General features: G+C 45.0%; 1 long non-coding RNA gene across 1 annotated transcript; it reads left to right on the top strand.

The window, feature by feature from the left end:
- The first annotated feature begins 22,102 nt into the window (after window positions 1-22,102).
- On the top strand, window positions 22,103-53,228 carry LOC119452042 (uncharacterized). The gene is made up of 4 exons (XR_005191826.2): window positions 22,103-22,217; window positions 22,446-22,591; window positions 41,116-41,338; window positions 52,985-53,228. It is a non-coding gene; the product is annotated as an uncharacterized LOC119452042 (long non-coding RNA).
- Window positions 53,229-64,680: the final 11,452 nt, after the last annotated feature.

Here is a 64,680-nt window from a genome sequence, read left to right as displayed (position 1 = left end):
TGATTGGCCGCTAATCACTTTTGAAAAGGTTGCTTGAGGTATCTCCGCGGGTAGGGAAGCTAAATGATGGTCGGCGTCAGTTCACCTGATGTGCTGTTATTAAGAAGGCATTCCAGCCAGGTTAGCCAGGTCAGTTGTCTCACAATATGCGCTATAGAGGCAACAATATTGAGATTCCTTGGCGGTCCACGTACTTCCGTCGAAAAGCAGATAAAGCCGCCACGACGTTGCAACTGTATAACAAAGGCAGGTGATGTGGTAGCTAAAAGCGTGGGACTGCAGCGACCGTCACAACTATATACAGGGTGTCCCAACCATCATGCACCAAGATTAAAAAATTATGCAAATGCCACGTAGCTGGACAAAACCAAGGTAGTGTTGTTGCCGTCGCTTGGAGATACACAGATTATTGTCGTCTTTTGATTACGAACGCTCACGTCAGCTGCAAGCTCGGCGCTTAATAGAATGTTGTCAGAACGGCTTGACGCTAATTCAGGTTCTTCTAAATGTCAAGAAAGCAAAAAAATACGCGATGTTCAAGGGCCGTCTACGACAGCCGAGCGTTGGGGTCCGAGCATGGACGGATGCCGGCAGCGCCGTCGAAGGGTGCAGTTTGCGGTGCGTGAGCTCCGCAGCAAACTCGCCGCACTTGCGCAGAAAAAAAAAAAAAAAAAGGGGGGGGGGTGCGTTTGCGATGGGCCCCTAGCCACTGCTGCGTTGCCACTTAAGAACGAGCTTGCGGCAAGCGCCCACCAGATGTGCGCCGCCTACCGAGTGGCGAGGAGATGCGTCTCCACATCCGACGCCCCCACCAACAGCAGCAGCCCGATCAGGCGCGCGGAGAGAAGCTGCCTGCGATCAGCGAACACCCTCTATTAGACTGTAGCTGTGCTGGATCACCGCGCATTGCATTTCGATGTAGCAACGAACGGGGTTGCTGCTGTTGCGTGCCGGGTGCGTGTGGACGTAAGCTCTGTGACTGTGTGACTTTCTATAGAAAAGTCGCGCCTCGCATCGCGGCTGTTCTATACATGAAATGTAAACAGTGCCGGCATGCGGCGCTGGATTAAGAAACACTTCGCCGATGATGACAGCACAAGCGAACTATGGTTATTCATGTGGACATATATGGTTTTTTTTTTTTTTACAGCACTGTAGCTTATGCAAATAGTTTCCTTCCTTCTAGTCTATACTCTCTCCCTGTCCCCCCCCCCCCCCCCCCTTCAACACCGCTGCTGACCACCGTTCAGGTGTCAGCAGACGTAGCCTGACACTTACAGTGCCGTCAGCAGCAATATTCCTTACTCTCCTTTTCATCCCCCATTTTATTTTAAAATAAACAAGAAAATACTACTCTGCTATTTGGAGAAAAAAGAAAAAGAAAAAGAAAAACCCCGACGATCTTGCTGGTACGATAGCCTTCAATCGCAATCCGTGGGACATGTTTCCGAACGTAAGTTTTTTGGGAGTGCAGGTTTCGCATGAACCTTAGGTGGTCATCGTCAATAAATAAGCACCATATCGCGGGTGCAATCCCGGCCGCATTCCAATGGGGGCGGAATACAAAAACGCTTGTATACCGTGCATAGGGTCCCCTACTAAAGCGTGCCTCAAATCAGATCGTGGTTTTGGCACGTAAAACCCAAGGAATTAATTTAGGTAAATAAATAGGCGCCCGGCTGACGTGCAACGGACTTTGCGCGTGCAGCTCAAGCGCGGGGCTTATTGTACGCGCAGGCACTTGCGCACCTGCGGCTGACGTGGTAGCGGACATACATAAATTGACAGCCGTATTTTAGTAGACTACAGGGACATTTAAACTACTGTTTACTGGTATGGGATGTGACGTCTTCATCAAGCCTTAATAGTATGCATGTGGTACGAAAGAAATGTGTTCGGTTTATTGATGCCCTTACAAAGTATGTACCATTCCCAAGCATATATTTTGAGCGACAGCAAGATATTTTCAATGCAGGACTCATAGTAGTGCTTGTGAGGAATAATATTTTTCGCAGATTAAGAGGAATCCCGAGGTATATTTTTAACGCGATGGCATTAAGGGCCACGTGTCACAGAAAATCCGGTGTCGGCGTCCGCCGCCGGCGGCGTTGTCCGCCAGAAAACATCGTCCCGAACCACAACCGTGCATGAAGGCTCGTCTATGCGTCCCCTCTGCGTGGCGCAGAGGCGTTAAAGTCCGACTTATACACAACCTACAGACATGATAGCGTCGGATTGTAATTTGAATATACGTGAAAATAATTTGAATATACGAGAAAACCTAATTCTGTTACGCGGAAACTCAAACACAAACCCCTTTTTCCTTGCTTACGGGGGTATGCACCATTGATGAGTCACTGCTTGTAGACTCTGCCTTACGGGGGTATTAGCCATTGCTGTGCCCTGCACTGCCGCCGGGATCGGCCCACGATTGTTTCCTATCGGGCCCCATGTCGCAGAAAATCCGGTGTCGGCATCAACGGCGCCCGATAACGCTACCGCGGTCCACTCTTAAAAGCGAAGCTTAAACGTCCTCCAAGTTTTACTCAACAACTTATGCACACAAAGCACGCGTTATCAGTCTATGGGAACACCAATTTTTAGAAGCCAAAAATTAGAACAAATAACGGCACACAACTATTAACATGGCAAACACCGAACCTGCCAAATGACTGACCTATATACAGCAACATTATGTAACCTGCTGCATGGAAGTGAGTAATATTTGGCTCGGCTGTTCACGGCTGTTCACAGTATGACATATTTACCATGCTCAAAAAGTCTTGCATGTTCCCTTTAAGGAAGAATTAAATCAACTACTTTTGGAAAAGCAATGCCAGATTCGTTCCCATGAATGTGGGCGTAACGCAGTTTTTTGCCCCACTTACTGGACTGTATCGATTGCAAAATAAATAAATAAATAAATAAATAAATAAATAAATAAATAAATAAATAAATAAATAAATAAATAAATAAATTTATGCCATCCTCGATCAAGCGCCGACTGTAGCCACAGTGGTTCATTTGGAAAGGAAAGGTTGGCGCTTTTCCTTTCCAAATGAACCACTTAGTAGGTGGCTACAGTCGGCGCTTGATCGAGGATGGAAATCTTTGATGGAGCGGAGCGCGCGCTTCCCCCCTCCTCACTTCCCCCTTCGCGCACCCAGAAATCGGCGGTGCGCCGGTATGCAGTCCCGGCAAGAGTTGCGCGCAGCAGGCCTCACACCGCACGAAAGCGATCGCTGCTGTTCGCTGCGATTGATGAGCTTTTCTCCACTTTGGCGACCTCAAAAGACGACGGCCAAAAGCGACCGCTTGTATATATAGTGTGTCTGTGGAAGTCGCGCAGAACATGTGCTACAGAGGTGTTTGCCCTGCTTGCACTTTTTACAACATGTAGGCAGGACTACTTACGAATCGCGACAACTAGAGGGCAAACCGTGCAGAAACGACCGCTTAAGGGTCCGGTTCGGCGTTCTTTACGCGTGCACAAGCGCAGTGTTTGTCCGCGAAGGTGAGGCGTAAATTCGCAAAGGCTCATGGAACGCGTCGTCTGCTCGCCGCTTCCGGTTCGACGGTTGACGCTTCCGGCGCACGATGCTCCGTTCGCGGGGTAGGTCGCGCTTGCTCTCGAAGCACATTCATTGCAACGCTGTTGATTTCTAGAGCCTGCGATGGTCCCATCGATGACCGACAACGAAAGCTGAGCATAGGCAGTCATATTATATATATATATATATATATATATATATATATATATATATATATATATTATTCAAACCGATCGAACACGTCAATGCTGTCACCCTTTCGTGCTTATCTTGACGAGTCACACATGTTCTCACGTCAATTCTGTTCGTGTTAGCGACAATGTAAGAGTGGTTTTATAACAGTTAAGTCGTGAATATCAGATTTGTGCTAGAACCGTCGTACGCTAACGTGTTCCCCTGTCGTAGGCATTGATAAACCGCGTTGTGCAAGTTCGCACAGCTGCTAAGAACCTTGACTTTCCTTCAGAAAAATACCTTCAGAACATTTGTTTTTCGAACTTTTATAGTGGTAGGTTTTTATGGCGCAAGGGCAACTGTGGCCAAAGAGCGCCAATTCGAACTTTTATGGCATTTTATAGGCGACCTCCATTCGTTTTGCGATGCTGTTTACATATGGATCGCACATGTGTTGACTCGCAAAATATGTTGCTGTCCACATCACTAATAATATTTCCTGGAACATGCGTGATAAGAAAAAGCTAACCGTGCGGTCGGCTTTCTCTTTTTTTTTAACGTAGTATCTCGAACTCCAACTTCACCAGAACGCTTGCTATGAAAGTTTCTGAAGCTGTAGTTAGTATGCCCCTTGTGTTGGGATGCTTTGCAATATATTTGTGTCAGATATATAGAGCGCAAGGCATGCTACAAGTATTCGTCGAGTGCACAGACGCTCCGCCAAGTGGTGTTGGCTCTGCACACTTGAGTGTGTCGTACTGTACTTTCGACGGCTCCTTAAAAAAGAAAACATTGCAGCTTTATGACCATCGGGTCAGCGTATCTCTCGCCCCGTGCACCTTTCACAAAGTATGCGAACAAGATTACGGTCTACGTCTCTTCATCCTCTCAGTATACCTAGCACCTCTCGCATCGAAGATCAAATGATTGTCGATTTACAAACGTGCTCGCCCAAATCGTGTTCCAAGGTATTCGTGCCAAGACTAGACTTGGATTGCAACCGCCTGCCTGCCTATATGGCCTCTACTACAAAACCTTGCATACTTACATAGTGGTGGAAGCGGCGGCATGGTCTCGGTGTCCGTGTAGAGTATTCGATCAGTCTAATGGGGCTGAAAGTATATATATATATATATATATATATATATATATATATATTGTTGCCGTTGACACGAAGAGAACTGACGTGATACCAGGAATGTGCGACTAATCATCGAAAATAAGCATGAAACTGTGACAGCACGCATAGCTCACTCGTGTGTTGAATCGATTCGATAAAACAAAATGGCTGTCTATGCTCAGCTTTCGTTATTGGGAACCGATGCGACCATCACAAGCCCCAGAAATCAGCAGTTTGGGCGGTACGTTGGGAGGAAGGTGTTCCAAGAGCAAGCGCGACCAACCCGACGAACCGAGAACTGTCATCCGTCGAAACCGGAAGCGCCGAGCAGACGACGCGTCCCATGAGCTTTTGCGAGTTCACGCCTTCGAGACAGCATCATCGAGAATATGCAGTCGTTTAAAAGAGACAGTAGAATAATAAATACGAATTTAGGCTGTATCCGTAAATTACGCTTACGCACAACTGCAAAAGAGTCACTCCCACGGCGAACGAACACTGGGTATATATGCTGCAAAGCAAGCAGAAACGACACACGGGTGGTGACGGCGCCCTGAAGGCTGAAGTTTCCCCACCAGCTTGTGATGACGTCACAAATTTTGACAGCGCCTACTCAGGTCTAGTTAAATATTTATCGCTAGAGAAGGACTACATGGCATTCCAAGGAACGAAGGAGTAAACATTGCACGTTTTAGTAACTTTTATGCACCAGCACGGCTACAATACGAGGTAATACTTATAGAAGTTCCTGACCTCACACTGACGTATAGGAGCTGAGGTTGAAACATGAAACTAAACTAAAGACACACACACGGGATAGAGAAGTTGGCTATCATTTTAAACTCTTTTTCAACAAATGCATGAAAACAGAGTTTTGAAAGGATTTGACTGTTTTAGTGTGGCTCTTCAGTGTTCCTCTAATATGAGATTTGTAATTAATTTGTTGCACGATCCTTATTGCAATCCGTTACACCATTTGACGACATTTGTGTTAACATCGCATGGGTTCTAGCGTAATTTGTGATTTAATTCGTTGCCTATTTATTGCACGAATTACTGTAATTTCTTAGTTATTGTATTAGCGAGAACAAAAATACGCACACATTTTGAATTGAGATAGAAAAACCTTTAACATAAAATATGTCTACGCAGACAATTTTTTTTTAACTGAAGCATAACTGCGAGTCGGCCTAGTTGGAACAGATTCAAAAAGTTTGTTTAAAATGTTTTTTTAGTTATAATTTTCAACTTAATTTCGCTGCGTATTTATTAGACAAACAACTGCATAATTGCTTACAATATTGCATTAGCGGGAACAAAGAAGCACGCCCATTTTGATCTGGGCTACACAAGCTATTAGTTTTCTTCTTTCTGGGGTTTTACGTGCACCAAAACCAGTGCTGATTATGAGGCACGCTGTAGTGGAGGGCTCCGGATTAATCTTGACTACCTGGGATTCCTTAATGTGCACTACAACGCAAGCACACGGGCGTTTTTGAATTTCGCCTCCATAGAAATGCGGCCGCCGTGGCCGGTATTCGATCCCGCGATCTCGTGCTAACACCATGTGGGCTAACACCGGGCCAAGATATCAATTACATATTTAAAAAAGGTTTTATTTGAAAGCCGTCTTTATCCTCAGATTTACTCAGTCGAAGATTTTTAAATATTGTCATTATTTCTGCTTCAGTTGCAGGATACAGAAATGTGGACTCTTGAACAACTGGTGCCTGATAGACGACGCCGGAAGGTGAATCAGATGGACAGGAAGGCGTTCTAGTAACATTTAAAAAGAATTCGTTGAACTCGTTGGAATGCTGAGTACCGCTTAGATCATGTCCACCTTTTAGTATTTATGATATATGTTATCCTCTCTTTTTTTCGAAAATTTAGAAGCTTATCTAATTCAGCCCACTGAACAGTTGCATTTCCAGTGGACGAATGAGAGAAAACGTTAATAAAATACTCCAACTATGCATACCGCAATTATTTCTCAGTTTAATCGGTTCGGGTATTTTTTTTATAAGTGAGCAACTTTTAGGCCACCCGAAATTTCACAAACTGGCCGTACATTTTTTTCTTTTGTCTTTATTATTTTTATAGGTTTTGCGTAACCACGGTTTTCTAGCACTTCGCCTACGAAAGCGTGGCATTGTTCGTGTTTTACTTTCTTTATCAACGCTTCCTATGCTTCGTCAACGTCACTGAAAAAAAAAAAAAAAAAAAAAACTGCTCCAGTCGTTTGACTAAATTGCCGGTCGGAAGCGTGCAAGACTGTTTTGGTGAACTTGTCGATATTGTAACATTGTTTTTAGATTACAGCAGAGTCTTTTAAGCGCTTTTGCTGCTGCCGATTGTGCCTGCTTCGGAAAGTTATGTAAATAAACTCGATGCGACATTCGCAAAATCGAAGAATGAGCCCAAATTCGTAAACATAAAAAAAAAAAAGTCGGGAGACATGGATTCGTGCATTGACGGCTCTGCGGCATTGCGCTCCCTCAGCTTAAGCTACTGCCCACTCTTCTACGAACGTCCCTTTATTTTCTTCCCCTTGTGCTACACTTCTTATTCTCGTTCCACTTACCGTTCCAGCCGTAAGACGAAACACGACACTCCAGCACTGACTGATCAGCGCTCTCTGCGCACCTCTCAGTCCGCAAGAGTACGGGCTCCACAACACGCGGATAGCCCCCAACACCACCTAGACAACACCAACTAGTTAGTCTATATGTTTACCTTACTAGCGGAACACGCGCCTTGTTTCCCCATCTGCGAGGCTGGTCGGCGAGCTAGCAGACGACGCGAGGCGAGGAGACCATGAAAAAGCTTGATTTCACCTCGGTCTAGGGCAGGCAGCCTGGCACACGCGAGCGCGGATTGAACGTAAGAAGATGAATGAATGAATGAATGAATGAATGAATGAATGAATGAATGAATGAATGAATGAATGAATGAATGAATGAATGAATGTTTTGTCGCCGGCCTATTCATGAACTATAACATGACGGATGATTAAAAGAATAACAAATGAAATGAACGCACACTAATTTTAAGCAATTTTGCAAACGTTCGTGCAGAGTTTATTCAACAACAAATAAAGAAAAAGCGCAAAAAAAGAAAGTTCAAGCTCCGCAGTTTCCGCTATTGGACACAGGGCTCTGGAAAGACGTAATTTTCGGCGAGAAAATTAACTTTCTCTAACACCCACGTTCTGACAACATCTTTGGCGTCTGCTACAAGTGTACGGAATGGCAGGTATGTCCGCGGAAGATAATCCATGTGCTTATATACTGCATCGAACGGACATCCAGCGGTTGAAGAGGTCAGGATTTCATTAGGTGCAGGCAATGACCCCCCCCCCCCCCCCCCCCCCCCCCCCCTTTTGCGCTCCAATCTGTCATGCCAGACCACTGTCGCCCGCATCGGAGGTTTCTTTTAAGTGGTTCCTAACTTTTCACTCACGCATTTTTTTTTCAATTGGCCGAGAGCTTCTTATATATCATTGTTCGTGCTGGCGTATTTTCGCTCAGTTTCAGCGAAGGCTGATAATCGAGGGAAAAGCGCATTAAAGAACAATTTAACAAACTAATCTTAATTTCTAATGGTATACGGGCAGCTTCCACCTAGAACAACAATGCGTTGCTAAATGTTCACATTGCTTCTAACATTGCTCTGCAAGTTTTGCAGCGAAGGAGCTACTGCGATTAGAAGCGCTCGAAAACGTTATATGCTTGTTTGAATGGTATCCTGGGAGAACGGAGTTATGCTGAGAGCTTAAGATGTCCTGGAATTCATGACTCAGTTATAAGAGCACACTTGAAAAAAAAAAAAAAAAAAATGGCGTACAGCTTGCACTGGAGGCGCAATGCTAAAAAGACAGCGGAGCTGATGGACACCTAACTAGTCCTGGCTTTTTGACTATAGACTAAGCACTACCAAGTCATCCCCAGCATTTTCCGGAATTTATTATTGATCGATTAGCTATTGATTGGCTATCGCAAGGTATTGGCCACATATTTGGGCTAGGCTAAGCACTACCAAGTCATCCCCAGCATTTTCCGGAATTTATTGATTATTGATCGATTAGCTATTGATTGGCTATCGATGACTGACAAAGCTCAAGTAGTCCCAACCATGCTTAGCTAGACTTGGCCAGGCTCAGCTTCTCTAGTTCACAAGGAGTAACAGGGGTATGTGCCATTGCGCTTGGACCCTTTCTGCACTGCCGCCCGGATCGGCCCACGTTTTCTGCTCGCACGTTACGGACTAACGGTCGACTTAAACAGCTCCGCTGTTAAAACAGACACAAAAAATGTTGGGGCAGTGGTTCATTTCTTCATTGCCTCAAGTTTCCGTTTTATATTCTAACGTCAGAAGTGCGCCCAATAAATACGATTCTTTATCGTCTGCAATCGACACATGTTCTGCAAAAATCATTGCACTTACCGAAACATGGTTGCCTGCGCATGTCACCGACACGGAACTGTTCCACGGTGCTGCGCAATACCGTGTTTATCGCGGCGACCGTACTGCGTGTAGAGGAGGTGGCGTCATTTTGGCAATTTCAAATGATATTCCGTCTTCTGTGGTTTGTACGAGCGACGATCTAGAAGCTGTCTTGGCTTCCGTAGCTCTTGGCCACAGAAAATTCATCATAGGCGTGTGCTATCGCTCACCGTCTGCATCGCCTACATTTTCCCATGAACTGCACGATAGTATTAATCTTGTTCGCCCGCGTTTTCCCTCTTCTCCCATCCTACTCCTGGGCGACTTTAATCTACCAAACATAACCTGGAACGGTCTTCACTCGCTCCCTTTTCAGCACAAGCTAAGCAATTTCTAGACTTGTGTTCAGTTTTTTCGTTGTCACAGCTAGTAGCTCAACCTACACGTGTATCTCCTAACGCCGCAAATACCCTTGACCTAGTTTTGACATCCCACCCCGACACTATTGCGGAGATTACACACTTACCTGATATAAGCGATCACTGCCTACTTGCATTTTCAACTAACCTTTCAACACCTAAAGCAAGTAAACTCAGAAAAACTATACATATTTACAAGAAAGCAAACTTTACCGCCATAAATAACGAATTAACTACTTCTAGACACATTCTTGCCGGATTTCAAAAATCGTCCGCTTCAGCTCAATTTGGACACGTTCGCCGCTAAATTTCAGGAACTAACTGAAAAGTACATCCCATCTCGCATCATTACCTCCATTTCTGATGCTCCTTGCTTCAATGCCCATCTAAAACGCCTATGTTACCGCAAAAAACGCCTATATCGTTCTGCAAAACACTCGCCAACTGACACACGCTTGTCTGCTTATAACTACGCATTCGACACGTACGTAACAGCACTAAAGAACGCTAAATCTAATTTTCTATCTGCACGTGCTTCCATCTACGTTAAAGACGAACGTTAATTTGGAGTGTAATCAAGCCCTTGCGCAATGATCACGTAACTCTGGAAGATCCATTGGGCAACCATGTACCTAACGAACAGTGCGCTGCCACCCTTAACGACACATTTGTACAAAATTTTTCCATTTCCTGCAATGACCGCCTACCTCCTACTCTCCAGTACGATTACGTAGCTCTGCCTCCAGCTAGTGATAGTTGAAACTGCTGGCGTTGCGAAACTAATCGATTCCCTGAATCAAAACTCATCGCCTGGTTACGACTCTATTAACGCTAAATTTCTAAAAAATACAAACGCCGTTAGTTCTGTTATCCTAACCAAACTTTTTCAGCAATCACTGGATACGTCTGCTCAACCTAGACAATGGAAAATCGGGAAGGTGGTTCCACTGCATAAGTCAGGTAACAAAAATCTAACAGCCAATTATCGCCCCATCTCACTTTCAAATACTTGCTGTAAGTTGCTCGAACATATAATTTTCAACCATCTTGTCAACTTTCTTGAATCAAATGCATTTTTCACACCAGCTCAGCATGGATTTAGAAAAACATTTGCATGTGAAACTCAGCTTGCAATCTTTACGCATAAATTACATCGTATACTCGATCGTTCATCATTTGCAGATTGCATTTTTTTAGACTTCGCTAAAGCATTTGATAAGGCCTGTCATAAACTTTTACTTTATAATCTAAGTCAGCTGAACCTTAACACCAACATCCTGAAGTGGATTTAATGCTTCCTATCTAATCGCACTCAATTTGTAACCGCAAACGGCAATAACTCACCACTTCGAAGCGTAACTTCCGGTGTACCGCAAGGTTCAGTGCTCGGGCCTCTTTTGTTTCTCATTTATATTAACGACCTCCCTTCCTCTCTATCATCTTACATTCACGAAATGCGAAAACACCCGTGTACTTAGATTTAGGTGCACGTTAAAGAACCCCAGGTGGTCCAAATTTCCGGAGTCCCCCACTACGGCGTGCCTCATAATCAGAACTGGTTTTGGCACGTAAAACCCCATAATTTAATTTAATTTAACTTATTTGCTGATGATTGTGTTATCTTTCGTGAAATAACTAATGCAGAAGATCCTAACCACCTGCAGTCTGATCTAACTACTGTAGCTAATTGGTGCAAAAATTGGTTAAGGGAACTAAATGTTGGCAAATGTAAAGTGATGCGTGTATCCTGAATAACTAACTAGCATGCATACATATTATCTAAATAATGTGCCCTTGGAAATGGTTAACTCTTACAAATACCTAGGTGTGCATACCTCTGCTAACTTATCTTGGAATGTTCATACCGACTGCGTAATTAGCAATGCTAACCGCATGCTTGGCTACCTGCACCGTAACTTTTCAACTGCCCCTTCATCCCTAAAAATGCTTCTTTATACTACCCTTATACGTCCGAAACTAGAATATGCATGCGCTGTTTGGGATCCTGCCACTGATAATCTAATTAATTCATTAGAACTCGTTCAAAATAATTCAGTTCGTTTCATCTTACGTAATTACAATAGAACTGCAAGTGTATCTGCCATGAAAACTAACCTTTCGCTTAGTCCACTTTCTTCTCGTCGCAAGACCGCACGTTTAGTTCTTTTTCACAAACTATACCACCATCATTCAACACTCCGCAATGATCTCATTTTTCAGCCACAATACTTTTCGCCTCGAATCGACCATCGTTATAAGGTTGGTCTCGAATCATGTCACACTAAAACTTTTTTGCAGTCATTTTTCCTTCGGTCATCCACGGAATGGAAGCACCTTCCTGCTGAAATCGTATCCATTCACGATAACCAAATGTTTCGAGCGGGTTTAGCTGACATTGTATAATCGAAGCATTTTTTCCTACTGTATGTTTGTAACCTAAGTGCATTTTGTATTTACCATTTTACTATCGTACTTTTCTACCAATTTCTTATGGCGATTTAACCCAAGCTAAAACTGTATAATCAGAAGCCTTTGTACTTGACCGTTCTAACTGCTTTTTTATAATTGTTTTATGTTCATTTGCTGTAACCCACTCCCCTCTTTAATGCCTTTGGCCCTGAGGGTAATAAATAAATAAATAAATAAATAAATAAATAAATAAATAAATAAATAAATAAATAAATAAATAAATAAATAAATAAATAAATAAAGGGGAATGTATGGTGTGTAGGCGAAGAGCAAAGTTGAGAACATAAGTCAAGCGCAGATGTTATTAGCCCAATAAGTTCGTAGCGCATCCTCTCTCCAGAGGATGTCGCTCTTGATATATTTTTTAATAGCACGTGCCTCCAGGCCCTTGTGGTTCAAGGACTCTGTTTAGGCACTTTTGCTTCTGGCCAATTATTGCATCTGTTATTGCATCTGTTGAATATCGTATCATTCTTTCGCAATGCATTCTTCATGTTCAAAGTGCACCTCATTAGTCATTGCCACAATCTTATTACATGTAGATTTTACGCACTTTACAGCGACTATTTTCAGGCCCCTTTACAGCCACGTCTCATCTACTTCTCAGAATTCAGTGCTCCACTGCGAACTTACTAACACTAGCATGGCGCTCTTTGTCCACATCTGGCCCTTGCGCCGATAACTCCAATAATCATCATATGTCAAGCGCATCTGCAAGATTCTGCGCTCCGAGCTCTGGCGTCAAGAGCGCCTTTACCAGGACTGGTTACGTGTTACTTGCTTTACATGTGTGACCCTTCCAAGATTGCGGCACAAAAGTTGCAGCACATCAGGTCCCTGGCAGCTAGGATGACAGAAAACGTCACGGAAAGGAATGCTTTGCAACTTACTTCAGTCGTCAGAAAGGATGACTAACACGCAAGATCGCAGGGCTAATAGCTTGGTCTTGCCTGGCGGGGTAGATATCCCGGAAGACGTCACTGCAGCACTGAAGAAAGGACTGAAAATCGGCGGTGCGCCTAACGTTCAAGCACATAAGCTCTTGGCAATGAATACGGAGAATGTGGCGATGGGGTTAGTTGCTTCCCACTTCCGTGAAAAATGGTTTCTGCTGGCTTTCAGGCTGACGAGGAAGGTTGGCTTTTGCTACCCTTGTCAACTCTGACTTCAAAGAGAATGCGCAACAAACAATCCGCAAGAACTTCAGGGAAGTCCATGTTAAATGGAACGCCGGTTAAGAAGGACTTTGAGCAGTCGTGTAAGGACTTTACTCAATTGGCAACTATAGCCTAAGCAAATGTTCTATAAACGCGTTGCAAGTATTTCTTTCAGCAAAAATTAGAAAAGAGAACGTTCCCCTCCGTTCTATTGTGAGTGAGAAAGTCTCGTGACAGCACTGCGCGGGTCCGTCTCGGTTCAAGCATTTTAAACAACAGCCTTTGATTACTAAGAAATGGGATAAATTAGTTCAGTTTTCAAAGGAAAAACCGGATTTCGGGATATTTCAAAGCTTAATCGAGGCAATATATCGAAGGCGGCCACGCCCCGTAAAAGAAGTGTGTGACGAAGTTTGAATGATGGCATGTCGCGGCAAATCCTGACACGGCACACAGCCACACAGCTTGCCAGGCAAAGCGCGTGCCGTATCAGTAGTTGCTGCGACTATAGCCGATACGTTTCATTACAAGCTTTGTCGTGCTTTTTCCTCGAGGGGCGCTTCCGTCTGATATGAGAGAGCGGCCGCCTTTTCTGCACTCATGCACCTGGCGCCGGCCTTCCGATAAAACGCCACCGGCGCTGTCCTTACAGCTTTCTTATAACAAAATATGGTTGATCATAAAAGAAAGAAAAAAAAAAACGTATACGTATAGACCGTATTTTCATGGGCGCCGCCATTGCGTAGGCAGTGGCGCCATCTATGGGCAGTTGGCTTGCTGGCTTGGGCGAACGCCCGTGTTGTATGCTGTGGTATACGCTCGGCAGCAGTTTCTGGTGGATTTCTTCGCACTCGCGCGGTCTATTTAGCATTAAAATGGTGTCTTCTACGTGGGGAATGGTCCTGTACATCGTAGTGAAGGAATTTAAGTCTGAAGTAATTAAGCGGCTGTAGTAAACTGCTGGTGTTAGGGCGGACGGAGCACCCAGCGCGATGTGGGCGCGTCTGTTTGAGCTTACAATTAGCCTCGGATATCAGTTAGGTATTTCTGAAAATTCGTTTCCCGAATGTTACCTTACTGCAGCATTCTCAGCACTGTAATTCTAAGCTCTGGTTTAGCTGCAACGAGTAGTTACGAAAGATCTGACTATCCTAACAGCGTGGGTACCGCTCTGCTGGAGAACAACTCGTGCTGTTTACTTTGACAAGCGTTCAAGATGTTGTGTTTAGATACACTGGGCAACTGCCTTGTTTGCTGGGCAAGGTTTCCGCCCACAAATGAAATACTTTGGTTATTAATAACCGCATACCGTACAGTGTGAATCGCACTTTTCAAGTGGTCGAACGACCAGCTGCAGACTGCGCGAGCGTCCGAGGCAGTACTAAATGCTGTGCTATAGATCTGTTTGTTCTATAAATAGTATGGTCCACGTGGTCCAAGCATGCGGCACGACCACGCGGAGTCTTATTGCGTCGTTATCCCGTGTTCTGTTTTATTTTGCTGCAAAATGAGGACATATGAACTCTTTTTTTTTTCCCCAGTCTCCCAAGTTCAGTCATTTACGACGCATTCACCCACGTTAACGCAATTGTGTCCTTACAAATAGCTATTGGATTCTCTTTATGCGATTACCTTTTTATATTGTACCTTACATGGCAAAAAAAAGGCAATTCCGATCTAAGCACGAAGCAATTGTGTGTATCATGTTGGTTTGCCAACCGCAGTCCTCGCTGTGTTGAGCAAAGCCTTCGGCCTCTTGCAGGAGGCTAACGTAGACATAGCGATTTTAAGTCTACTAGACTTAAAATGCGTGAGATAGATGCCGGTGGCTGATGCAAATGTTTTACAACAACTCTTCGTCGAGTGAAAACACATACATCCAACATAGTTCACAACACATACACACACTGCGGCTGATGATGCGCGTCGCATTTTTGCACATCCAAGAGAAATTTCCAGATACTGTAGCTACTGCTCCACCTAAAGGCTACACAGTGGTTGTTCGACAACCTCGTAAAAACTGACATCCCGTAAACTGCACTCAGCACTAGCTAAAACACACCCGAATCGTTCCGCAGCGCGCGACCGGCAACACATTCAAGCCGCGCCGCGCCGCGGCTCGCCCAAGCCAGAGAGGAGGAAAGGCTCGTCGCGCGCCCTTTCCTCCTCGCCCGATGAAAAAGTCTATACTCTATTTAGGGCCGTTCGTTATCGGGTCAAACCCGATTTTACCCGATTTTTATACCCCGAACATGTTTCAGGAGAATCGGGTTAAATCCGACTTCTCCCCGAATTCCACATACCCAGCTTTTTCTTATTTCTTTTTTTTTTCCTCGCTCTCTCTCTCTCTCTCTCTTTCTTTTTTTTCGAAGCTAGATCCTCTTTGCTTAAGTGAACTCCAGTGACTTATAGACTTGATTTCACAAGCTGCGTGCAGCACTGTGGACGGGCTCTCAACCAACCGCCCAAATTTGCGCGCCCTCACCGTGACATTCTACGGAGGCTGGCTGAGAAAATCGACAATAGGCGTTGGGGTGGAACCGCTTCGGCGCGCCACGTAGCTTCGGCCCTGCTGCACGCAGCTCGATCCGTGACCGCGGCGACGTGGGTTCGCTGCACGACGAGTTTAACCAGTGCTTGCTGGAAGCAAGCCCCACTAACGCAGCTGTCGAACTCATTGAGTATTGGCATGACTCTACCGCTCGCTACTCCAGGCTGGCAAATGCTGCACTGACATTGCTGTTGTGCCTAGCTATTATAATACAAGCTGTGACGTCGAGAGAACTTTATCTCAGCTGAGATCGATACGTTCAAAGATCGGACAGGTCCCGTATGGAGACCGACATGTTGCGCATGCAGATGATAATGTCTGTTGACAAGGATGTGTAAAAAATCCATGACCAGCTGTTCATGAATAAAATGTTTCATTTCCTAGACGCTATGAAGGCTATTTAGTATCATAAACTTATCACTTTCCAAACAAGCGCCGCCGAACTTCAGAGTATTTGCTAGAAACCCCTGATGTCCCCCCCCCCCCCCCCCCCTCCTGATTACCATCTTGAAACAGATCCCTAGTTCTAACGCGTAAGCGTTAAGGGCAGCACAATGCATTGGCGGGCTGTTGGTGCGAATCCATACTTTGTTAAGGAGCTCGTTTAAGGAGTGTTAAGGAGCTCGTGAAACCCTCCGAAAAAAGAAAGAAAAAAGAACCTTCGAATGTACTGTATTACTTAGTACATTTGTAAATTTAGCCCGAAAAAACCCGAATTTTGGAATGCTTCCAGAAAAAAAAAACGAGTTCTCCCCGATTATCAGCTTGAAAAATAGCACCCAATTTTCACCCCCCCCCCCCCCCGAATTACAAAAAAATATATAAAACCCGATAAGGAACAACCACAACTATATTCCACGACGACATTGTGAGAGAAACAGTTGAGAGTAGCGCTTGTCCAGTGTCCACCCTTTTCTTTGGTGCTGTGTCTGTATTTTTTTTTTTTTTTTTTGCGGTCACTAACCATGTCATGGGAAGTACAAACTGCATGAGTTAACAACAGTCTTTGCAGTAAATTACATATCCAAGTGCTCCGGAGTGTTATAGGTGCGTTTTACGAACGGCGCAGAATTTAGCTCGCTGTAGCAACAGAACTGTAATTGCCGCAAGATCGAATTTGATGAAAATGGGGGAACGTTCTGGCCAATGGTCATGCGAAGATAAGCACGTGCTGTTAAATTATAGCACTTGTAAAAATTGTTTGAAAGTGACTGAAAGCGTCCGGCGGTTACTTGCTGTGACCCAGGATAATTGCGCATGGAACCAAGTTCACATTCGGTGGAAGTAGGGGGCCATATTAAGCGTGATGTGTGAAAAATGTGCAGCGTTTCTGACTTAATTACAATAAATGGAACTAATTCTGAGTACTTGTTTTCTGCCTATTTTCAGGCGTTCCACATGATCTTGGCGAACTAAACGAGGAACTTGTTTTGTATGCGATGAAAACAAGGGCGGGGGGGGGGGGGATATGTAGACTAAATTCAGGGTGTGTGGGTCAGTCGCGGCCTATTCAGTAAATGACGTGTGCAAGCGCTCCGAAAGTTATGGCCAAAGCAAGCGGGCAGAGCAACAGCAATATCAGAAGCAGACGACGCTGACGTCGATCGTCTGCTGTGCGGTACTCCTCACAAGTGTCATTGCACTTTCGATACACGTTTAACTTTCTAAGCAACTAGAAATTATTCATACCTTGCATATCGGTTTTAAATTTAGATTATAAGTGAATAATATTCAAAGCATTATCTAGTATTAGTAAGCGAACATTTTTCTGATATTAGTGCAATCACCATTAGAATCCAGGCGGCGCTCTAGCGTCGCCGGGTCACGGGCTCAACGCGTCGTCTGCTACGCAACTGGGTGCTGCTCGGATTGCGACGAAGGAAACTTCATTCCGTTTGTGCAAAAATGCTTCCAAATGTATGCGATCCTGATCGATTACGCATAATTTCGCGAAACGTGGATAAGTATTCGATGGATGGGAACAGAGAGCTGTTACTGGCACGCCACAAGGGGACGTCCCATCTGAGAAATCAGGCACTTCCGGGCTTAATAGCAGACGACACTCTGGTCGTTGTCTCAGTTATCGAGCGCGTGCCAAGTAGCAGAGACGCGCACGATCTCGGAGGCAAGCGCTTAGCAAGTGAAAATTTCTGTACGCCCTCTTATCGAATTCACCGATTGTTACTGCGGTGCCAAATTCCCAAATTTAGAGACGCGCTAGTAGTGATTTTAGAAACAGAAACGAATAATGATGGCAGCGAGCTGAACACCTAAAAACCAGGTGAAATTACAACTCAACACGCAAATGAATAAACAAATACTGTCGAGGCAAACGGTCGTTAATCAATGAAAAAGTCGGAAAAAAACAAAAACAAATTTAGGCAAGCATGTGACCTCTTTCACAAGTAAACTATTCCACGGTATCTCCAGGAGAGGTGATCACAGACTACGCCTGACTGTAGGTAGTACGTTTACAGCGCGAGATCAAACTCAAGATATGCTTAACGTTATTCACAATAAGTAAAATGTAGTTCAGTAAATTCTGGAAGCGGAGAAAAAATAAACCACCGACAAAAGCAGTCATTTTACCGTTCAGCTTAAAAACACACACACACACACACACACACACACACACACACACACACACACACACACACACACACACACACACACACACACACACACACACACACACACACACACACACACACACACACACACACACACACACACACACACACACACACACACACACACACACACACACACACACACACACACACACACACACGAGAGAGAGAGAGGGAGAGAGAGAGAAAGAAAGAGAGAGAGACCAGATTATACGACAAACAATTGGGGCCATAGGAAACATTTTCGGCCATTGATACCACTGCGCGAGCGAGCAGACAGCAGCTCGCGCAGTGGCCTAAATTATACTCGGTGACGCGGCCATTACTTCTATGGGAAATCACAATGCTTAGTTGAATAATTAACGTAATTACGCCAATTAACTTTCTCATTATTATTTGACGGCACATACTCCAATCAATGGCTTGTAGCTAGTCAGCATATGCAAGGCATATCAACTCATTAGAACGAAACCTGAGGACGGCACCGGTTCCGAGATATGCGCCCTGAAACTTGCGGTAAAAATCCACTGTTGTTCCACTCACTTTTCTCTAAAAATAAAAACCGCTGTGTTATGCATTGAAGCACAGAAGTGCCTCGAGCAGCCAGTCGCGCGGCAATTTTGCGTCTTTCACGCTCGGAAAAACACTTTTATGCAGCACGTATTGAGCAACAGAAAGTTGTATAGGGAGTTTCAGATGTTGCTCTACAATTTTCTCATAGACACTTTTCATCTAATAATAATAATTGAGTTGCTTAATTCAGACTATAATTATCGAATTAAGCGGAATGCAAAAAAAAAATAATCTGAGCATCTCTAAGCGACGGCAAACAACATTATCTTGGTTCTGTCCAGCTACGTGGCATTTGCATATTTTTAAATCTTGGTGCATGATAGTTGGGACACCCTGTATGTAGCCTCAAAACATGAGCCTCCACAGGCGTCGTTTTTCGCGATCCAGCCGACGGGCGCGGAGGGCGACCGAAGACGAAGTCCTCTGCCGTCGTCTACTATAGCACGAGCCGAATACACCCAAGGACTATCTATACACCACGCTCCACTGTCGTTTCTCATAGAAGCGTGATTGAAACCCTAACGGCATTCAAAATGCCGCTAATTAGGACGAGTTCGCTGCTCCTCCCAGCCAAACAAACAGCGCAGAATGAGGTTATAAAAAATAAACACGTTCGCAAGAACTTGATTCGCTAACTCTTCTGTGCACGACGGGTGTGATTTCGCGGTCCCTGCTGTCGATAACACTATAGCGTGTTCTATTAATTAATAACATAACAAGCAGCACTGTGAGTTACAGTTTCAGTTTCCAGATACAGTTTTGAGAACATGTTCATCTAACACAACGACATAGAACTCAATAAATAATTCGAAAGATATAGCATGCGAAAACTACTGCGCCTTAAGCTCGCATAACTTTTTTGTAGAAAGCACAAAGTATATTGCGACTAAATAATTAAAAACAATTGAACAAGCACACAAAAACCAGGCAACAATGTACACTAAGAACGTGCAAAAGTCAGAAAACAATGGTACCTTGACCCGAATTCTGAAACAACCACAACAAATAATTGAGACCAAGCTTTAGGGTAATTATAATCTGTAGTTATAAATTGCAATTAGGTTGATTATAATTTATAATTTGCAAAAGTCTGGCAACATTACAGTATTTGCCAAAGTCTGGCCACAAAGCAGCATAGTCTTTAGTAGGGGTTACACAAATCATAAATTACGAATGACGCGAATAATATTTAATTTATTGTTCTTGCAGTATCTTTTAAAAAATTGTAAAACTGACGCTCTAACTAGTAAAACGTACTGCATAGCATTTGCTGCAAAAGCCTGGAAACAATGACATGTAACACAAAACGCTGGCAACATAAAACGTTGGATTTTGTGAAGCACTACAAAAGCAAACATTTTTACTCGCGCAAGACAAGACTTAAAAAAGTAAAAACAACAAAAAAGGTAATTACAAGATGTAATACAAAATTTTGGTAGCTTCATTCCAACAGCAAAGAAGATGAAGCGTTGTTTACTTTGACGCGGAGCATTTTGCCCGCACATTCGAACACGTCCCCACGCACCGGCGTTCTCCGCCGCCTGGCGTCAGAAATGCGCAAACTAGTACTGTGTATTCGAAAAAGAAAAAAAAAAAAGGGAGAAAAAGACAGAATATGTGTAAAACAACTAAGAACGAGCTTGAAGCAGTTTGCAGTGACCCTAGTTGTCAGGTGCACGCCTAATCACAAAATGTTCCGCAACGCAAGAGCCACGAAAAATGAAACACCCTCGCAGCCGCCGCGTCTCCCCACTCGTAGCCTGTCGTCTGCATTCCGCCGCACCAGCGACTGAAACGAAAAGCTTCTCGGTAGGCCGAAAAAACGGGCGCGAAAGAATGTGCATTTTGTTTTTATTATGAATGACCACGCTATAGGTTGTAGGGGACTTGCTAACGCGCACTTATTCCTCGTAGTACCGGGGTGACGCGGAGTGTTTGGGGGTGTATCTACAAACGCTGCGAAATACGACGACGTCGCTCTAACCTTGCCGAGGATTGTCTCTTGGGTATATTTCTTGGGTATAAAGGCTTGTGTATATTTCTGGTAGCTTCTTAAAGTGTGCACAATACCTCTGGTATAACGAACGAGTACGCTGGATATAGTGAAACATTTCAAAATGACCTCGGGTCGAATGAGTTAGCGTTTGAAGACGTCTTCAAGTTTCAACAGTTGCAAAGGATTTCGTAGAATTCCGCGCATTTTTTTCTATACCGATTCGTCGATTTACACAGATTTCGAGGAAGTCATCCTACAGTATCAAACCAGACCCCTAGGATTCACGAAGGGCGTGAGAAGTATTTATACTGCAAAATATTTTGCGCCCGGCTTTACATAGTACGTAACAGGTGCGTACTGTTATTCAAATGAGCTTCATAATTTCTACGGCGAACCGGTGAAACCGATAAGTAGGATCGCACTGACATCTATACCGCGTTCTTATAGGTAAATACGATTAGACTTCCACAGCGCTTAATATTCTTGCTTTTTTTTTTCATTCATCTTTTTCTTGTGCTACCTGAGGGGCCAGTATATTCTGCAAGCATCATTTCATATCGTCCGTCGCAAGCGAGTGACTGCGTAACTGAACGGGCAGCATTTTCAAGACTGGAGAGATGACCGTAATAAGCGTATTTCAATTAACTGCTGGCTCGCAACAGGTGACAGCGCTCGCCCGGTTTGTGACCCAAGCGCACATGCATGCGCATAAGCAGTCCATGCCCACTGTACGCCCCACGTATGTACGTTCTGAAGCAGACATCACATCGCGTATCTCCTCAGCGCGTCCCACACAAAATTAAGCTGTTTTGAAACTGGCGCTCCGCAGGCTAGCTACGCTTTGACTAAACCATCGCGAACTAAACGCAGACCTGGGAAGTTAACACGGGGGCAATTGATAAACGTTTATTGCAGGCACATTTTGTAATATGCAGTGGCTACTAAAGTTTAAAGAAAGGCCACTGAGACAGGCGCATGCAAGCAAGACTTTTTTTTTTTTTTTTTTCTACGGGAGTGACATATGCAAGCCAACCCAATCCATCTGTAGCGACTTGCCATCCTGAGACCGCAGGGCCCGCAACCTGCAGCGACGGAGAAGTGTTTTTCGTAGAACCATCGCGAGTTTTTACGGTGAGTGCTTTACGTGTGTGTTTCAACACGGCGCTTTTGCATAATCTAATTTCTGTTTCTTCACTTGCGATCGCTTGATTTCGCATCTCGACAGCAATGTCAGGTGCAATGTCTCGACACTCTTGGTGCAATGAGGGCGCGTTGTAAATACATCGTTTAGCTCTGTGTTCAGCATATTTAGTGCAGAATAGAACACGACACTGAAAGAATTGTGCACTTCGCTTTCAGTTTCCAGGAGACAGTGCCGTCAGCACAAAGGAATGGCCAATGAAGATCGCTTTCGCTGTAGCCACTGGAGTGCACGCTGGTGCTTGGAAATATTGGAGCCAGCCTGACGCAACAGCGCCTTTCCCGTGTTTGTGCACAGCGGACAGGTACGTACGCCTTCGCTTCGCCGCTAGAACTGACATTGAGCGACTCAGCACGCAAGCATGTATGGCTTAACTCTGCCAAAGCTTCGTAACACTTCGATACAAAAATGTTGCGTTGTCAACGTAGACAGGGACCGGCGTTTTGACACATGGAGGGATATTGCTCTGCGTTTTTAGGAACTGCGATAACCACGCACGCAGACATCATGTTCCGTTTTCACATGCACCGATCGCTGTGACTGCGGTTCTTGCGTTGCGAGCACCTAGTGAAATATTGAATTATTTTGCCGATTCAGTCCACTTCGGTGAAAACGAAATGATACACATATATACACTCTAGAAACTGTCTTCGTGAAGCTTTTTCGTGTTTGAACTCATTACTCTGTTTAAAAACGGGCAGGCCACGGTGACGTGTTTGACGTTCAGTGTTAATTGTTATTGCTTCTGTATCCAGGCCGCATGTGCGATTTCGCAGAGAGTTCAGCATCTCCGAACGTTAAAAAAAAAAAAAAAAAAAGCCTGCCCGAAGGGGACGACGGCACATTTGCCGCCCTGCGAATTAAATTAAATTAAATTTGGGGCTTTTTACGTACCAGAACTCCGATCTGATAATGAGGCACGCCTATAGTGGGGGACTCCGGATTAATTTTGACCACCTGGGGTTCTTTAACGTGCCCCCAAGAACGCTTGTACGGACCACGGGCGTTCCTGAATTTCGTCTCCATCGAAATGCGGCCGCCGCGGCCGGCATTTGATACCGCGACCTGTAGTTTGCAGCGCAACTCCAAAGCCACTATAAAGAACCAGTGGCGTAGCCAGAAATTGTTTGGGGGGCGTGGACGGGAGGAAGCAAAGAGGATTCGAGGGGGGAGGGGGGGAGGTGCCCGGTGTAAAGAACCGAGACTGTAAAGCCACTGTAAAGAACCGAGACTGACGCCATGGCTGTCCCTATATTGTTCTTTTATTCCAACTCTACTGCGAATCATGATGTTGTTGCATGTGCCACACGCGGCCGTCCTTGTTTTTTTCTATGTTCAACATATTCCCGGCCGCGCCGAGGCTGAGGCGGCAAGTTCGAAGTCGTGCAGCGTCTGCTCTTCGAGCTTTGTCAGCTGGCTGCCTTCGAGTTCAATGTTTGGCGCTTTAGACAGTCAGCCGCGTCGCAGTCATTCATCGAATGTTCGTACGCTACTGTTTCGTTCACCAGGTAAATGCATGTCTGCGAGTGATGTGCGTTCAGCACTCCCTCGGCGTCCATAAATCAGTGTAGAATCATGCACCTAGTCGTAGGCATTCTTTCCACGACGATCGGCGAATGGCCTTTGCAGTCCGAACGGCCTACGTCGAAGCTGTCCGGATGTTGCCCAGAGCGCTTTCTCCGCCACCTTTCATTGTTTGTAACGGTTTCGAACAATCATTTTTTTTTTATGTGGCTCGACCACGATAGCTTTGAGTCATGCCATCTGTCTGTGCCTGATACATTCTTCCTCCAATGTCTTGGAACTGAAAGTACCTACGAGTTGTCGGCGTTTCATCGGTTGGCAGTTTCTTTCACGTTCGTGCTGATTTCATGGTGTTGACTTATGTTCCGCTCGGTTTTCGCGTTTGAGTTTACGCTTTTAACTTACGTTGGTACTGGGCGTTGTTGCCTTGCAACGATGATCTCAATGCCAGGATCACGGCGCTTGTTTCTCTTTGATCGGACATTGCAGAAACATTGCATCCCCTGTCTAGTGGGTAAAACGCAGTGCTTGACGTTTCATACCCATTTTTGCAATCCCTCTTGCCTAAGTATGTCGCTTCCAAGACTTGTCTGCTTTCCTCCGCGGGGCCTTACTTCTTTGTTTTCGTTTCCGCTTGTTGCCTCCACTACAAACGCTCAAAAGTTTCTTCACAGTGGGCGCAGGCAAAGGATCGCTGCGCGCATCTTCCGCACAGTCAACGTTCTTCCTGGTCAGTGTCTCCCGTTGGAGAACCGTTCCTATCACACACTTGCGCTCGTCGGTCTTCAGTGATTGCATTGTCTTAGAAATAAACACCGGTGTGGGAACGGTGAAGTGACTTCCGGCTGGTTGGTTTTAGTTCCCTTAGAGACCGTTGATGCACAAATTTCCTCTATCTTCAAATATGTTGGTCGGCCTTGCGTGATTCTTGCTTTCCCAGTGGCTGTTTGATGCATTTCTAGGAAATACTGGAATTCCCTATAGGTATTCAGGGAACGGCCTCACTTCTAACTCGCTAATTCGCAACTCAAGTCTCGCTTTTGCGCTGCACATTCAGCTGTCAGATTCATTCAGTTCGCTTCCATCAGGCTGGTCAAAATCGATCACCTTCCATATCTCTTTATTCAGTTTCGCAAGATACTTCTCCTTGACTCAAGAAGCCAAACTATACACGTGCGCTTCCCGGCACGCGAAAGCTCGCGCCGGCGCGCTTTGCGTTTGCCCAACTGGTGGAGAAGATATCCGTGCTCGCGCCGCGCCTCGACGCGTGCGATCTGTCCTGCACCATCGTCCAAGCCGTCGCTGTTGCGGTGGCGAGATACGTGCGCATTCGATGTTCTGATCCCCTCGAGGCCCACAGGACGGGTGTCGCCGCAGAAATTCGCCGCCCTGGCCTTGCGATCTTCGAAGTTATCGCCGAAGCGAAAATCTGGTGGCCGAGCAGGCATATCGCAGGCTGCTCCGAGGTCTGGGCTGACAGGATGTGCTTCGTGTAACGCTATGGACATCCTAGCCTTGTGAACCTCGGGCCGTCGTGCTGAAGGGCAAGGGGCGAACGGAGCCGAAGCAAACGTAAGGTGGTCCCGCCTCGCGAACCTCCAGGCGACGCCTGCAGCCGCTTCCATCCATGGACTAGCAGTGTTGGTCTCCGTCCCAGCCGAAGTCGCAGTCCTGGTGTTTCGTGGCAGCAAATCTAAAGAACCGAGACCGACGACATGGCTGCCCCGATCTTATTCCCATATTCCAACGCTATACTCATAGGCGCCGACTACGGCGGCCGCTCCCCCCCCCCCCCTCCCCCCCTCGCCCCTGAAATATCATTACCGGAGTTCTGTTACTCACATAATTTGAGGATTCTATTGCGTTGCCTCTACATTTTCACTTTTGTTGTGGCTAAAAGCGTACGGCACCATTGTTGGCGCGGACGTGCACGGCTTTTAATTTATACTTTCGCTTCATTTCGGCAAATCCTGACAATAGGAGGACAAGCGCATTAGAAGCACCAGCGCGGCTACCTCATCCGTGTTTCCTCACCTCAGCATTTTTTTTAATTTCTGCAGAGAACACCAAGCACAGACACAATATATTTAAATAGATACACAGGACAAAGTTTATTATATGTTTTAAAGAGAAGGAGGTAGCCAACTAAATGGATAGCCTGTACCTAGAGAATGAATATGTTGATGTATGTTCACCTCACTTCAAATTACTTTGCGTGCTTCTTTGACCCTGAAAAAAACTTGCAGACTTCAGTGACCCCTTCGGCAGCGTCTTCTATGAAATACCACTATATATATATATATATATATATATATATATATATATATATATAGTGATATTTCATAGAAGACGCTACCGAAGGGGTCACTGAAGTCTGCAAGTATTTTTAGTGATATATATATATATATATATATATATATATATATATATATATATATATATATATCACTCACTTGTGAAAAGCACGTGAGTGATATGTGTCTCAATATTGATTCTCTTTCCAGTAGGCAATGCCAACGACTGGCGACAAAAAGAAAAAAAAAAAAGCTTTTCTAATTATTTACAACATTTATGCATTAGGGATGGAAACATCGCCTCTTGCATGCAGAGGCCATAAATACGGGGTGTTTCAGCAAACACTTTCAAACTTTTTTTTTAAATGTTGCCTGTGGCAGATAGCACGATTCTAGATTCTAGTTAATGAGCTGGTCTACTCGAAGAGGTGGACATTACTTGCACAAAAAATTGAAATGCATAATCGACTAATTAACAAAATCACCAATTAAGTTTTTAACATATTAACTTATGGCCCGTATTGCAATTTACAAATTCTAGCCGTGGAATTCGCGAGGCGGATGCACTAGGAACCAATTCTCACGATGGCACCAGTTTCGAGATATTGCCGCCTTTTCGAGTAGACGAGCTCATGAACTAGAATTGTGCTATCTGCCACAGGCCACCTTTAAAAATTTTGGAATGTGTTCGCTGAAATACCTTGTATATAGAATTCTCTCAGTAACCGAAATGATGCCAAGCCGGATTCACTCGAAATCAGAATAAATAGAAGTCTAGAAGTCATGCACAGCAGCGCTTATACTCAGACTGAAAGTAAAAAAAAAAAAAAAAAAAATAGTGCAGTTTGGCCGGGAAGGCGAAGCAGTATTAGTGATAGCGAAGTAGAAAATTGTTAGACGAAATAAGATTCTTACCGTGTAAATCCCTGTAAGGATCGCACCCGTGTAAGGGCCGCACCCCCATCTTGACAGCCAAAATTAAAAAAAAAAAAAAAGACATCCAACCGAGAAGCAATCGCGTTCCGTGCGCTGATTCTGATCGGGCTCAACAGCGAATTGTCGCGCGCAGCGTACTTTAGCGCGTCGCTACTGGATGTCGAGAGGAGGCGATCGCGGAGGTTTACGGCGGATTTCATACTCGTAGTTGGAAAAATGAGGTCAAATGGCCCGTTCCCATGAAAGGCCCGTAAAAATCGCGACAGAAAAGTGCGGCCTTACACGAGTCTATACGTTAGTTACAGTGGCCATATAAATTGTAGTAAACATTCACCTAAAATTAAAATATCAAGCACAGTGTAATGCACGGACCATGTAAACCTGTAAATACCTCACTGGATGACCTCGAGCACTCGCTTTCACAACGCAAGCATTATGAAGAACGCCGGCAGCGGAGGCGAACGGTTCGTACAGCCACGCGATTCACCGCAACTCTTAAAATTAGATTCATAATCATTATCTGCCTATTTTTATGTACACTACTGACGGCCTCTGTGAGTGATCTGCGATGACCTCTGTCTCTTAACTCTGCAACACTAGGGGCGCGGAAAGACAGCCCGGCAAGGAAGACAGCGCGCATGAAGTTAGCAGCCATCCCTGTCGCCTTTCATCATTGCACCCACCAATGATTACCAACAATTAGATATGGCACGCGGGCCACATAAGCGTCAGCCGCGCACAGTCATTCACAGCTACGGCAGGGCTAGAGGAGAAGACGCGTGATCTCCTTCCCATTCGCGTTTGATTACCTGACCTACAACTAACCCGAATATTGAGCGCGTAGGAAGATAATGCCCATCAAGCCGCCATACTGTTCGGCTCACTGTAACGTGCTTTTTCCCGCACCCACAGGTCGCTCATGTACAGGGTGTTTGGATTTAATACGGAACATCACGGCGACGACAACAGCGAAAATTTGCCTGAAGTGTCGATATAATTGCTTTCGCCCTAAAGCTAGACATAGACAATTGTTAGCAAAGCGTATATATATATATATATATATATATATATATATATATATCTGGTCGGGCCTCAGCCCCGGGCACATGAAAACTTTCCGCCTATGTCTATACTGCTAATCATGATGACAGTGCCTGTGCCAGACGCGGCCATCCTCGTCTTCTTCCATATTCAACGGCCATTAAGCCAGCTCGGCGGGTACCTGCGATTTTGCAAGTGCGCATTCGCAATCGCGAAATCGCGAGCAAAATCCCACCATGTGGAGCAAGCTTAAAAGGAGACCTCGCGCTGACCACTGCTTCGCTTTTGCTCAAGTTTAACAGCAGGTTATCATTAACGTTATACATTTTTTTTCCCGGTCCGCATCGTTCAATAAAACACTTGTCCTCACGCCCATAGTTCCTCAGAAAAAAAAAAAAAAGTCAGAAACAACCGTTGTATGCGCAACTTGCCATAGGAGGAGCGAGCTGCAGCATAGATGTGAAATCGCTTCGCCGCTTTTCGGGGACGAAGAGTCAGGATAAACGGGGGCAAACAACAATGCCACTCAAAAGAAAAATCTTATTCAACTTTTTTTTTCCGAAAACAACGCAGCGCAGCCTTTAAAACATATTCCTCTGAATTTGTCAATAAAGCAGTCTCTTGCATAATGCACGCGGAGCTCTGTAAGGAACGTTCGTGGCATCTTGTAAAATAATGTTAGAACACTTCGTCCAGTATCCACAAAACCTGTGTTGCACATAAAGAGGGTTTCCTCATCACTGGGTGTTTTGGCACTAGCCGTTTGTGATAGAAGCCGGCGTAATAACGGCGTGCTCGAGAATAACTGGAATGTGAGATATATATAGTCGGTATAGGTTAGGTGCCAAGCAGAACGCAAGAAGCACACACAATAAGCGCCGTTGTCTATCCTCCTCTTGTTGTGTTCTACTTGGTGCCTATAGACACACCACGATGAACGATACGCGCTCCTCATGTGACATTGGCCCATCGCGGACGGCATTCGCGTAAGTTTTGTGAATATTAAACTGGCCTCGTAAACATTTATTGTACGTATACGTACATACACGCATTTTAGAATACTGCAGTGTTGTCTTCAACAAAACTGCGCGAACAAGAAAATTATCACTCCAGGGCCAGTGTTTCGACAAAGGGTAACAGCTGTTTTTCTTGGCAGAGTTCATAACGGGTGTTTCTGACAACTGTCTCATTCAAGACAAAGTGATAAATTTCTTTAGCGACAAAGCTTCACAGCGGCCGCGGACATCAGCGCTTGCGCGTTTACAATCACCACTACGAATATTATTTAACAAAATCTCACTAATCACTTTTTTAATCATTTTAAAGGGCTATTCGTAATGGAAAATTTGAAGTCAGTCAGTACTTAAGTACATCCTTTCGCTATACCGCGTGTCCCAGTTAACATTAGCCAAGCTGTTAAAAAATTTACAAATACACGGCGCAAGAAACAATTATAAACCTTACGGTGTTCGTTCGCCAGACGTCTGACGATCGACCATCGTAGGTTCTTAAAATCTTATTTCGCACCTTGTTTTTTAAATCGTTTTTATTTCTTTGAACACCTTGGCTAATGCTGGAACACCCTGTACAGAATGCTCTTTGTTAAAGAGTACAGATTTTTTATAAAAAATTGATGAGTGCAGCGAACGTGGTGGCGTCTGTGCAGACGAGTTCCTAGGCGAGGCGGACATACTTTGCCGCAAATAACGTGAGCTTCAAAAGGCTAATTAACAAAACTTTATTAATTAACGTTTTATTAGTGCCTTAGGGGCAGTTGATTAAAGGATACATTTGAAGGCAGTCACATTTCAATGCACCATTTTTTTAAACGCTTTAACCTCTCGCCTAATTCGAGATATTTATCGTCAGATATTTATCAACAGATATTTATCTATATTTATCGATATCTATATTTATCGAAGATACTTATCATCAGATAAATATCTCGAATCAGACGAAATGTCAGACGAATCCAGGCAATGTCGAAACCGAGTGTTGCGGGAGCACAGAGAAGGCGGCCCCGCTGTCACATCAGACCGAAACGCACCGTGACGACAAGAGCGAGGAAGTTGGAAACTGTTCGAACGTCTCGGCCAGTCGCGGCATGCTACTGACACGTCCCGTTTTACCTGGCCAGCATGTGCGGCCGCGTGTCGGGTCAGGATTTGCCGCGGCATGCTATCATGCAAACTTCACCCCACACTTCTTTACGAGGCGTTGCCGTATGACACGCAGCGGGACGCGCTCAGTCTCGATATTGCATCGATTGGCCTTTGGAATTCGATTACGAATATATCGAAGTGCGATTTTCAAGATTTTTTTAAACATTGGGTGTGCATTAAAATGTGAACGCTTCCAAGTTTGCCATTTAGACAACTGCCCCCAAAGCACTAATAAAAATGTTAATGAATGAATTTTCGTTAATTATGCTTGTGAAGCTCACGTTATTAGCGGAAAAGTATGTCCGCCTCGCCGAGGAACTCGTCTGCAAAAACGCCACATTCGCTACGCTCATCTCTGGTTAATAAAAAAAAGCTGTATATATAAAAAAAATAAAAATAAAAAAAAGAAGAAGAAGAAGAAGAAGCATCCTGTATAGGCGTGCGCCTTGCATTAGTTCCGATAAATATAAGTGTACAGAACCTGCAGCGAAATGCGTTGCCGTACCAGTTCATATGTTTCCGTGCTGTGGCAAAAGGTCGCACGATAAGTCGCGCTTGAAACGTAAATGCATTTCACGGCACATTTGGAGTCGGTATTTTTCTTAACATATCCTACAGGCACAAAGTTTCTTGCAAGATGTCACGCACTCAGTGCTTGCTGACTTCGATTCTGCAAGCACTTGCAACGCGGGACCTAAAGGGGCTATTTATAAAGTTAATGAGCAGAATATTGTAACTAATAATTGTGTCGGTGATTATCGTGCAAATGCGGATGTCCGCCGCTTGTGCGAAGCTTGGACAATACGAATTATCATTTTTGTCTCGAATTCCGTCCGCTTTCGACTCTATAAATATTCGTGCAAGCCCTTGTGTAATGCGCGCATTGCCACTTTAAAGCTTACCGGAATTTTTTTTAAAAATCGCCTATAGCAGATAGCGTAATTCTTGTCCTTGAGCTGGATTATTCGCAGAGGCGGACATACTAGCTCGAGAAATCGAAACACATATTCAACTATTTAACATAATTGTGCTAATTAACTTCTTAATTAGTTACTCTAGGGCACATATTGCAATTTACTAAATGTAGCCGGTAAGCTGGGAAGACGTATCCACTTGAAATGAATATCCTGGATGACAGAGTTTCGAGATGTGACTTCCTGAAGTGAGGGACGAAATACATGGAAGTCCCAGTTATTTTAGGGCTTCAATGCACAAAAGAGCGTTTCGTAAAGAAAAAAAAAAAGTAAGTGGAACAAGTACATTTTTTACGTCGAGGTTGATGGCGCATATCTCCAGCTGGGGTCATTTCTGTAAATTCATTCCAAGAGCATACTCCTTGTAAACTCACGGGCTACAATTTGTATATGGCATTATGTCCCGTAAAGTAATTAAGAAGTTAATGAGTGCACTTTTTTGTAATTTGTTGTATGTGTGTTTCGATACCTCGTGCAAGTAATGTCCGCCTCTGTATAATCCAGCTGAAGGACTAGAATTGTGTTATCTGCAGCAGGTGATTTTTAAACATTCTAGAAAACTCACCCGGTATATAAAAAGAACTTTTCAAGGTTAACTCGGAAGCGATTACGTAAAATATTGATCCCGCATAAAAGTGGGATGGACGGGGCACTGTATGCAAGCGCCTTATACATATTCTTGTTTTCAGCTTTCTTGAAAGATGACACGACGAAAAGCCCTCGTCGGGCGCGTTTCGAATACCGCGGGTTGACAGAAACACGCTAACCTATATACCACGAGTTGTTGCATACTCATCTCTATGTTAAACCAAAGAGAAGCGGTTTTTACGACAAGGAAACTTGAGGAGACACTTCCTTTCTCCACATATGCATGGAAATGCTGCCTTCAGAACAGTAACTGGGGCATTTAAACTAAACATTGCTTTTTAAGAAGTTGCAACATGTCAGTTGGTAATAAGAACAGTCTTGAAAAGCGGTTCTGTACCTGTGCACGCTGCCTTTGGGTCAGAGGAGGACATAGCTCCTTCGGCCAAAGGTGAGAAGCCTAAGCTGGACCCAAAATGGTGGAGGGTGATGGGGATGTAGGTGCCCTCTGTAGTTGTCGTGACTGGAGGCTCTCTGCAACCCGCTTATAGGACATTAGGATGTACAATAATAAATGGGTCCTTCGATGCCAACTGTCCCAACCTTGGCGCTCGACCATCTGCGATAATTAAAAAAAAAAGGAGAGAGAGAAAAATGGTTAAGGTCTTTCACTATAACGCAAAAGGTCTTCCAACAAAATGTTTCTTGCAAAAAGAAAGTTGTTCACCGCAGGATTGCAGGTAACGAATTACACGTAATTAATTACTTGCAATAAATTACATTTTTGGTAGTTTTGAAATTGATGGATTACGTTTTTTTTACTTAGTACTCAGCTTAATTCGATTACTTTTTTTTCAATCATCGACTAATTACGTGTAACCACAAGGTTCGTACACTGCCTTGAAACCCTGGAAAATCCTTGAATTTGGAAAAAAGATATTCAGGGGCCCTTAAAACACGTTGAAGATAATTGCGCTCCTTGAATTCCTCGAAAACTGAGATGGTGGGCGACCTTCTAACCTTCAAAGCAACAAAATCTGCATCGGGGCTATGCGATAGACGCTGCCTTGATCATTGATATTTTCTTTTCACTGCTGCTAAGCGATGCAGTGCGACGTGTTCACATCCAACGACTGGCTTCGTTAAAATGCCATTGCCATCGTGAAGCTAGGCGAAGCCAGATGAAGCGACGTACCACCATTTTTGTTTGTTTTGCTGGTTAGTTCACACCACGGCTCCATTTTCGAGCCCTGGGCTCTAGAAATGCCTGGCGAAACGTTTCGTAAGTTTCAACCATTTGGCTTGAACACAACTAGTCTCTTTGGCTGAAGCTGGACACCACTAAACATCTTGCTGGATGGCGATTGACATCGCTACAATAGAAAACTCAACTTCGAAAAGCCCTCTAAAGAGCTTCAGGTGCGTGTCCTACTCAGCAGCTGCTCAGCTGTAAGAACTTGCACCTAAGAAAAAGGAGATTTTACTACTTTTCATTGTAAGTGTATGAATAAGGGGCCGAATGCGCGTGCGTCGTCTTATAACGTAAAACTATTCCAATCTGTTCTTAATGCGATTTCATACAGTCAAATTTACGTAACCGCCGATGCAAGCATTGGGTGATTACCCGCGCCGTTGTTTGAACCGCCCAATCAAACTCTGTCCTCGTTTATAAGCGGTTACTTTTGTTTGCTTTCAAAGCGAATATCATAGTATATCTTGGCAGGTTTTTCTTATCTAATTGGCTGACAAAAGGCGAGGAGCACGCAGTATTGGAGAGGGCTTCTGCGGGGCCGAGCTAGCGCAGTAAAAAAGTAGATAAAAGTAGATTCGTTTAGCGGATCCTCTACGAATAAGAGTTGGCAGAGTGATGTAACGTGCCGAAAGGGCTCCGCAACGTTATACTGCCACGTAAACATATTTATTATACGAAAATAAATCCATTCTCCCCGGCAGTTCCGTAGCTACTGCCAGAGCTACAGTGTACTAGAAGAATACACTGTACCAGAGCGAACGCTGGGCAGACATCTTCTATTCCTTTCGGAACGGGGTCAGGCATTCGTTGTCATACTGTCGTCGTCATAAACCCGTCGTCTTCCAGCTATGCCGAAAAAATTCAGTTTTGTTCGGCATATTAGTGCATCTCTAATACGTACACGTCACTTTGACGTGCTGACTTTTCCCGGATTTGTAACGTCGCGTGACAGACAGGCGAAGGGGGCGCAGCGCGATAATATTTTGACCAATCGCGGAAGGCTAATTGTGAGAAAGGCATAGAATCGAAAATAAATGCTTTTTTTTTCTTTTGTTCGGTCTAGTCATGCATAATGAGTGTGCGCACTTCATATCAGTTTTCGCGGTTTTCGTGACATCGCGTGACAGACAGGCGAAGTATGGAAGCGGGGGCGGGGGCGGTTGGCTCGAAGAAGTTTTTGCCCAATCGTGGAGGGCTGATTACAGAAATGGAATGTAAACATTTTTGAATAGATTTACGTTATAGCGCCCGAGCTTTGTTTCCCCCTCCTTGAATTTCGGCCTTCCGCATCCTTGAAATAATCGAATTATCCTTGAATTTTGAATCAAATGTTCTGTACGAACCCTGAACAATGCAGTTACATTCTAGACGAGATAAGCTGTAACAGGCGACGCAGCTTTGAGCCACTTGAATTTGGCGGCCACTACAGAGCACCCACGGTCGCGCAACACAACAGCCTCGCGATTGCGTATTGACCGAAGGCAAACCCGGGCGCTCAGTATTTGTTTTATCATAGCCAGATGCTGGCCGTCGAATTGAATAGCAGCCGCTATGGCTGGATATCTAAGGCCAAATCGGTTGTTGATGCCAGAAGATCACCTACGGTCGATTTTTTCCCCGATTTTCACTGGCCCCATCCGGGATCGCCTTCTCCGAGCCCCAAGAAAAATGAAGCGCTGAGCTTAATTAATAGAGTACCCAGACGCGAGCATCGCGACATCGGGTCACCACAATTGTGTGCAACGTGTTCGTACGTTACAACGCCGCCCTTTCCTCCAGCGCGCACATCAAGCGAGTATTCAACGTCGCTGATCATGTCCTAACAAGAAAACGAGGAAAGATGACGAAAAAGCGATTTCGAAAAGCAATTGTTGGTGGATATAAACAGCGTGTGAAGGGCTGCGCAGGGCGAACTCAAAGATCCAGGCCAGCACGTTCTATGTACTGTATTTGTGTAATGTTAATAAAAGTATAGCAAGGAACGTAACGTAGAAGGAATCGACTACATTTTGATAACTCAATTACTTTCGTGGAGAAGTAAGTGGTTACAGTAATCAGTTACAGTTTTGAACGAGGTAACTGTAATCGATGTTTTTTTTTCTGCCACGTGTACAAGTCTGGTTCCCTGGCGCGGGGACCACCGAAACATTGTCGTAAAGCACGACACTATGCCATAAAGGTCGTTAAAAGATCAAAAATTACAAAGGAAAAATAAAAATTTTTCTCATGAGAATGATCAGGGTCCGTATTTACAAAATCGCTTACGCTAGAATAGTTGGAAGGGAAAATATTAACCAGTCCTGATGCCGGACATAGGTTTTATTTCTTTTTATTTACCTCGAACACTTAAAAAAAGACCTGCAAAGTATACTCGAATCACGTCACTACAGATGAATTATCTGCCGAGGTGGATGTCATTTGAAAGAAAAATCTAAGCAATTATTTGAATAATTAAACTAGTAACAATAATTCACTCTTTTGTTCAAAATTTTTTAAGGCATATGTTTACATTGGAAAGTTGAAGAGAATCGACCTAAGAGTCTAGTTCCCTGTTTCTACGCTTCAAAGATGGCCATGTACAGGGTCGACCACATCTAAGGTGAACACCTCACTAGTATTCAAACCGGTAAAAATACCGCGTTTATTCTACTTCACGAGTGAAATGTTCGCTATACGATGTGTAATCATGGTGTCGATAAACACAATAACGATTTTTCGAATTATGTACTGAACATCAGCTTCTATGATGTCTTGAATTCTAATGAGGTGTTCACCTTATATGTGGTCGACCCTGTACACCGAAATAACTGGTGTCAAATCATCCGTTAACTCCTTACGCACGCGGAAGCGCTAAGCACGGCTTGCGGTGCAACCCTCCTGTGACGTAGTGGGTCGGTGTAAAATGAAGCTTCATCATAAGACACGATAAATCGGTCCCCTTTGCACCTGCTGCCGAAGTCGCTGTGCGTTCAATCCGATCTGTGCGAAGCGCGAAGTACACGAAGCGCAAAGGCAGCTTCATGTTGCGCCACCAATCTACGTCACACGGGGCTTATAGAGGGCGAGGCACGCCTCGCGGTGCTGCGCACGTGGTCAGGTAAATTGAACGAATAGGCCAGTTATTTCGGCCTACATGGCAGTTCGGAAATGTATAAACGCGAAACACGACTTTTACGATGGGCTCCTTCAAATTTTCAAATAAAAATGTGCCAGTAACTAAAAAGTTTATTAGTGAATGGACTTCTTTGGCGTTTCTTGCAAATGATGTCCGCCTGGGCAGATAACTCATCTGTAGTGACGTAATTCGAGTAAATATCGTAGGCTTTTTTGTGTTAGGTGTTCGAAGTAAAAAAAAAAAGTATTATTAACAAAGGCGACCAAAGAACACTTACGAGAGAAGAGCTTTGTGAATTCGGCCCCAAAGCCATTATACCTCAAGTAGCATTCATTGACCGTTAGCCATTCTTTTTTGTTTTTATCAGCCGTTCAAAATGGGAAAAAATGACATTTATGCGTTTCTCTTTTTTTTTATGAATGTCGCTTCCATCAAAAGCTTACATTTTATATCAACTAAGCGCCCAGGGGGTGTACTGAACAGAAAGATTGTTCTTGAGTCGGTATAACGCGTAATGGTGCGCATAAATGCCGATGACATTGAAAAAAAAAAAAGACACGTTTTGACGTATGTTTAGCCGCTGATTGAACATTGAGGTGATCCTAGCAAACATACTCCAAGTAGCGAATCTGGTAGCACATTGCATTGATATTAAACCGAGAAATGAAAGGAATTTTGTTTATTTAAGCAAGAAAGAAAATCCTGACGTGCTCTTACACCGGTCTCGAAATTTGTATCGTGTTTCGTCTCCGCCGCAAGAGCGTCTTGGCCACAAATACGAAATACATGAACGCCAGCGTTCCTGCACCGCTGGAGGGTCGTCAGGAAGCTTGTTCTGTTTTGTTTCCGTCATCGCTAGGGTAGCTGCGATTAACCTCGCACTATAGCAGGACTACTGAATTGTATTTACCCGCAAGTCGTGGTCTGCTGTCGGCCTGCTTGTCTTCGCGAGGAACTGGAAAAAAGCGTCAACGCCGTTGTGTTCGCTACGCGGTAACTTGCGCTACACATTTATAATACGAATTGATGCAATAACAAACCTAAATAATGATCGCTTTAAGATGACCTAATTTGTTGCAATTATGAGTCAACACAATCTCGTTTGAACGTCTGTGGTGGGTGACGTTATACTTTTTTCTGAATGCAATTACTGAAGAAAGTGCCTATGTAGTCCAAAATTGCCATAGACCTGTCATAACCCGCACACTGACACAAGGAAACGTCAAACGTTTGCGCACGCTGCCTACACAGCACTTGATCAAGCCTACGATTCATTGTGCGCTCTCTGTTCTTTTTAAATAACTAGGTGAAATGTGCTAACATTCAAAAGTATTTCCTTGTTCTATTCTCTGCAGTGCTGCAACAGAACATAAAAATTGCGAAAAAATATAAAAATATAAAAAATAAAGGACGATGGTTCGTTGTCAAACGACGCTTCACGAAAACACGGTGGCGCCCGGCCCTTTCTCTTCGTACCATATAGTCGCCGTCGACTGAATTTTGCGGCTCACGCGCAAAACAACAAAATGCTGCCACATGACTTAATTTCGTCTAATTTCTTCTCAAGGACAGTTGGGAAAGCAAGCAAACGTGTTATCTCTCTCCTTTTTCTTCCTTCTTTTCTTTCTTTTTTTCCAGATGGCAGCTCGAGTTTAGGCGTGCCGAAAATCTAACAGGACACGACGCTGTGAGAGTCTAATGTCACTCGGCAGAGACAAACAGCATCCTTTTGACTCACAATTTCGATAATGTAGCCATATTAAAGCGAATATCATTTTTGATATAATATTGCATCCTTCCCCAATTCTAAATTTGTTTTAGCGCAAATAGTCTTCTAGCGAACACAACGGCGTTGCATGATGCGCATCCCGGTGCGGTTAAATACAATCCAACAGTTCTGTGAGACTGGCGTATTCAGAAATGCATCTTCACTTGAAGCCCGCGCTTGACTTGATTTAATCTCGCGAACGCACCAAACGAAACGTTATGAGCGTCGTGGGCACGTTCACGCCAGAACGAAACGTTATGAGCGTCGTGGGCACGTTCACGCCAGGCGTCATTTATATCTAGTCAAGCATGGGCTTCAAGTTTAGATGCATTTCTGAATACTTCTCGAGCGCTGAAAGAAACAAGTTAGAGCACGTGTAGGCTACGTCAGTACAGTAAAGCTGGCGTCCAAGTGTCCGCCAAGACGGAGGCGAGACACGATGCAAATTTCCAGACCTCTGGGATAGCACTTTTTTTTTACCTGTCTGAATAATATTTTTAATAAAGCTTTCACAAAAAGCCGTGCATTGTGCTACCACACGCACTATTAGGCATACTTTTGGAAGGACCAGCTCAATGCTTTATTAGCAGCTGAACGTACGTCGTAACCATAGGTTTCCTTTTTATAATAATAATAATAATAATAATAATAATAATAATAATAATAATAATAATAATAATAATAATAATAATAATAATATTATTATTGTTATTATTTGTAATTCATCGTCATATGCGTGCGTATCGCATATATGCTATATACGTCAGAAAATATTTTTCGCGCACGGTATGCAATTTAAACTGTTCATGGCGCATTTTTTCCCGAAAAAAAAATTCCCAGAAGTTGATCGTTTTCTCTATTTTTACCAGCTAATCAAAAATGGACGAATGGCTAGCAATACATGAATGCTATTTTAGGCGTAAGGCCTCTGAGCAGTGAGAAAATAAGTCTTGCCCTCGTAACGAACGAAAGGGCTTTTTGGCAATGCCCTGCATGACGCATAGTTAAAGATAAAAAGAAAAAGAAACATTAAATTTTGATGAGCTTTTAATAAATTTTACTTAAATTCTGGTCTGGGGTTTTACGTGCCAAAACCACGACATGATTATGAGTCTCACCATAGTGGGGGGGCTCCGGATTAATCTTGACCACACGGGGTTTCTTACCGTGCACCCAATGCACGGTACTGGGGCGTTTTTGCATTTCGCCCCCATTAAAGTGCGGCCGCCGCGGCCAGGGTTTGATCCCGCTCCCTTCGGCTTTCTTCGTACCTTATGACTAAGTTCAGCTGGTAGTCGCGCTGTGAAAATTTTTATTCGTCAACAAAAGTGTAAAAAGAACCGTGGTGTTGTAACTGCAAGGCTTCAAGTTATGAGAAATCGCAGTTGGTCGAGCGCCGAGGCTCGAACCGTTGGCACCCCCCCTCCCCTCCGCGCGCGCGCGCGCGCACACACACACACACACACACACACACACACACACACACACACACACACACACACACACACATATACATATATATATATATATATATATATATATATATATATATGCCGGGGGGGGGCGGGGCGAGGGGGGGTGCATGTGTGAGTGCGTGTGTGCGTTAACAAGGTTTGTTCGACAGTTCTGCGTCGGGAAGTGGCCTTGACAAAGGCTGGTCCTCGACAATGTTCACTAAACCATGTTATGTTTTGCAATGTCACTTTCTCCAACTCAATATAATCATGGTTGCCAAAGTTATTTACACGTGTATATGTTTATTCATTTATTTCAAGTTTATTTAAGTACTCTCAAGGCCCGAAGGTGTTACAAAGAGGGGCGGTAAAAAACAAATACACATGCAATCAATTTAACAAAAAGCAAGGTAAACAGCAGATTTGAACTTGTTACAATCCGGGGGGAGAACGATGTAAGCAGGAAGGTGGCTGCAGTCGACGCTTGCCCTAGGGGTGAAATATTCGCTAAACAAGTTCGTGCGACAAGCAGGCATTCCTACCTTAAAGCTGTGGTCTGACTGAGATGAAATGTACGTAGGGGGAGCAAAAAATCGTCCCTCCCAAACAGGGTTGTAATGACAAATGTTATGAAAGAGTCAGAGGCGGGAACACCTACGACGCTCTGAAAGATTCGGCAGGTTTAAACTGGTTCTCATCGACGTGACAGCGGCATGACGCGAGTAATTGGAAAGAATGAAACGAGTGAGTCGATTTTGAATATGCTCAAGTGCGTTAACGACGGTAAGCTAACTCAAATGGCAGAGGCATATTCTGACTTTGATATAGCTAGTGTTTTGTAAAGGGTTAGCTTACGGGAAGTCTGTGCAGAGTAGAAGTTCCGGCGCAGGTATAGCCAAGCATGCGGTTGGCGCTTTCAGAAATGTAGTGGATGTGAGCGTGCCACGAGAGCTAGGTTGTTATTTTATATATAGTATGTGTTATATGGTTGTACATTATATACATATACACACGCACAGTAGTGGACAAAGTGATATGATATAATTAGCATTCTTGGTCTTCTGAGCTAAACTGCTCAGAAAGTTGGTGCGGCGTTCTGCCAGGCCGCTAGCCTACGGGCACAGACACACGCAGTCGCAAACTAGTAAAAGCAGGCAACAGTGAGCACCATGAAATGAATAAAGCGGAGCGTGCAACTATATGAGACCGGTAATAAACAAAATGTTTTCAATATCTGACCCCATGGCGGCAGCAGTGGTCTTCTGATAGTGTCCTGTTTGACATGATCGAAACCGCAACAATTACCTGATACCTTAAAAACGTATTGCAATGATTATTTTTTTTTCACAGTAAACTACAATATCATGTTTGCCACATATTCTAAAAAAAAAAATACTTGTCTTTATGAAGCCAGTCCCCCAAACGTTGGCACCGAGCTGATGCTACGCTGGTTCGGCCAGCTTTAATTGATCTCAGGTTGAATGCCGTGCTAATTGTAGCAGGTACAAAGAGCGAATGGGCTCATTCAGCACAAATATGCATAAGTATGCTTGCTAGCTTGTAACGATAGCAAATGGTGACATAACTACCCCAGCGTAAACTTTCAGTTTCAAGTTCGTTCATTTAGTGCGAGTGACGCTTGCATACTTTCCTGTGGATTTCTTCGCTGAAGGCTCGCATTTCGACCACGTGTTTATTCTTTTTTTCTTATTTTTTTTTTCAGAACCTATGACTTGGTCCGAGGGTTCATCGGCGAAATTGCTGATGAAATACTCATTAATCCACCAGTGACTTGATGTCAACTAGAAGCGCTCGCTTCTGGCCACCTTACTTCTGCAGTATGGAGTACCTTGATCAACTGACTTGGGAGGAGCACACGGCACAGCAAGCCGGCGTGTCGTACCACTGTCACCACTCCGGTTATATCAGTTTGACGGCCTAATAACGTAAGTGCTTTGTAGCACGGCACAGCAAACTGGCGTGTTTAACAACTGTCACCACACCGGTTATATCAGTTTGACTGCATAATAGTGCTGGTAGTGGGTGCTTTATGTTATCGAGCGCGAAATGGTGAACATTTCTGGGCTGGGATAATCTAACGATTCTATTCCAGCGATATTCCTTTTCGAGCTTCGTCGGGGATACGAGCGACCTCTGCTCGCTTTATCACTGGGAGCCAAAGGAATCCTTGGGTTATAACGGCACTGCTCGAATTTCAATATTGATAAGGACCAGAACTTTTTTTTTTTTTCGAAAGCTTGCCCTTAGGCGTAGCACTTATGCCGTCGAGGAGGCGCAGTGAGGTGAAGAAGATAATTTGAAGCTTGCGCGGGCAGCTGCCTTTTGGCCAAGAGCAGCGTATATCTATTTGCAAATATACTTGTATGCAGCTTCTCGTCTGCGTCTTGCCACGTAACATATTTGGTGGAGGTGGACGCGTTCCCTGTACTCGTCACGGAGCTTCGCAGTGGACGGTATGTCGAGCCTTCCCTCATGGCTCCCTGAGACGACAGCTCGAGCCATCCGGCTCCAATAGCTGCTGGCACCCCGACGACCTACATCGCCATTCTCTGCTACCCGTGAACCTGGCATATTCTCGGGAAAAGATGGGGAAGACGTCGATGACTGAATCGGCCTGTGCGAACGCATCAGCACCAATGACCGGTGGGACCCTACTGTCATGCTCGCCAACGTATTTTACCTCGGTGGCATACCCCGAGTATGGTTTCCGACACACGAAGATGGGCTCACTATTTGGGATACGCTTAAACAAAAGCTGCGAGACTTATTGGACAACCTTTACGGTCACCAATTTGCTGCGAGGAAGGCGTTATCCAGCCGCGTGCAGACGTCAACAGTGCCCTACGTCACGTACAGTCTTATCTCGGAGCGCATTGCATCGCGACGCGGCGAGCACTGAAGTCGTGTGCCGGAAGCAGCTCGCGCAGGCGCGGACACTCGAGGCGCGTTATCTTCAACTGCGCTGGTCGCATGGTCGGGAAGCGTGCTATTGTCAAGTGAACTGCACGGATTTCATCGTTTCTGCGGGAACTGAGCCGATATTCTTAACTACACGTTGTGCGATGCCAACCTCTGAGCCTTCATTGGCGATAATGGGGTTCTACAAACTTCTTTTGACAGCATACTTCGTTTGTTCTTTCGAAAGGCCGGGGTACTGATTGTGTGCACGTGTATTTCTTCACTGTGTGCTGCCGTAATACGCAGCGACAAGAGACACCAAAATGTGCGAGCAACGTTCTCGGTCTTTATTTGACACGAAAGGAAAACAAAGCACTCAGCAATAATAGACAGTTTAGCAGAGCGCCGCTTACGTTCCGCTCAGATTTCACGCTCTGAGATACTGCAGGGAACTGCGTAGATTTCGCATTTGATAAGCGCGTCGCGCCGAGACCTAAGCGACGTGCTATCAACTCGGCTGCAAAACGACGAAGAGGCCAAGTACACACGCTGTCACGCTCCGCTCAGTCGGCTTTGTAGCGGAGCGAGGGATGCGATCTTCTTCGTGCCGCTGACGGTATGAGCGTTGTGGGCAAGAGCACTAGCGTTCCCGCTAATACCCGTGCCACACGGGCAAAGTAAAGTGCACTTTGAGCGAGTGCACTTCGCGGCTAGTGTCATTCGCAGGCTGCTACACGGGAACGCTTAGTGACACTCACTGCAGAGTGCACTCGCCGCCGAGTGTGTTCGGCAAACTCACTTCGCGGCGGCGAAGTGTGAGCCTCGTTAGCAATGCTTAGAAGATACATAAAGTTATATTGAAAGAAGGGTCGGGAGTATTTTTTAATAACACTGTTTTAAATTGCTAACGTTAGAAGATAATAAAATGTGCCAAACCGCAAAAAACAAGAACAGCTAAAAACTATACTCTCGCTCTCGGGCTGTTCACGACCAAGCCGGGTAATGACTGCGCAGTTGTTTGGCGGATCAAGTCGTTTTGACTGTTGCTGGTCATGTTGCCGTCGTTGCCGGCGCTTGTTAAGGTGGATTGTAAATGTTGTTTTTAACAATGATAAACTGTTTTCGTGCACACCTTTTTATATTAATAAATATATGCTTTCCCGTCTGACTCCCGGTCGCCATGGCCATCAATTTGAAAGAACACTTTTCTTTCTCGTGTAGCAGCGCACCGCCAAAGTGACACTCAGCGCGCTGAAGTGCACTCGCTCAAAGTGCACTTTACTGTGCCCGTGTGGCACGGGTATAAGCGCTTGTGTGGCATTTGCTAGCATATGCCGGTCTGAGCGGAGCGGACAGCAAGCGCTCAGATAAAACACTCTATTAACTATGCGGGTCAAACACGATGAACACCTGTCTGGTTTAATCAACTGTTGTCGAGAAGAATCACTTCCAGCTCATTGTCTTAACCTAAAGCATTCCTTTATTCTTATCCGTTTGTTTCATCGTGTTAGACCCGCACAGTTATTATTGTTGAGTGCTTTGTTTCCTTTTGCGTCAAATAAAGACCGAGAACGTTACGCGCACATTTTGGTGTCTCTTGTCGCTGCGTATTACGCCAGCACACACAGTGAAGAAATACACGTGCACGCGCTTACGCCGGCCTTTCGATACAACAGGCGAAGGATGCTGTCAAGAAAGTTTGTAGAACCTAATTATCGCCAATGAAGGCTCAGAGGTTGGCATCGCACAAGGTTTAGTTAAGAATATCGGCTCAGTTCCCGCAACAACGATGAAATCCGTGCACTGCTTTTGACAGTAGCAAATTCTATGTATCCTCCTTGACAGTAGCACGCTTCCCGACCATGCGGCCAGCGCGCGCCGCCGTAGCAGTCGACGGCGTCGACGCGGTTCAAGATAACGCGCCTCGATCGTCTGCGCTTGCGCGAGCTGCTTCCGGCACCCGACTCCAGCGCTCGCCGCATCGCGATGCAATGCGCTCCGAGATTTCCCCTAAGTGTGAAACAGACTACATTCAAGATGTCTTGGCTCTGTGCCGCAGAGCTGACGCACACATGACTGAACCAGACAAGGTTTCCCACATTATCAAAGGTATCACCCTGTTGACGCTTTCAACTTGCTTCTTTAAAAACGTGCCGACGGTTGAGGCAGCTATCAAGAAATACCGCCGCCTCGAACTCGCAAAAAGCCGACGTATCAGTTATCAAGAAATTCCGCCGCCTGCAACTCGCAAAAAGTCGACGTATCGCCCAACAGTTTCCCGTCCACCTAACACCGTGGTGGCGATGTCTTCCTGTGCCGACGTTCCCCGTTCCAACAACGCTGGCGATGTTACCCGGATCGTCCAGCGAGAGACTGAGGCCGCACATCCAGCTGCCTTCGAAACCAGCCCCACCAACACACCTGCAGTCACGGTTTCCCTGTTTCAGGCAGTTCTCCGCAAGGAGTACGTCGACATGAATCATCATCTGCTCAGCCCATCGCCCTGACGCCCATCCGGATTCTTCGTCTCCGCCCCGTCTCACGTCTTATTACACGCCACTGTCGCAGTCCCTGCAGTTACCCGGCCCAGACCACATATACTGGCTAATCTCGCCCAAACGACCCTTCTCGTCCCTGTACCACACGGTCCGATAATGCCGCCACTGAATCTCCTTCAACGAACCGTCCCTATCTCGCTCGCCTGAGTCCCGTCGCTCATATTCCCCGACTCCCTACGGACGCTCCCAGCTGGAAAACGACGATGTAGCGCTTAGAGGTGACGCTGCATTGCTCCTTACGCCGCCAAATAGTCTACTGACGCCGCCCACTAACATGAACCTTCTTGAAGTACAAGTCGACGGCGTTCCTGTGTCTGCCCGTATAGACACTATAGGGCGCATTTATCTGCCATGAACGCTGACCCTCGTAAACGCCTGGAAAAAAAAATATGGACACCAGCCACAACGCATGTTGTCGCTGTCGATGACGGCGGAACAGCACCTGTAATTGGTATGTGCGCTGTCCGAGTAACCTAAATCATTCCTTTATTCTTATCCGTTTGTTTCATCGTGTTAGACCCGCACAGTTATTATTGTTGAGTGCTTTCTTTCATTTTGCGTCAAATAAAGACCGAGAACGTTACGCGCCGATTGCTCCACTGTCGTTCACTTCACCGTCACCGCCCACTGTCCCCACGACGCCATTCTCAGCCTGCACTTCCTGTCGGCGCATTTTGCTCGCATATATTGTTCAGTCAACTCCGCGCCTTGATTTGCCTGTTCTGGATGCAGCTGAACTCCGTAAACGTCCCCAGTTGCCTGAGTTCCGCAGACTTCGTTAGCTTGCGACTTTCGGCTCTGGCGTATGTTGACTTCTTGTCATCCCCACCAGCGCCCGACGGTCACTACATAACGATTCCCATGGCCGACGTTCTCATTACACAGGGTATCACAGTACCTTATGCCGTTTTATTTATTACGGCAAACTGCATCTGCCTGCCAGTGGTCAATTTCGTCTTGACAGCACAAGTGCTGTCACGCGGGATGTCTCTGGCCCAGCTTAGCTCCGTCGAGGATTACTCAGTGGCGTCTATCGCAGTGTACGACAGTTCAACCGACCCTGCACGACCATCGCAATCTGCAACTTGTACCACCGCCGACTTACGATTGCGCCCCACTTGCATGCCATCAAAGCACGCTCATGAGCTCTACTGCGTTCTCTTTTCATGCCGCGATACTTTTGATTTTACGACCATTCTTAGCCCCAACTACAGCTGTTACACATCGCACAAATACCGGCGATGCGCCTCTTATTCATCGCCGCCCGTATCGAGTGTCGCCGGCTGAGCGTCAGGCTATTCACGTAGAAGTTCGCAAAATGCTTGCCAAGAAGATTATTTAACCAAGATTATTTAACCATCGTGTAGTCCATGTGCCTCACCTGTTGTCTTCGTGACAAATATGGCTCATGGCGATTTTTCGTGGATTATCGGCGCCTTAAAAGAGTTACAAAAGAGGACGTGTATCCCATTGATGACGACCTTATTTCTCATCTATTGACCTACGCTCTAGCTACATGGCAGATTGCCGTGGACAAGATAGACCGCGAGAAGACCGCCTTTGTAATTAACACCGGACGGTGTTTATCAATTCAAAGTGATGCCATTCGGTCTTTGCTATGCTCCGGCTACATTTGAACGCATGATGGACTCCCTTCTTCAGGGTTTCAAATGGTCCACATGCCTGTGCTACTTGGACGACGTTATAGTATTCTTCACAACTTTCACAACGCACCTCGAGCGCCTATCAGCAGTCTTGGACGTTTTTCGTCGAGCCGGTCTGCAACTCAACGCATCAAAGTGCCACTTTAGCTGTCGCCAGATAACCGTGCTTGGACATCTCGTTGATGCGAACAGAGTGCAACCGGACCCAGGCAAGATCCATGCTGTTACGAAGTTCCCTGTTCCGAAGTGTGCGAAGGATGTACGCAGCTTGATCGGCCTTTGCTAGTACTTTCGCCGCTTCGTGAAAAATTTCGCGGCCATAGCCGATGGCTAACCGAGCTTTTGAAGAAAGACGCCCCTTTTAAGTGGGGCACTAACGAGGCTTGTGCCCTGTTCTCTTACCTAATAGACATTCTCACACCGTCACCTGTGCTGGTCCATTTTGATCGTTCTGCGCATACCAAAGTCCGTACCGATGCCAACGACCATGGAATAGGCACAGTACTGGCATAACGTCAGCGCGGTAACGACCGTGTTATCGCTTACGCCAGCAGGCTCCTCGAACTTCCGAGCGCAACTACTCCATCACTGAGTGTTAGCGTCTTTCCCTAGTTAAGCGGTTGCGAAGTCAGCCCATACTTATATGGCCGACCCTTTCCAGTCGTCAAGGATCATCACGCGCTCTGCTGTTTGTCCTCTCTGAAAGAACCTTCAGGACGACTTGGTCGCTTGGTCGACAAGAATATTCGTATTTTGCCATTTACAAGTCAGGCCGTCTCCACAGGGAAGCTGATTGCCTGTCTCGCTACCCGATCGACGAGCCTGACAACAGCAACCATAGCACCGTCAACTGCATTTTCTCTGTGTCTGCCTTCACTGACACCGCAGACGAGTAGTACCGTGACCTGTCGCTGCCAGTACTCATCAAGCATCTGCACTCTTCACCTATTGACGCCTTTGAACACCGACAAGTCCTCCAGGACGGCATTATATACCGCAAGAACTTCCATCCTGACGGATCTGATCTTGTTGTGTCCAGACACCTACGACGGACTGTTCTCTTTGCGTTCCATGACGCGCCCACTGCAGGACACCTTGGGGTGTCTCGCATGAACGACCGCGTCTGCCGCCGCTTCTACTGGTGTCGCTTGCTCCGACTGACACTACGTTGCTGCCTGCGATTCGTTCCAGCGTCGGAAAACGCCTCAGGTGCTGCTACCTACCGGTAATATCGAGCCAATCACCATCCCCATGGAACCGTATTTCCTTGTTAGATTAGATCTCGGCCCCTTTCCCGCGTCATCCTCTGGGAATAAATGGGTACGTAGCCGTTGCAAGGGATTACGCCATTGAATATTGAATATGGAATCACACGGGCACTCCCAACAAGTTGTCCCACTGACGTCGCAGTCTTTCTCTTGCATTGTCTTGCGTCCCGCGACAGCTGCTTACTGACTATGGTTGTAACTTTTTGTCCAAAGTTATCGCCGACATTCAGCGGTCCTGCTCCACGCAACACAAGCTGACCACATCATACCATCCTCAAACTGATGGAGCGGTCTAACGCAGCGAATGAACCCTGCCCTCGTCACGACACTGCCGGATTTTGTCCATTTTATCTATCGTACTGCCGCGAACCGACCTTGCCCTTTGACACTGCGCTTACAGCTATACTGCCACCTGAACAATCGAGTATGCGCGCGACGCCATCGTCCTCACCGACCTTGCGCGCCAGGTTGTCCGTGCTCGACTGACGGCCTCGCAAACCTCTGAGCAGCGTCTATGCAACGCCCGCCACTGTGACGCTCAGTTTTCGCCTGTTGCGCTCGTGATCCTTTTCCCGATACACGGGGCCCCACCGCGGGCTGCGCCAGGTGACGCCGGTGACCTACGACTCGTCAGTTCGACCTCTCCCTCTACTCTGGCATCCAGTGATGTCGTGCACGTCAATAGACTCAAGGACTACTACCCTGCATGCTTCCGAGCCCGGCCTTTAGTTGCTCCGGGAAGGCGCTTATGCCGCCGGGGGTAGCACGTGCTACAGACCAGTACACATGATGACGAAGAGGCCAGTGGTTTGAAGACGTCAACGATTTGAAGCTATAGCGCTGGCCATTGCCTTTTGGCGAAAAGCTGCATATTTGTAAATATACTTGTATATAGCTTTTCCTCTGCGTCTTCCCACGAAACAATATGAGAGCTGAATTTCTGGGGCGAGATTCAGAAAGCTTTTATTTCGTAAGTGATCTTTGCCATTGGCCGGCCGCCTTAGATAATATGTCTTGCATCTGGATTTTCTGAAATTATTTCTTACGAACAATTCAAGCGTAAGAAGTTCTTGCCAATTTGGGCCCTGGCGCGGAAAGTAATCATGCGAAAACGAATAACTTCTTTGTCATACTTGTCTCATGTCATCCAAGGCGCTTTAATTTAACTTGACAAATAAACATCATCTCCAGGCTGTATCTACGTCTATAGGAGGGCAGTCTGGTTCTCACGTGCAGTCAATCTTTCATGCTCTTCGGTGGGCTTTTGCAGTAGCTATTTTGGCAATAGTCGCTATCTACTACGCACAGCAAAAGTGGCACTAACAATAGTCGTAGTATACGTTGTTTTAAGTTATCGTATGTACCACATTTCAAAAATTGGAGGAATATAATGCGGGTGGTCACATGGCACACGTTCGATCGCGATTCGGATAGAAATTCTCGACCCTGATTGGCTGCTTTGCGCATACTACTAGAGGGAGCCATTCGCGCTCGAGAATTTCGATCCAGATCGGGCTCGATCGCGATCGGAAGTGGCCTTGTGACATCGGCATAAGTCACGATGATCTTTATACTATTTTATGTACAGTTCGAATGACCAGATTTGTAGAATCTAGTAGTTTGCACGGATGTGTACATAATTAACACAGTTGTGTGTCAGTTAACTTCCTAAATTACTGCACTTTAGATGGCTGATACATTCGAGCAGCCGGAAGCCAGTCCTTGACTTAATCTATCCTATAACGGTGCAATTTTGAACGTAAGGCTTCCATGCGAAAGCAGCCCAAAGCTTAAGTACCAAGCGCCGCACGACGGAATAGTAGGGCAGACATAGCCCTGCACCTGCGCCAAGACTCCACGCGTCCACAGGGGAAAAAAAAAAAAAGAAAAAAAAAAGAAAAGAGAGATAACGCAAGTGAGCCGCAAGTCAATGGCTCACGGAGCCGTGTCAGTGGTGATGCTAAATCAATGGCGAAAGGCGGGTGGGGCGAGGTTGACGTCATGACGTAGGCGATCTTTTCCCACTATTTCAGCGAGTCTGCGAAGGAGAAATAATTATTCACGTAGAGCTAATCAGGACTCCTGCAATTAATTTTTTTTTGGTTCTACAAGGTCGAAGACAGGCTCAGAACTGCTCCAATCTAGATCAAAATGAGAAATTTGATTAACGTACGCAGCTCTGGTAGGCGCGCAAATTAGTCCTATTTTATAGGTTATCCCATCCGGACATTCGCATGGTAAACGTAACGTCGCCGTTATTTGTGTAGCGCTATTTTTACTTATTTGTTGCATCTACCTGCAACACCCACCTTCCCCGACTAGCAAAAAAAAAAAAAAAAAAATGCACCCAGCAAATGTTCTTGTATTTCGAACATTTCCCAGGAATTTCATGCTGCTGGCAGATAGACCAGAACCTGCTTATTCTTCATTGGTGGTCCTTTGATAGTGATTTATTTACTTATTATTGCTTCAGAGGCTTAAATTAGGTACGCTATTTATGAGACAGAAAAAAGTCATTCAAATTTGTTTCTTACTCATTGGAAGGAGAAATGGGCAGGATGAGCTCAAGGGTGGGTACGTCACTCAAATTGCATTTTTTAAAAATAAGTTTAATGAAAACGCCGGTATCGATTCTTCGAAACATTCCTGAATTAAGGCCATCTACATGTCCTGGAGCAGACGTACTACACTGAATGTACTGTATTTACATGTACATGTATTTACACCTTACATTTGCCACATGCAGTCTGCAATTCATGTTGCATTATATTTTTTCATACTGGAATTCTAAATCAAGAAAGTCAACGTTATACCGGTTGTCCCACGTAGCTGGACAAAACCAAGGTAATGTTATTGGCCGTCACTCGGAGATACCTATTTTTTCATTCCGCTTAATTACACAATTAGACTTAATAAATTTCTGAAATATTATAAGTAGACGAAAAGTTTCATTGAGGAAATTCTAGAGCAACATGAAAAACTACCCATACAGCGCTTTGTGTTGCTCAATACGTCCTACATAAAAGTGTTTATCTTAGCGTGAAAGAAGCCCGCGAATAGACGCAAAATTGCCAAATTGCCGCACGACTGGCCGCTCGAGGCACCTTGCGCGTATTCGCGAACTTCTTTCACGCGAGGATAAACACCTTTATGTAGGACGTATTGAGCAACAGAAAGCTGTATCGGTAGTTTTTCATGTTGCTCTACAATTTTCTCATTCACACTTTTCGTCTGCTTCTAATATTCGAGAAGTTGACTATTAAAACTAATTACGTAATTAGGCGGAATAATTCGAGTAGCTCCAAGCGACGGCAAACAACATTACCTTGGTTCTGTCCAGCTACGGGGTATTTGCATATTTTAAAAGTTTGGCTGAAGCTACGTAGTACAGCGGGTATATACCGCAGCTTCTAGGTATGTCTTTTGCACGCGATCGTGGTCGACAGCTTCATCACTTTTAGGGCCTCGAATGCATCCGATATGGTCAGACAATAACAAAGTGGCAGAAAAGTGGGCTTTTGGAATCAGCGCTTTTATCAAGCTTTCGCACTGTAAAAATTGCGCACCCGGGTGCAGCTACCGAATACGGTTGTGCACTTTCGCCCCCTGTGCTTGCTTCCGATGTCCGGCCTGTGAGCACGAGTGGCCCCAGCTTAATCCCAGAGCTCGGGCACACGCCACTTACGGAGCGTTTGGGTCTGCAGCGGTAACATTGGTGTCTGCCCGCCCCTCCGCGTCTAGCTATAGCAAGCGCGAAAACCACGAGCCATATGCTTCACAATGATTGTATGTATAGTACATGATCCTACGACTTTTAAGCATACGCCTCACTAGGAAACCGACAATCACACAGCAACCTAAATTGGGAACGGTGACCGGCATATTAACATTTCATGGATAGTGGCGTTTGGCCACTTTTCCTTCATAAAATGTGACACTGTGCACTGTGTGACGCTGTACGTCTGTGATGTGAGCTGTGCCAATGTATGGCCCTGTGAGACCTCGACAGACAGTGTGATGGCGCTATCATTAAGAAAAAAAAAACTATGCGGTTTTACGTGCCAAAACCACGATCTGATTATGAGGCACTCGGTAGTGGGGGACTCCGCAATAATTTGGACCGCCTGGGGTTCTTTAACGTGCACCTAAATCTAAGCGCAGGGGTGTTTTCGCATTTTGCCCCCATCGAAATGCGGCCGCCGTGGCCGGGATTCGATCCCGCGACCTCGTGCTCAACAGCCCAACACCATAGCCACTGAGCAACCACGGCGATATGGATATCCTCTCATCGATAGCCTCTCAGAGAGTTGCTTTTTTTGCAACTTTTTTTTACTACATTTTTGTTCTTGCCCCTGTACAGGGTAGCCAACCGCAGCTAAGCTCTATCTCTTACACTTTATTAAAGGAGAAGAATCGATGAAGTTATGTCGGAGTAAATATTAATTAGCTGAAGGAGATCGTGCCGGAGATGTGACATAGGCCGCCTATTGGGGAGAATTCCCAATAATCAAAGGCGAGGTTTTCAAAGCTGATTGTTAAGACGAAGTAGCTTAACATCAGCGCCGTTTTGTGTCACCTTCGTCTCGTGTTCCGTCTCCTAGCGCTGGTATCGCACAACAATAGAAGGCCGGACTTAAACTGATTACTTGATACTGATTACTTGCACTTGTTACTGATTTAAAAACATCGAGCCCTCAATAGAAATATTACCCACTTTTGTGCCCGTTTCTAACAACTATCGACTTGCTGCTAGCGCACTCCATATGTGCACACAGACGCCGAGTGGCAGCTATCGCTGAATAAAAAAAATAAAATAAAAAAAAGAGAGAGAGACAACGTGTATATAGGCTGTATTGGGCACTTAGCCGCATCGGCGTACGTGAAACGTCTTGTGCGTGCTTTGCTGCAAAGGGTGTATGGGCACTACATAAATGACGTAACCAAATACACGAGTGACATTTATTCACGCATTACATAGCTTACATGCTTAACTTATGATACAGCTATATTGGGGCTCCTGTGTTGTAATTTTACAATCGTGCTCGCTCCCAATTCGTAGTGTGCCCGCCATGTTTAAAGGTGTTGGGCACGAATAGTAAAAGGAAAGTTAGATGTTTCCGCCCGCCAGCTTCTCTTTGTCACATGTCACATGCCTGTCTACATTTCTTTTTTTCTTCATGCAGGAAAACGGCGCTTCTCACCACGAGGAATATAATGGGTTCGGACACTTACGGTAGTCGGATTACAGTACCTGGAACAAGTGCTCCGGAGACGAAGCATCTAGAAGACAAGACAACATGGCTTTCCGTGCCATAGCATCTGACCTTCCAGCAGTACGAGCATGTTGTTCCAAGTCTCGTACATTTTTCTCTGTTCTAGGCTACCTTCTAGCCTGTACTAAACCGACCATAATAAACTCCCGTTAACTCCCTGTGTCAATGTGCGCATCCTGTTGTTCTCTACAATCATACCAGCGATCTTGTGGCGCTTTTGTCTGGTTGTGTGTTGAAATGCATACTGTTACTAAGTAACCAAGTCAGCTCTATTGTTCATTAAAAAACATTTTAAAAAGTACCAATTGAAAGTCGATATGTAAATTCAGCATTTAGATGCTTTACGTGAATTTTCAAAGTGTTTAGCGAGAGTTGTTATGAAGTCGGATTTGTGAAACTTGGTGTTGGCGTATATCGAAAGTATGCTAACAGATATTTTCATGCCCATTTTGCATACTGGCATGTGGAACTTACAGAAGCTGTCCAATAGACCTCTCCCTGTTTGCAAACAGCGTGACGTCACTGCGGGGGCCCCTCTCCTCTGCCGCGCCTCCGAAGCGGGTGCTGGTTGGCAAAAAACGTTCGTGCGACCTCTTCTCTCTGCAGAAGAGCGCTGCTTGCATATCAACTGCCGTGATCGTAAGCCCGGTATATCGCGATTTTTTGAAGTAACAGCCTTTAGGAACTGTGCTTAGGAAGTATAATCGTCCACGTTTCACCGGTACAACAACGTAGCGTTGTTGAGTGCATGGTTCCCGTAAGTCAGCGTCTGGTGATTTCGTAAAAGTGCGCCTCTTCTGTAGATCAAACATCCACAAACATGTATTACTCCTCGAAAACGAACAGTTTATCACAGATTGTGCACATTTTCACGGTGGCAAAGTGCTACTCCGCTAAATGAGTGGTCTTCGAACACAAATTTGCATTGCATTGTCGTGAATGCACAGATTTGCGCCCCATTTACACTGTACCAAACGATATACAAGATGAAGTTCGTCTACAACTACAGCGCGGTTCAGTGGAGCCGTACCAAGTAGCAGCGCCTAAATGCAGATGAGGGAGAAATGCAGAAAAACTTAATAGCCTGCTTTAGGAGCATGGTAAGATCCCTAGGTGGACAAAATTAATCCGGAGCCTTTCGTTACACTGTCCCCCATAAGCCACTGTGCAGCTTAGGGATGTTAAACACCATAATTTAATTTTAATTATTAGTCTCGGTCATGTGAATGTACAAAGCAAAATCTTACATAAGTACATAATGCGTTGCGCGCTAACTTCGCTGTGTCTGCTGCACACTTTGCTGCTCTCAACTTTACAAGACCCAAGTTTTGCATGTTTATGTGCATCATCACGGCCTAAAGTCCGTACCATGAAGGTGAATACACCAATAACGAAAAAAAAAAAGAAAGTTCAGTTTTACTTAAGACCCGTGAGATCTGCGTTAAATCACGGTAATTTCAGTGGCTTGCCTTTAGGGCATCCCCCGTGGTTAAATGTATACACGCAGCTTCGGCAGCGGTCAAAACATCGTAGAAGTTCATTCGTAGCCATCCCTCTCACTCGATATTTTTTTTTCTGCACACAGCGCGAATGGCCCCGAAATGCATGCGCTCACTAATCATCGCGTCTCATTCAATCTCACCTGTCCAATAATTACGGTTCCTGAAGTTCTATCGGAGCCTGATCACTACGACTGGTTTTATTACAGGCAACACACGTCCACAGTCTCGCAAGCGACATGTACTGCTTATCGCGTAGTACACCACGCGCGCGCGCACACACACATAATGTGGTCCGTTTCCGTATACGCTAAGATGAGCCGATATCGTCGCTGTTCTCGCCGCACACTTTACCACAACAAATGTGGCACACATCCATGGAAAAGCCGATATTCTTCATTGCACAATCCATCGCAGACCACCACCAAGTGGTTCATGTTCGCAAGTAAAAAAAAGGCCAGCGTCGCCACATTTTCATCATGCAGTTTACCACACGCCGATGTTCTCATACACACATTAATGCTAATCTGGCTGGCAAGAGAATTGTGGAGGTTCACGTAAAAATAAAAAATAAATAAAAGAAATAGAAACACGCGTCCACGTGGCGCCCACCTACACCAACTAAAGCGCGACTGCACCACGCAGAAAGCCGGCGGCGGCTGTTTTTTGCCAACCAGAGGCACCGCACGTGCGCCGGTGACGTCACGCTGTGACGTCGCCGGTGCGGTGTGACGTATCCCAGGAGAGGTCTATTGACCACACAGCGAAGACGATCTACATAATTGATTTGCAATATTCACAAGAAAAAAAAAGAGACAGTAAAGACAGTGCTACCTTGGAGAATTACAACCCTATTTCCAGCGAAGCTGCTTCTTTCGAACAATCGCAATAAAAGTTGCAGTTTCCTGTAACTATATCGCACCCTTCAAAGAGTAGCTCGCATATGACTGTTCGGTTTGAAACCTTGCCCGCATGCTATGTTTTGGAGCACTTCTTTTTGGGAATTTTTAATAAGCTAGTAATTCATCAACACACGTGTTACTTCGCCATAACATTTACCACGGTGTCCTACCTCCCTACCCCACCCCCCGCTCAAATTCCGCTAGATCTGATATCGGTGAAGTTCAGTGCTCTCCCAGGGCAGCGGGATAAATTTTGCGTTGTTCATAAAACATATGCATAAAGCTCCGGATCGCTTGCATGCATAATTTACTGCAAATCTCATAACCAGTCACCTGTCTCAAGGTTATACCTACATACTGCCGATAACGCGCCGTTTATTTTCGCCAAATATTTAAACAAAGTGTCTTGTTTAGCTCACCGAGGACATCGCTGAAATCAAGTAGGAACGTCTTATGACTCATGAAAATTGAAGGGGGGGGGGGGGGACGACAGATCAGTAATTATTTGCAACGCTTCACACTGGACAGGAACGCAAACATTTTGTCGCACATTGCACTTACCATGACCCCTCTCCCCGTTCCACGAAATATAAACCTGTAACCTACAGCTATGTTGACACTGGAAAGCATAGCTGATAGCTGTCATATCACACGCTCTAACACTTGAATAAGAAATTTTTTACAAAGGCTGTGTTTGATCCAACCGCACTTAACTTCGCACAGAGCGTTCCCATAGTATACCACCAAATTTCGCTAATTTGGTCTTGATGGCTTTTATATTTCTGCATTCTGCCGCGCTCGTTAGACCCGCTCATAACACTCTAGAGTGCTTGCATACGTAATTTATTGCGAAATCCCCAATTACACACCTATTTCTAACTTTACCTACTCGTCAACCATTACCTTTTCCTTACAGTCATCAAACATAACGAAGCTGCCTCCTTTAGTTCAGTGAAGACACCAGACGAACCTAATAAATCGCGCATGAAAAAGTAAAAATAAAAAAGAGGGTCCAATAATTATTCGAAACGCTTCTAAATAAGCGAGAAACGTTAAAACTACGCGACACACTGCTCTTAAAATGCTTCCTATTCCTACAAAGTATAAAATATCTGAAACGCAGAGTTCTTTTGGGACATTGGGAAACCTAGCAGCAGCATGATACTTTCGAACACTTCGTTACAATTTTTTAAATCTATATTTGGTCAACAAGCATTTACCATCGCACATAAACTTGGCGTTTTGTTCCACTTACATTCGCAAAATTTGATCTCAGTTGCAGTCGTCATTATGCCAGCACAGCCGTCTTAGTTTTACACCACTCGTAAAACAGACTAATAACAGACCACTTGCATACGCATTCTACTGGAAAATGCACATTTAACCCACACATTTGGAACATTGCCTACATATTACCCATACCATTACCTTAATTATCCGCAGATGTAAACAAGATACCTTTTTTAGCTCACAGAGGACAGTGGAGAAACAAACTAAGAATCTCGTATGATGCATGAAAACAAAAGGAAAACGAGGCTTTAGTAATTATCTGCATCACTTGGTTTAAAGCAGGAAAGTGAAAGTTTCGCAACGCACTGCGCTTAAAATTTTCTCTATTTTGACGGAATTTCGACCGTTTCTCGTGCTGTTGCTTTAGGAGTCTGGGAAACATTTCAATTAGCAACGGCATGACACCCTGGAACGCTTCAATTAGTAACTTTCTACAAAGGCTGTAAAGAACCTACACAGATAAGCATTTATCGCTCGTCACTCAGAACATTTCTCCGTACTTCGAATAAATAACTCCGCATAGTACTCCGCGTAGTTAACCTAGAATACCGGGGGAAAACAACTAAATGCCGTGTATAACGCATAAAAATTGGGAGAGAGTATTCAGTAACTGTTTTCAGGAGCACATAAGCAACCTACACAGTGAAAATTTTCGATACACGGCACCAAAAAGCGGCCCTAATGTTTCCACACTAAAAAACATCTGCTGTTTTGCTGCTGTCGGGAAACAAGTAATAGTGCAGCTCTTATTTGGAAGCAGACTGAAAATGAAATCGACAAGGTGAAAAGTGACACAAGCCTTTAGAAAAAATTGAAGTCAGTGTTTTATTGGTATTGAAATGACCTTCAACCAAGGTCATTTTCACGATCATGTCTACAATAAGTCGTGATCACACAGTGAAATTCTACAGTTATACCTGTAAGAGGTTTGATTATATTTTTGATGGTGATAAGATACTGAGACTGCAACGATGGGTAGGCTATTTCTGGACAGAGATTAAATAGTTCCAGCATTTGATAACCCAACGATTTCGTGTAAGGCACATCAGTCGTTGGGCGCGGCTGATTATAATTGTTTATACGCACCTACCCCTCGCCAACAGGGTAAATATGGCAAGCTTATTGTGTTTTCAAATACAGACTTATCGGCCCCAAAAGCTAGGCATGGTGCAAGTAGCGCAAGCTGACATTTGTTAGGGCGGGAACTGCCCAGCGCCAGGCATTCTCCGCAACGCGAGCGTACATGGCGAATCCCGCGCGTCGTCCGCTACAGCGTGTCCCGAGGAGGCACAAAATACAGTCCTCGCTGCCCAAGCAGGGGATACGCAGTAAATAAAAGCATTACATACGTGGCCACTCTATTTAAAAAGAAAATTGGGCTTCTGCTGTGGTTTTCTTGGACTCTCCAGCGTGCAGCCAAAAGTGCCCGCTTTCAAAAGTGTGTGTGTGTGTGTGTGGGGGGGGGGGGGGGGGGCAAATGTCATACTTTGCCCCCCACTTTTGAGAGCGGGGAGGGGGGGGGGGTCAAGTGCCCCCCTTGCCCCTCCGGTAGATACGCAAATATGCTTGCCGTATATCTCCTGAGTATTGCACATGCAGATGTCCCTGTGTATTATAATATGTGTGTACTTCTGTTATGTGTACTGACGACTGAAATGTTCTTTGATGATACCAAGTAACATACCACAGTATATGTATCAGTGGAATTTGTGTTAAAGGTACTTGTTCATACCCTTACACTCAAGTGTTACGACGTATAAGAAAAAAATGGGAAAATCATAATTAAAAAAAAAAAAAACGTCACGCTAAGATTTATTCAACGTCAGGACACAGCCGGTGACGAAATGCGCGAACCGCGGACGGCGACCTATACCGCTGAAGCCTTATCAAACCTGGCTTCGTTGTTTTCCGCATTGTTAGTATGCGGGAGCCTGCCGAAGTTCACTCGCTCGCTTGTGCTTAGCCTTGTGGACAAGTTCGGCAGCAAAGCAAGCACCACGTTCGTTTGCTTTCTTAAGTGAATGCTTTAGCTCAGATCCAACTCCACTTTCAGTGTTCAAATGGGTATAAAATGCAGAAGTTGTCTCACGAGACATCCACTGGACCGATCGAAACGTCGGCCAACCTATCTGAGGCCCCTCACTTCTGTTCGCCCAACTTTTATCCCGCAGTGTATTTCCATATGTCGGCCACCACCTTGAATTTCGAAGTCCGGCTCGAGAGCCACACGCCGAGTCAACCGCCTGGAAAAGCCCTTTTCACCATCGCAGGACAAAACGTCGTCCCATGTTCCTTCTTTTAAAGCCAACGTTTTTGTTTTGTCGTCCTGTGTCTCGCCGCGTAGACGTAACGGCGGATCTTTCACGCAGCCGAGGCTCGGCGAGCGCGAGGAACATCAGCGACGTTAGCGTGGAGGAGTTTATAGAGGACGCGTAGAGGACGCTGGTTTGTACGTCACGATAGAGTTAGTATATATGGCTCCCACTCCCGTAGGGAGCCATATATAGTAACTCTACGTCACGAATTATGTTCGTACAGCCCCATCAGTAACGGCGTACACATGGAAGAGGAGGAATAAACATTTTATTTAAATAGCGGACTGAGGTTCTTCCGGGTGAAGCCCCTCTTCCAGGGCCCCACTCGCTCGTTCGGCTTGGTCCAAGGTTGCCTGCTGGCTTGTTTCTGGCAGCTTTGCTCAGTAGTGAGAAGGAAAAAAAAAAAAAAACTGTTGCCACACACTACCTCTGTGGGGAATAAGGCACTATATCATGTTTGACACGATGTTCTACGTGCCACTTTCCGTACGTTAGCAATGACGAAAGTATCGTTTTGCCTTTGTTGTACTGCCTGCAACCAAGGGCCGACTTGTTTCGAACAGGTCATTCATTTCTTTTTCATGAAGAAACGTGACATAAATGACTGTACATTACCACGACATTTAATTGCTGTGTAATTATGAGGACTTGTTAAAAATATCAGCGTGACTTCGTTTAAATAGAGTCTGCCGCACAATGGTATAAAATTATACAACTTCCGTGCATTATCGATAGTGCATCATAATTCGTGACTGAAGGGGATAGTTCAATGCAACTCCTGAGGACGCTTACACACGTCACGATTGGGAGGTACAATTAATGTGTTCGCAAGGCGTTAAACGTCTAGCGTACACATGCGCCCGTGCTTGCAATTCTACCTGCACCGCGAGACCAAGGCCATGGTAATGGAAAGAGTCTAATAGTTCCAAGAGCGCTCCGCTTACGTCATCACCAGTATCAGGCCGTCGTGAGCGGTAGATGGGGACAAACGGAAATGAATCGAGCAATACGCATCGCTGCATTACACTGGTCCGACAGCGCGTTGGAAACCGCCGAAAAGCGTCGCATCCACCGCTTCCGACAGGGCGTTGGACATATTTTTTGAACGTCTATAGTCCTAGCTCGCTCGCGACTAAAATGTGAGACCTTATATCCTTTTCTGAACCGTATTTTATCACACAAGTGAAAAATTTATATTTCGTTCGTCTGAATGACGAAAGACTGGGGAGAAAATCTGGAAAAAAATATCAGTAAAATTTTTTGCGATATATCACAGGGTTTTATCATGACTTGGCAACAAATAAAGGCGTTGGAAGGAGCGTATGGTTCTTCAAATTTTTTTTTTAATTTTACAATCGTAACTGTGTGAATTAAGTATGGCCACAAAATACTTTACCTCCGGCATCAAATTGAGAAATTATGTAATTAGAGTTGCTGACGCTCACATTCCTGAAGTCAAATTTGGTGTTTGTTTTTCTCCATGCCGGCTATTTGTTAAAAAGTGTTCTGGTTATACAGTTTTTGGTCAAATTATTCCTGCGAGAATCATTTGACCAGCAAGGGATACCAGCGAGCTGCCTGCTTACATGATTTTAAACGTTTCACGTGGCTTTCGCGGCTACATATAAACCACGTTCCCCGCAACCGCCGCCCATAACAGGCATGTTGTAAAGTGTGTCTGTGCGCCTACATGCATATTTCGCTTTAAAAAAAATTTGCGTAAAAATGTGTTGTTCTTGTCCACGAAGTCAATACAGGAGCTTCAAGTCAAGCAGCTCGTCTACGGAAGGTTTCGCAGGTACAGTAGCAGCTAGCTGCGAGTCTGCCTATAAAGGGCCCCACGAAACTTCCTCGTATCTTTGAAACCGACTTGTTGAGAAGCGTTTTAAAGTTCTCAAATAAAACGAAACGACCACTGTGATTCAAACATGTGCACTTAGATATACTCGTGTGGATTACGGCGGAGTTGATTTTGAATATTGTGATTTGATGCAAATTAAAACTGTTGGGCGATCAGCGGGCTACACTACACAGGCTGTCCCAGCTAACATGCATCGCGTTAAAAAAAAAATACGGGCCATTCTACGAGAAGATAACGAAGTGCATATTGTTGACAGTCGAGCAGAGTATACCCGCCTGTAATCTTGTCGTTGATACCATTCACTTTAATAATTGAATACAATTAGCTGACTTTTTAATAACCACTCTGAATGTCGTGCTGTCAACGAAGAATTTGTAGGAAATTGAAAGAAACTTGAAGGGTGGGATGTTTTCAGCCAGGTACTTTATTTTTTCCGGCTGAGAAAGAAATCCCGCAAAAAAAAAAAAAAGAAAAAAAAAATATCACGTGGCTGTCCGGAGCCGGAAAAAATAAACAGACGAAAAATGCCAGTTTTAAGTTTCATGCCAGTTTTAAGTTTCTTTCAATTTTCTACATATACTTCAATGACAGCACGCCATTCAGAGCAGTAATTAAGAAATAGGTAATTGAAACTAATAAATTTAATGGCATCAACAAACAATTACTGGCGGCTAGTCTACTCGACTGTGAACAATATGCACTTGGTTATATTCGCGCAGGTTCGCCTGTCTTTTTTAAAAGCGCGATGCATGATAGCTGGGAGAATCTGTATAGCGGCACACTAATGCGGCTTGCTGTTGTAATTCGTAATTGCTGGCTTAATCTTTGCGGGTTACTATAATTAGGCAAATGCGGAATTCTTCCAGGGTCTGTCTGTACACGACGGCAGAATTTTAACTCTAGAACCTTCTGTACTTTTTTTTTTTTTTTTTTTAATGCGGTGGTAGAAATGCGGTGGTAGTTCCATGAAGACGTTGTACACTTAAGCTGTTGAAAAGTCGACGAGAAGTGCGGTGAGGAGGAAGAAGAAGTGTATTACGCAACTGGGGAAAATAGTAGTAGAGTTTGTGAAAAGGACACAGTTGTGCAATTGTGCGGCGAGTTGACAAGGACTGGAGATTAAGAGAAGATTTAATGCTACTGATGCTTGTGTGCCAATCGTATTGTGAAACTATAAATCGCGCAGCCCGATTCTGTACAGATTCTAACGCGTTAATCAAGTAACTCTGATGAGGGCTCCAAATTGGTGACGCATATTCGAGTTTAGTGCGGATGAATGTTTCATAGGCAAGTTTTCGAATAGAAGCGGGTGACATTGATCGGGACGTTTTGATTAAGCCGAGCGATCTAGAACAATCATCCGCTAGTTGTGAGCTCACGTTTGTTCGATATTGTGACGCCTATAGGTAGCGGTATGTATCTGTGGATGAGAGGACCGATGAAATGAGGGAATAGGGGTAAATGCTGTTGTTTCGCTGCCGAGAAATGGACATGAAATTACATTTTGAAGTGTTAAGTACCATAAGCCAGCGTGAGCACCAGTTAGTTACTTTGTTGAGGTCATTTTGCAGCGACAAATGATCAGTTTCCGAGGTTACGCACCGGTACAGGACGCAGTCATCTGCAAACAAACGCACTGAGGATGATATGTCGTTAGGGAGGTCGCTAATAAAAATTACAAACAAAAGGGGACCAAGGACCGAACCTTGAGGAACGCCGGACCTCACGGTCTTGCTAGCCGAGCTACGGTTGTCAATGACTGTGTACTGGGACCTATTAGTAAGAAAACAATGGATCCATGATAATATTAAAGGGTCAAGACTGAGGCAAGAAAGCTTGGTCAATAGTCGACGATGGGATACACGATCAAATGCTTTTGAAAAGGTCGTGGTAGATAACGTCTGTTTGGAAGCCGGAATCCAGATCGAGGTGAATGTCTGTGAACTCGAAAAGCTGTGTTTCCTATGTAAGACCTCGCCGGAAACCACGCTGATTAGGGAAAAAGAACGAGGGGTTATCCAGATGGGAGGCTACGTGGGAGTGTATAACACGCTCTTAAGAGTTTGCAAGCTATGCATGTCAGAGAGATGGGGCGATAATTCGATGGATCGGAACGGCTGCCAGATTTCTATATGGGAATGACATGGCTGATCTTCCAGTCTTCAGGAATCGAGCTGGTGGAAATGGATTTATTTATTTATTTATTTATTTATTTATTTATTTATTTATTTATTTATTTATTTATTTATTTATTTATTTATCAAAATAAATTAGGATTGATCAAAAATAAATTGTATTATGGCACTGGAAATTAATTTAGTTCCCTTTAGGAGTTTAACATGTATGTTATCGGGGCCATGAGTACTTGAAGTCTTATGGTTATCGATAAGTTTGGATATACCTTCTGCTGTAATTGTTATGGGTGGCATCTGCGTGAGGGGGTTGAGGAGAGGTAAGGGAGGTATTACTTGGTTAGGTTCCCGAGTGAAAATTGAACAAAAATAAGAATTCATGGCGTCGCTGCGTTGATGAACAGGAACTTGGGAGCCATTCGGGTTGAGTAGGGCGATGTGTTGTGAGGGAGCAGATTTGTTTGTTAGTATATTCTAGAACTTTTGGGGGTTATTGCGAAGGATATTCAACAGATCCTGGTGATGAAATTTACGCTTTGTTTGTTTTAAAAAGAGGTGTACTTGCGCAAAGCCTTGAAGTAATTTTCCCACTTTTGTGAAGAGTTCACTTTTTTGGCTTCGCGGAACACACGTTTCTTTTTCGTTGAAAGCTTACGCAATGTGTTTGAAAACCAAGATTTATCGGAATTTCCGCGAATGCGCACGAGAGGCACGTAATTTTCCATCAACGGTATGATCTGTTGTTTGTACGATAGCCAGTTCTGTTCGACGGTTCTTGATTTGGCTATCCTAGTGAAGTGCTGAAGAAACGCAGCGAATTCAACGTTAATTTGATTGAAGTTAGCTCGGTTGCAGCTCGGCTGCGCGATAGCTGTTTGGCTTGCAACCTCGACTCTCAAAATCACATGCGGTTCAAATCCCGGGAAATGCTATTGCGGAGTTCTCTTTTTCTTCACCCTGTGGCATTGGCGAAGCCGGTTATGTCGAGATAGCCTAACGACGACAAAAATCCCCGTTGTGTGTCGTCGATGACAATAACGGTCGTCGTCAGCGTAACGGAATGGGCGGACTGAGCGGTCGGGCGGGACGGACGAACAATGCAAAGCTGATTTGGAGCACTTAACAGCTGTCGTAGCAAAATGAGTCAGTTAAAGTTATCTTTATAATAAACAGATCTTATCATTAATCACACATGGTGAACCAATAGGGACTGCAGTAAATTATAATAATTTATCTAGACCCATCCGGCCTCCTCTATGCAAAAAATGGCAACTTCTGTGTTTTCAAAGATGTTTGGATCGCCCCAAGGAACTCGTGACGATGCAAGCGGTGGAAAGTGAAGCTTGTTTTGGCGAGAACTGCCCACTATAGCAGTTCAGGCCTGCAAGACGCCTTCCGCTATACATGCCTTCCGCTTAGTTGGCCGGCCACGCGTCGTCTGCTGCCGTGCATCATGGCGAAGCCCGAAAGACAATCCCCGCTTCCCAAGCAAAAGTTAGGCAATAAATAAAACATTACTTACGTGGCTGCTATTCTGAAAGAAAACTTGGGACTCAGCTGTTGTTTGGGGAATGTTCCAGTGTGCAGAAGGGGGGGGGGGGGGGATG

The sequence above is a fragment of the Dermacentor silvarum genome, chromosome 1 (assembly GCF_013339745.2).
Source record: "Dermacentor silvarum isolate Dsil-2018 chromosome 1, BIME_Dsil_1.4, whole genome shotgun sequence".
Lineage (NCBI taxonomy): Eukaryota > Metazoa > Arthropoda > Arachnida > Ixodida > Ixodidae > Dermacentor > Dermacentor silvarum.
This window is presented reverse-complemented; position numbering and strand designations above follow the sequence as displayed.